We start from the raw sequence: 72,089 nt of genomic DNA, 5'->3' as shown, positions 1-72,089 counted from the left end.
TCATTTTAGACAGCAATTTTTTTCATTTGTTTTTTTTTTTGTTTTTGTTTTTTTTTTGTTGGGAGTTTAACGTCATCACAATGGCAATAGTCAGATGATTACATACGGCTGCGAAGGCACCACCAGATAGACAAAGATAGATCGAGCGAAAGGAGCTAAATTTTGGTCTCTTAGATATCGTTTAAGCCGTTGAGGAAGTGCATTGCTTCCTCAGATAACATGAAGTGAGGTTTAACTGGTCTTTTCATTTTCTTGAATATTTAGTACGACTTTAAATTCGAAGTTAAGACAAAATCTCCCCATACCTAAATAGTTTGTAAAGAGGTTTTTATACAAACACAAGGTAAAGAAAAAAATACAAATCAGAATAAAACAAAAATATCTGCAGGCGGTTCGTATATCTTAACATTCTGATCCCATAACTTTCCGTACTGGTATGTTGAGTCACCTGGGCTGAGATGCAGTTTTGAAAGAAAAAAGGAGGCAGGAAACCAAATGAGATCATTTTCTATTGTAATGGGTAACAGGACAATAAAACATCTATACCGGAACATCCTATTGAAACGGACGTTTGATTTCAAAAGGTAACACGCCGGGTCAATTTCCAGAACAAAAAAAAAACTAAAAAAAAAAAAGCTTTTCAAAAGTTATGTCATATGAATATTTCAAAAGAATTAACACTTCATTAATATCCCTTAACGTATCTCGTGGGCGTGTTAACAAATGCATTGTAAACAAATCCTTCTGTGCATCGTTAAATATACATAGGAAGATATTTTAAGTTGGGAAAGTTTTGATTTTATTATATGTTCTATATTATTGGTAACATGTTAACAAATGCGTACAGCCCTTTTACCTTGTCAATGGTTTTCTTTTGCTTTACGTATTTTATCTTCAAACAGGATTCATTTTACTGATATAGAATAACGTTATAAATTCAAAACAACTTAAACATGATTCGTCATGGACTTTTAAAAAATTGAACAGAAGATGTATTAGAGACTGTCTGAATGTCAAAATATAAATAACATAGTTATCACATCAATCCGAAATTTTATTATTTTAGATTACAAACGAAAAAAACCAACTTTTAATGATATTCTGAACTCGGTACTTCAGTGTTGCATAAGAAAGTTTTGAAAGGATAATTTATTTGTTATGATAAAATATATTGACATCTTCATCAGGAAACATGATTAAAATACAAGAAAAGAAATTGTCCTGTCATAAAATTCTTGACATAACATGTCCTAGGCCAATATAACACTGATACACCTCAATAAAAACAGAGACATATATTCTGGTCTTTGTCCGCGCCAACAACATCATGTATCCGTGCCGGTAAGTTATGACCGTCGCTCTCGTGCTAAACATTTATGAGATCACGAAAGAGTCACGTGATTATTGTAAACAACCGGATGTCGACGCCTCCACCATTATCTTCATGTAGAATTGTCTTGTCGACTTGGAAATCGTGACTGGGAATTTTAATTGCTATGTTTTCCTTTGTTTTAAATGATTTATGAGTTTATAACAATATAGAACATGTGCTACTGAACCGGAAGTTGCAAAATAAAGAATAATGTTTTGCTAATGCCTATAAAAACAAAATGTCCGAAGTGAAATACAACGTAATGTTATTTCAACATAAGGACACTACGTCAATACAGATTTGACATTTTAATACACCAAAAAAATAATATTTATCATAGATCGCTGTGGTACTTAAGTGATAGACCAGCTGGGGTCACCTGAGCCAGACCTAATGGAAACACACTACTTATTTAACTGTTTATCGTTTGCTCGTACTGTTCTCTCTGTTGTTACTATAAATATTCTATTTTTTCAGTCTTACTTTCGTGAATGCCTTATAAATATTGGCAGCAATTCATAATATATACGTTCTTCTTAAATTATTAATTTTCAAACAAAATAGATAAATAATATATATATACTAAATTATGGGAATGATTCGCTCTTTCTTATCTAAGTCATTTCCTTCGGTCAATTTTATTTTTTTAACTATTTCAGTATGATAAGAATTGACCGGCTGTACTGAAGAGTAAGAAATGAGAATTTTGTATTAACTTGATATTAAAGAAAATTATCAAAAATTTAAATAATAAAAATCGTAATACATAAGTGTGAATATATTTATTCGTTTGTCATCATGTAATATATAGAGGATATCTAACATTGTCTTCAGTAATACCAAATATATTTCATCGTTTGCTCGTACTGTTCTCTCTGTTGTTACTATAAATATTCTATTGATCGTGTGGCTAATATTTTGATATTTTTCACTCGTGCTGCGCACTCGTGAAAAATATCAAAATATTAGCCCCACTCGTGAAATATATTTGGTATTACTGAAGACACTGTTAGATATCCTGTTTATTACATTTTTTATCAACGAAAAACCTACCCCGTATGCTAACTAGGCCTACAGCGATAATTTGTAAACAAAAAAAGTAGTTCCCCCTGTCAAGGTGCTGACATATATGTCGGGCTTTCTGATTGGTCAATTATTTTTGTATTTTCTAATCATTAATTTGATTGGTCAAATCAGCAAAAGTGATATTTTTTTTTGTAAAAACTGAAATGTATTATTATGACGTCAAACAATTCTTTATTAGTTGACGAAAAGATATCGCCAAGTCCGTGATACGATATCACACTGTGACATGACAACCCAATCGTGTCCCAATTTCTCTGCGTTTGACCTGTATTCATCCGCCGCATAAATTGCACAAACTTTGGATTATATATTTGTTTTATTCAAATCGGAATAAGCGAAGGTAGATCAATTGATTTTACACGGGACTTACAAGATGTTAGCACATATTAAAACAAACTTAGAATCAGATACAGTAAGGCTAATATATATATATAACTGTATCAATACTGCATACCTGCCGAAAAAAAAACTGCACTGTCTGTCTAGGATACGTCAATATATGTCACTCTCGTGCGATGGATGAATTTGATTTGACATCAAACATGGATTTTGTTTTGTTATCCAATAAATATGTCACGAGACTAACTTGATTCATCGCACAATGAAATCAAGAACGGTTTGTTTATGTATTGTGTGGTGTTTTATTGGCACAACAGAGACATTTATGATGAGATATAGCCAAGGAAAAAGAATGTTCTATTTTTCGAAATGGTAATGTCAAAATGAAAATCATGTTGATAAGACGTCTTATATGCAAATGAACTGGTGACATAACACTTAGCTACGTCTCTATTTCCGACACATAAGTGGAAAACCCTCCGAAAACCTACCTTTAACAATATCATTATCCTATGCACGCAAAACCTTTTTTTTTCATATTTCATATATCTCTTTATAAACGTCTTTAATCATATGATTAAAATATTCCGAAATTGGTTTTTCATTTTTTTTCATAGTTATGACAATCAATTATTTTAATTTAGCTCAATACATTCTATATAATACGCCCAAATTTTGTTGCCATAAGTCATAACAACAGCCGCTTAAGGACATTAATAGGACCCTACGACTGCAATAACTCCCGTGGTATATTGTCAACATATCTGAATTTTTAGATTAATTATTCATCAAACTGCTGACATGCCAACCATGCGTATTACAATATATACATGTTGTTTACAGTTTATATACATTTGTATAATGATGAAAGTGTGTATGTGTATGTTTAGTCTCGGTTGAATCTCAATGTTCCTTATTGACTCCATCAAGTCTATTAAATGGTAAAACGCTAAGACACATTTGTTTAATGTACTCTACAATTCGAACTGTGTCTATCTCGATATAGCTTCCAGCATCTACTATATATCAACTAGTACTATGTCACATTTTCTTTAAACCATGACGACAACCATGACGTTGTATGATAGTATTGCTTTGCTATAATACTGATCCTTCCAAGAAAAGTTCGTGGATATAAATCCAATATCATCAATTCAATTTCAACATTTTAATAAATATATTCACCTTTTATACAACATAACTTTATAAATTGTTGCAAGGTACATTGATCAATCGGTATTTTTTCTCCAGTAGCAAGATTTTTATGACGTCATAAATACACTTAATATAGTGATGTCAGACAAAACGACATCATTAAGTGACGACGTCATGAACATTGTTCTTCATATCACTACTAGACCAATAGGAATTATGAGAGAGAATAAGGGTCTGATAACTTTCCCTTATTTGGTAAAGTTATACAGTGAAAATGCAGAGCAGGGGGATACCCCACAAATTAATCATCTTAAACTAATTCGAAACGCTCAGCAAAGACATGTTAGTCATAAAGAACCAGACATATGTCTGTTATGTTTGAAGAGTTCATACATGCTAAAGGTGCCTTGTTAAAGTCAATATCAATACCTCATATAAACCAATAGTATATTTCCTTGCGGTATATGAAATCATCTGACATGTCCACTCTTCGTTTATATGAAATGTGCTTCCGTTTTCAGTATCCTGGTTCTCATTTTGAGAACCTAGCAACTCCTGAATTAGACTCGGAATTAGATGTCGGGTGTCAACGTTGACAACTGAAGACGCTCACACTTCGACAGCACCTGGTCTATTCTTCGTGTACTAATTTGTGTCACAATTTGCTCTCGTTTTATCGATTTTGTGTTAGAATTTCGGTTTCTGTTATTTGACGGCATTCGTTTGTTGATATTTCTATCCTAAATCAACATAAACTACAAGTTGCATTAACGTGATGATTTAAGCGTACGTATCTTAGTGCAAATCATATTCTAGTGTTTTTCGCTTTGGAACATTGCTCTGAATTGTGATTGTGCTAAATGCATTTTCTCTATACTATTTCTACAGAAAATAATTTGGTACGCTAATTCACCAGTGAGCTAATCTGTTGAAAGAAATACGTTAAAATTTGAATGCGCCATCATTAATACCTTGACAGTAGATTAAGAAAAGACCGACAGCACAAACCTTTTGATTTGGAAACATTGTGTTCACGTTTAATTATGCTTGCCTGAAAGCTCAGCAGAACATTATTTTGTAACGTGTATTAGCTATAACTTGCTAAATAAAATTAAGTGCCTAGCTACGTTTCAAAAACAAAATATTTTAAGACACAGTTCGCTCTAAGCTACAGAAAAGCTCGCCTTCGTTTCTCTCTCTCCTCCCGGTCATAACGTTTACACGTAGTCGTCGCCGTATGCACTTGTAAAACATTAGTTTATTCTCGATATGTATCTTTATGAGTGACACAAAATATTCAAATATTCAAGATACGTAAAAATTAACACCAGACTGAACAACAGCGCGGGAGCTTTACAACATGCAGGGTTTTTATGAGCCCGAAATGTGCACAGCCGGAAACAGGTCGTGTTCTGGGTAGATAAGGGCTTTATTATCGGTATGACGTACTTTTATGACGTGGGATTATTTGGTTGGTAGCTTTTTTTTCTTGAAATTAACACGCCGGATTTCTTTCTTATATAATCTTAGAAATCCAATCGGTAATCAATTTTGAATTGACTACGAGATATAAAGATTTGTGTTTGAACAGGTACACCTATTCAGCTTTGGTTGTTTCCTAATGGCAACGATGCTACATGTATATCATATACATATATAAACACAAATGTTGTTCTGACATTTGGTATTCGTGAAAAAGAACATAAAACCGAGCCATGTCGTTTTAACCACGTCATCTGAGTGATAACTATCAAAAGTGATTGAAAGGGAAGTACAGGTTCGAGAGAAATAGCATTTATTTACATACCAGGGAACAATAATTAATGATTATTTATATTTAACAATCTTGAAAATCCAAAATCTTCCGCCCTCGATAAATCTTCAGTTTATTGTGAAGTTGTCAATGTCTGTCCCATGTGAGACATACTTCAGTATGTGCACTATGAGTATATGTGCATTTAACATAGGTTGCACATATGTAGACATACTTATGCGTGTAAAACTGTTATAATAAACGTACGTATTCCTACACGTGTGTCCTTACGTCAAATACATGAAATGGGTGTATACACCTTGATTGTACCTGATATGCTGGTTTAAGACTACTATTCATTAAATGTTTGTACCATGAGATTATTAAATTGCACCTCAAAATTACATATGAAAATACTCTATTCCGTGAATTTCGAAGAAGGCATCATAGAAAACCCTTCTTTTTCAAATATAATAAAAGAGGCATTAGAATTGAGGAAACTTAGCCTGCACGCAGTTTAAGATATACATATGAAATTCCTTTGTAACAACGTGATATCTGATTACTTATTTGTGTTTGTTAAGAATTTACAGCCATCAAATTATCACTATTATAGGTAATAAAGGTAAATTGAATTCTTATACATTATTATATATATGTGTGTATAATGACAAGTGTGCATACGAAGCTGATGACGTAATATATGTTAATAATATATACAGAATTTATAAATCATATGTGCATATTTACACGTGTGTATAGACACATAACTGAGGTAACTGCGATTTACGACAGAGGTGCGCCCTCTATAGTATATATTTGACATTAATATTCAATTTTCATATTTAGGCAGTAAAGCTGATAGGATCTTTATGATGTATGGGTTTCTACGTGTTGTTACTCCAGGCAATCTGCCGTAGCTCCCACTCTACGTATGTACCAGCTCTTGCTGTATACGGATTTGAATTTTACTTTCAAATTAACATATGACAGATGTCCGCGTGTAAAACTGTTGCATTATTTATATGATTTATTTTCGTCTTTCCTTTCAGTAGATTTTTTTCTCCTTTTAGTTCACTGACAGGTTTAGGTAATGACAGTCTACCTACGGAAGGCGAGCCAATTCCCGTATTGCACTTCCGTAGACAGCCAGTAATTAGTTGAATAGCTGTTTTATTTCATCAGGAATCTTACCTTACGAAAAGTAGACAATTCGAATAGATTTTAATTAATATCTTATATTCATTGATAACAACAAATAAAAACTGAACATCTCTCTTTATGGAGGCTCGATGAAGACATGTCAAATGTAAGCTGTTTGCGCCATTTTGGCAGCTCCGGCCATTTGCTCTCCAGGGTGTTGAGAAACATATTCGCTGGTTGCTAAGTGCTCAATAACCATGGACAATGATTTGTGAATGGATTTGAGGTGTGATATAGCGGTTTTTAAAGTCTTAATTTTGATAGTGATTGATGAATTATTATTTAATTTATTATTTAATATAATGGAGGTTATTGTTACTGTAACAAAGACTGTGCTTAAGATGCACATGTGTATAGCACCTTTAAATACGGATTTAATTACGGCTACTGTATACAAATACCGAATCGTGAATATAACACTGCACCATACCGCGGTTTCTTGGACTCGTAAGTGATGTTAGAGACATCAAACAAGTTGTTTCGTCCTTCTTAGACTTGTAAGTGATGTTAGTGACATCATACAGCTGTTTCGTCCTTTTTGGACTTGTAAGTGAATCAAACAAGTTGTTTCGTCCTTCTTAGACTTGTGAGTGATGTTAGGGACATCATACAGCTGTTTCGCCCTTCTTGAACTTGTGACTAATGTTAGAGACATCATACAACTGTTTCATCCTTCTTGAACTTGTGAGTAATGTTAGGGACATCATACAGCTCTTTCACCCTTCGTGAACTTGTTAGTGATGCTAGATAATTGAGATTTGTGTATAATCGGTACAATAGTAATGCGTTGGAGGAAAGCCATCGTCAATTTACCGTTAATTACAATGGTGATAGTGAAAAGAAAGCAATGTAAGGTATTTATTCAATTCATATTTTAAACGTTAGAGTCCTCTCCATGAAAACTAGATATATATTTTCAACATGAATATCGTACATCCTATGAGTTGAAATAAAGAAAGGGATAGGCCCTGACAATCCTTAATGAATGATATGCTTAATTATTTCATTATAGTCAATATCACTAATTAATATTTATATTACAGAGAAATTAAGTGATTTTGTGTCATTTATTTCGTTCTTTCGTATTATATGTTTTTTTCATCACAGATTAATGATCAAGTCTTTATATGTGATAACAAAACCCTCGTTAGCACCAATAACTATATATTTCATGTATACGGCAAAGGTTGCGGGAAACAAAGGTAAATATATTAATGACCATGTGTTGTGGTTTTGTTTTCTCTCTTAAGTGCGCATGAACGATTTACAATGACGCACGTGATTGATAAATATAGAAATATACCGCTTCATAAAATACCTATCATTGGTTCTTAGTTTGGCATGCAGTCCTGTGAAACTCTCCGGTAACCATAGATATGTTCTTGAAAGATCTTACTCGTACAATCAAAGTAATTTGTGAGTAATATGTTTATTATAATAAAGAACATTATAAGCTATCACAAACAAAAGCCATTGTTTATGAAAGAAGACAAATGAATGCTTATTAGTTAGTGGATAACGCACCGTAAAGAACCGATTATTTAGCTATTACGAACTATATCCTACCTCCAGCAGAGTCTACGGAACAGTGAAGGTATCATTCCGCCAGTTTCATCGGAGTAAAACGATGAATCTATTAATTGTCTCGTTCCCTTGTCAGTCTTCCTCTGGTAGTGTCTACCGTAACTAGGGCTGAGTTTCCATATAGGGTAACATCCCAGCAACAGGTTAAGGTACTGGAAGACAAAGTGCCTTGGAACGGTAAGAGTATGGAGGAGAGAAGCGAACAATGAATGGCAATAATTGATCAATTACAGAAACAAAAAGACAGAAATCCTTGTGATGCAGTAAAGTTTGGTCCGCCAGCCTTATATTTCATAAAAGCTTTCTAACGTTTAAGTTCTTACCTTAGGTATTGTTTGTAGTAAAAGACTGGATACCGTAGCCGTTACAATACCGCTGTCATAAAACGAATGCTAAGGGAGTTCGTGAAGTTGTGATTGTGAAATTAATGCAGGATGTTTCCTCTGCGAACTTGTGCAGCTTTAATTGTTAACTCTTGGAGAGGTTGACGACTGTCTTCAGGGCACACATAGTTTACATTTTATTAAAAGAAGAAGAAAACATTGTTTACATCTAAGGTTGTGTTCGCTTAGTTTTTCGTTCCTGTTGTTGTCTTATTTCGTCGATAGGTGTCGATATGTTTGTGGAAATGGCGTTGTTATCAATATTCTTAAATATTGTGAACACATTTGCTAATTTTAATACCTGCACAAGTGTGGCGAAGAAGATTGCGTTACAGGAGTGTTTAACACACGCAGATGAAAAATTTGAAACCGAGAAATAATATACATTATCAGTATGCCAGTTTTACAGTCTCTAGCAGATTAAGGATTGAGAAAAAATATATACGTCCGCGTTGTGGAATCGGCTATTTTAGAAAGATCCTACAGAAATTGTATTTGTTTCGTGTCTTCTGATTTGTAATACAAAAGCAATGACAATAATTATGCTGCACACGTTGCGACGTTTTCGGGAATTTTAGTGTGGTAGCACCATAATACATGTCAGTGGACACCTTTCATCAAAGTTTATTGAATCTAAAAACAAACACGAAATTAACCTTTTTGGATATGACATTTTAACAGCTGTCAATATGACACTTACGAGTGGTAATTCACGGGGTGGAGTTGTTGTTGAATATAGTCGGCTGTTCCTATGCTTGCAAGTTTTCTCTTAACTTGTAAATAAAACCTTCCACGTCGGACAAAATCGAACGACATAACAACATGCATGCGTGTGCCGAGTACGTGTGTGTGATATGGGAGGCTGTGGTATGTTCGTGTTCTTTCGGCGATTTATAGTGCTACCTCACTGAAGCATACTGCGGAAGACAACCATCATGAACATCTACAATACACCCATATATAATAAACATCTGAGTTTAATGGGTCTCCATACAATGAAACATACGTTGTTCTACAAAGCCATTAGTTATAAGAGTATTGCAATTAGTCCAAAATCTACCTTTTATATATACCTATTATCTATGATACATAAACAAGTGTGTTACGTTATAAGCCGAATCCTATGCTTTTGACCCTAATTTACCTACCTACCTGGCTAATTTTGTCTGATTAAGACCGGAACCACCATGTCTAGCCTTGCCAGCATGCGCCATGGCTTCGTATACAGGGAAATACTACTGCGATCATATTTTGTAATTCGCATGGTCCCGCTTGGCTTCTATTTTAATTCTCCTTTTGTCTGCCTGTATTTTGTATAACTATGCTTAATGAATACGTACATCAGCCTCGGCGTACCACACATAGAGAGACGCTGTTCTGTGATAAGTAAATGTTGTCGGGTTGAAAGTACAACATAAATAACCCTTGCTGGTTTTTTACAGAAATATTTTCATATGTACGGATTTTTGTATATAAATCCTTGTCTTTGTACCCTGAGAACAAACGATGTATATGTTTGTGCTCAAAGTGTCCAAACAGTGTTTTATCTGCTATATTTTTCTGAAATACTGAGCATGCCTTTGCACAATTTGTCCTAAGCGACCCTGCGGCATATAAATCTAATTCATGCGTCCAATTACTCGGTTAAAAAGTTTTCTAGGCGTTCAAATATTAGATATTTAGTAGGTGTTTACCTTTGAGAAAATACTGCTGCTTTCACTATTTTTGCATGTTCCTATTTTCGCGATCGCTCCTCCAGGGACATAGTTATGAGGATATTAAATATTCCATGTGAAGAACGACCGCCCTATTTCCTTCTTTACTTGTGAAGCAGAAGTTAGCAACATGTCAATACATTTCGATTCTCGAAATAGAGAATATAACAGAAAAAGATATATAAAAAAATCAATGAGTGATTATGATAACTCATTTCACTGATTTTTTTTCTTCAGAAAACGATCATCAGTTTACTATCATCTTACACGCCACCAACGTATTTCCAGTTTTACCCGAAAATATCTCCCCAAATTTAGTTTTTATCTTACAATTCCAAATTCGCACAAAAGCAAGGGCAGACATTTTGACTTTTACCAAACGCCACCTTGAAACTAACAGCATATGCTTCAGTATTTTAAGGCATTCTTTAATAGTCAAACACACGGACCTGTCACCAGAAGTGGAACTCTGCCTATCAATACACCTCAAACACATAAAACATCCGGTATAGTTCATTTAATGAAAGTTCGTCATATGTGGTCCCAGGATGATTCAACGCACCACAATACAACTATATCCGGTATGCATTGCTTCAACTTCCGTTTTATCAGGCTTGAATGAGTATACAGGGAATAGACACGGAGATTTTGTACCATATCCGGTACTAAAAGGGCTCATAATCACAAAAGATCCACTGTTTAAACAAGTAGAGATGGTTTTGTACTATCAAAACCGACATGGCTTCATCATTTGAAATTTTTAATGTATCTATCGTTCAAAAGAAGATCAATGGGTTCTCAAGTCCCTGTGAGTGTCTCAGTTCACAAAGGAATTTAGACGATGTACCAGCTCCCGCAGCGCCAAAATATCAGTTGCGAATATGCGTAGATCTTTATTACTTGGGATTTACCGTACCTCATTTGATCATATCTCGGCTATCTACTTAATATCACTACCGCTCATAACAATTACGTAGGAACTGATCTACGAGAGAAATGTCAAATAACCTCATAACAGACCGAGCAGACGACAGCGAGTCTCGTGCGCGCGTGAGAGTTTGAAATTCTATGGCGCGCCTTGGTAGCAATAATTACGTGAACTGAAGGACGCAGGAGACGAGAGGAGACGAGATCGCAATAGGAATAACTAGAATTAGAAATGTTAGTACGGAATGAATCATCGATAAAATGAATTACTCTTTTTACATTGATTGTTTGGTTGGATTCAGACGACATCAGAACGGATTTGCATAAGCGAGGATATGTGACGACCATGGTGGCGTCATTGACGGTAGCAGATAGGTAATGTTTCTGCCATTTTATTAAACCTTATTCGTTAGTGGTCAAACGAAAATTACTTTTTACGTCCCTAGACGCCATTTCCGTGTAAAATGTCCGTTCCTAAGACCAAAGGCGCCGGAACGAATTGACCAAAGGCTCTTGAATTAATGTAACGTGATTGGTCAGCAATATTTGATGGAAAATCGTTCTGGCAGAGTTGACCTCAATTCCATAAAGTTCCTTGGTCGGGTTATAACACGTTCGATTTTGGGCAGTTTTATTCATAAAAAATCAGAGATGTTGTTTTGAACATTATGTTTGCTTTTTTTTGTTTGGAGATGTATTTTAAATCTGACGTGTAGACTAATTGAGAAACTATTTAAACAAGAATATATCGGCGGTATGAGGAGAGGTTTGGCGAAAAGAACATTCGAGGGAGCGAAGGGTTGAAATAGGCTGGGAATAAGCTAAAAGTAAATCCAATAATGTCCTTTTGACGGTTTTGATATTTGTTGCACAAAATTATATGATTTTACGCAACAGATCTTTACGATTTTTAATACATGCATGCTTGCTTCCATTTCTCGTTGAAATTTAAATTGAATGTCGGTTTAGCACATTGTCCTAACTATATATTACCTAAATATATGGAGGATCGGAGATTCTAACATAAATTAGATAAATTCATGACAACAATATTAGTATGATATGACCAATGTAGAAGTCTCCATTTAGAATAGGTGGATTGCTGGTCTTTTTGGAGAAAATAACAAGGAACTCAGAACGTGACAATTAGGAAAGTTAAACAATAATGTCATGAAGTGTGAAGTGACTGCGTTAACTAGTCGTCATATTATGTTATCGTTATATGTTGGCTCACTGAAATGCAATATTCTTGTCAAATTGATCATTCTGGTAGACGATGTAAGATTGCATCGGTGTGGTAATAAAGAAAACACAACTTACAACTTTCCAAAAACAGGTTTTTAACACATAGATAGATTTTGCAGTAGAAGCATAACGCCCCCAATGTGTTGACGCCTGTTTGTGTCCCATCTCTTTGATTTGACAGTAAAAGTGTGTTGGAATCGCAATGAGTCTGTCAGTAAGTACACGATAATAACATCTTAACAATCTATCTACTTCTGCAATATATATTTGTCAAAGTTAATGTAGAAAAGAATTGATTATTTCTTCTTTATACATTTGGATCAATATTAAACTGCAGCCTTATTTTTATATTTATCAAGGATCCTCAAAAAATTATCAGTCATCTTTCAGTTTCCGCACAGCTTCTTCTCAAGTAGTTTATAATATTTATTTCACTGCCTGCGTTATATACTCGAGGAAAATGACGCCAGCAATGATGTAATATGACGCAAAGTGAGACCAACGGTTTGTGTAGGCGTTTCTGCAGTTATTCCATAGGAAGTAAATCTTTATGTTTCCCCGATTGTAACTAGGTTATTCCTTACAATCATTGGCCAAACATTTTAGTAAACCTTAATGTAAACCGTTTCATTTTAATTCATTATATCGTGATAACCTTTCAAGACCAAGTAGCTATGCGAATATAGGTCAGCATAATTTCGTTAAACCAATTAATTCAATAAAAATACTACATTACCATTTTAATCCAGATAATAGCGCCAGGACGCTATTTAGTCGTACCGCTGTGTATATTGAATATTAATAATAAAAAAAAAGATAAGAGAAAGAAGAAAGATGTTCATTTGCATTGCATGGTGAAATATTTTCTTACCTCTCAGGACACACCCAAACAGCCTTTAGCGCGTGTATCGGTGTTCAGTTTACATAGATAGTTCATTTTTTTATCGTTTACACTTTAATAAATCGGACAACGCAAGGCGTACGTCACGATCGCCAGTTTCACACCGTCGTCAACGTAGGTTGAATGTCACAGTCTCTATTGCATGATTCGTTCAGAGGCTTAACTTTGAGATTTAACCTCGTTTTTTTCTTAACAGTTCCCCGACACAGCCTCAAATACTTTCTTAAAGTTCTTAAAGTTGAGCATTCGCTTCTGTGTGAAAGGATATGGTTTATGGTTGAATTTTGATATTCCAAAGAACTTTCGTCCCAGTTTGACTTATTACGCTGAAAGGGATACAAAAATAAAATAACTTATTCATTAGTGGGATTGAAGAATTAACCAGGATAGATGTCATGCCCGTGTGCCATCGCTATCATTTATCAGTGGAACTGTTCTGTTTTAAGGCCTTGCAATCTGACCACTTCAATAAGCAACTTCCTGCCATGACCCAAATATGGTAGCAACCAGCCAACCGAAAATGGCCCGGAGCTGAGAGGCAATGACAGTTTTTAGTAGCATTGAGCGACCTACCAGCATTTCCTAACAAAACCCATTAGGCAACACGTGTTGTTAATTATGTACCTGCATTAATTGACAGTGTATGAATAATTAAAATTAATGATGCGCAGACGGCATTGACTTATAGTGTGACGTATGTTATAATAGTGTTTCATGCGCCCAAGAGTTTTATTGTGCTATTTATGTTACAGTGTAGGAGAAATGCAAATATTGCTGATTGCATAATCTGAAAGTTATAGTTTTTAAAACGATTTTCTCATTTTCATAGATATATCAAATTTCTCTCCTGCAATTACAATTTTCGCGTTTTCTGCTTTGTTTAATTACATTATGCTTTTGTTGGATTTTTATTGAATTCTTTATTCTTGGGTTGGGCTAGGGGGAAGTGTTTCATTCTCCTTCGTCCGTTACATCACCAACTTATTCACCAAACGAATCAATAACTCAGCAATCACCATATCAAACCATTAAACAGATACTCATAGGTTTGGCCTAAACGATAGTCACTGTATCAGGAACGTCAATATTTTAAGGCTACGTTGGACATGTAGATTAATTAGTATTTAAACAAAGAGCACTGAGCGTAGATCTGGACCACCTGTCGCAAACAGCAGACATTCGCTAAATATATCCCTATTTACAAACCAGCCGACAGGTCACAGCTGGCATTGTATTTTTTATTATCCATTGTTAATATTTCCGTGTTTAATGTTTTTAATATAAACATCCCGATTCGCTGTTTTGTATTTCCATATATAGGTGATGGATAATTTAGATATTTGATATTTAGAACATATGTATTTCGTCACACAGACAAAGCTGAATGGCCCAATTACATTGCCGCAACACACACCAACTCGAGACCTCCTAGTGAACCTCACGTTCAAACTTGTATTTCAGGACTGTTAATTAGCAGGTTATCAGTATAATTTATAATCCGTAGTGCTAATGGTTCATCGTTATCCATAAAAATGAATATTTTATCGATATCCAAATATTTTAGAAAAGTATATGTACAATGTTTCTCCTCATGTCAGCCGTATATAAATATGATAATTTTGGAATTCCGTTGTCAAAACTCTTTTAGGATGAAAATAATGGTTAAAATAATAACAAAAAATAAATGAGATAAATGAAAAAAGTATTGACAAGTTCCTGAAAGCATCTAACGACTCTCTTTTTTTCACTTCACACACAAAAACGCTTGAGAAAAAAATTGAGACGAATAGTGACAATGTAATTACTGGGCGTTGTTCCGACAGAAATACATATACAGCAACATGAAGATTATAAGACAGCAACGCTGGGACCCGAACGCACGTCCACCGACGCACCACGGTTAAAACGCCTTAAAAAGTATTGGATTTACACCGTTTTTATTTATTTATATCCACGACAAGGTGGAACATATAAATTAAATGGAAGACATACATTATCAATATTATATTTATTGATACCATTCACGTTCTCTGTTTCGCTTTTTTCTTCTTACTCTTATTTCAGTGCAATCTCCACGTGGATAGTTGGTTAGCTGATTTTCAGTATGAAGTGGTTGGTTGACGTATTCAATCGTGTCCAGACTACGCCATTTCAGATGGCTTAAAGGAACGACAAATAAATGAATTTATCATATGATTGACACCAGAACGAAAAACCCGGAAAACATGTCTGTTTGTGCGAGCAGTGCCTTTACAATCTTCTCTGCACTAGCGTTTTATAGATCGAAAAGAAATTTATGTTCCTTTCATCATCTTGTCGATCTTGACAAGCATAAAATATATTGCATGCAAATCATAAAACCTCGTAATGTATTACATCAAAAACTGATAGGGAACAAAAAATTAAATACCGACGAGGATGGGGTTTGGAGTAATATTATTTTCAATTGACTTACTGGAATTAGTTCAATTATAGATAGTTTGTACATCTCTGGATTCCATTTGGTCAGCTTTCAGCTAGAGGAACTGAAGAGTAAAATAACTCATAGTTCTGATGTATTCTTAATCCTTTCCACCGAAAGAATCCATGTTCGGGTTGGTTTTGTTGATGGAAGCTGACGATGGCGAGTATATACATGTCTAGCGTCTATATACCATTCTTTTGTCTAGAATCGATCACGAGGTCTCGAGTCTCGCACGTGTAATTGTATAAAATGGCCGTCTCGTGTGCCATACATCACAAAAATCGCATTTTAATTACCATCCATCGCAATTACAGTCGCCCTCTTGTTGTCCTTCTGCATACCTTCCTTGTCACGCTTCCAAATGGTTTCATCTTTTAACCATCAATGTGGAAGGACCCGATAGCTGTATTAGGCTGATTTGAGTCATATCGTTTCTGTTCTGTGATTTCTAAATATGTGGAATTTGAATATATCCTTAACAGGCGGAAAGTTTTTTTTTCTTTTTTTTCCTTTTTCAGATGTATTTCAACAATGAATCAATATTATATTGTCTGATTATAATTACATCAACCATTTTATGTTTGACCTCTTAGCCAATATGTATTTGGGATTCGTAATACAAAATTCGGATTTAAGCGAATTATTGTTTTACTGCTGTGTTTCAGTGCAAGTATGACAAAATGTCTGTTGTCATATTTTAACTAAAAAGAGAGAAATGTCTATATACCCCATTAAAACATGTCATGATTCATTTCGCAGCACGTGTAATACATGCGTGTTTCTGTTGTGTTGCAGGACAAGCAGACGACAGCAGGTCTCGTGACACACGCGAAGTGCCGAGACAGGACAACATATGGACTATGTTTCCGACTGACGCCACCTGTTCGGACAGTGATCCTGGTGCTAGTGTAGTAGACTGGTGTTTTTTTTCATTAAAACGGAACAAAAGTAAATATCGATTGATAATCGATCGGGAAAAAATATATTTGTTTTATGTGTTGGTCTACCTTAAAACAAGAGAAATCATACCGATATCATCAAAACGACGTGTCATATTTATTCATCATTTTGAAATCCTGTTCCAATGTTAAATAACTCATTACAAATAAAAAGTCAACTACACAGCACGGTGGTGCGGCCTTTTGTTACCACGAGAAACGCTAAAATAATTCGCTTTGTTATAAGCACTTAAAGGTAGCATAAATTCCGGATAAAACAGTTCAGGGAGATAAGGATCCATTCACTGAAAATTAGACAACGTCTATTGGATTGAAAGATGACACCGAGATGTCGGTGAAATGTGACGCCATTTTTTGTGCACGAACTAAATGCCTTTTTAAAATTTAACGGTTATAAAGTTCTTTTGTTGATGGGCCTCTGCCAAAAATGTGTTATTCCACATTACAAAACATCGTTACTGATATTAATTTTGAGGTCAGCGTTCCGAAAATTATATTTACCGAACTCCTATCGACCTTCCTTTGTTGATAAATCCGGTCGATAACGAGCCCGGGTTTTATTAAATTACGACTTGTTGTCTGCGAGGTAGATGTACTAAGAAGATTAGAAATAAAGTGAAAGAATTTAGAAATCAAGGAATTATCCTTTGATGCCTTTGAATGCATGACCAGTTGTTATATTGATAATCGTATTTTAAATCATAAACATACTTAAACTGGATTGTTTATCCAATAATTTTCCATATCGCTGACCTAAATCTTGATTTATTGTTTTAACATTATCGACAGAAAAGCAACAAGTTATCATAAAGCAAAACAAAACACAGTAAATCAGTTTGATCTGATGGAAGGCCCCGTCCTCAATTATTTAATCTATTTTACTGGTGAATCATTACAAGCCGTTATCACCACATAGTGGTGTATGTTGGGCAGCTTTGGACTGCATGGTACTTGTATGTTGCATACTTCATTTAAACATCAGCTCAACACAAGAAGGTCATCGAAAGACAAAGTCTACATGGCTGATCAAAAAATAAAAGACGCCAAATACCATCCTTTCCCAGCCATCAGCCTCATTCCTTTCTCTGACTTCCCCTGCAGGTAGGGTGTAATTGTTGTATCTGCTGTCCCATAGCATGATCGTAAGAGGCGACTAAATTTGGGATATGATATTTATTCCTCTTTTTGAATAACCCTCTTCTTCCTAATGTATCTCTTGACACTGCCTCATTCTGTTGAAAGTTCGCACCTCTGCAATAAGCTTTGGGTTTCGTTCCATGTCCGAGATATACCGAAGTCTCTAAAAATAACAGCTGCTACTCCTTCTTAATGCTCAGAATTTTTGGAGTGTGACAACTGATTCGCCTTCGACAAGGTGTCCTTCTGGATGTCTTCGGCAGAATGCGTCAGTGAGTTAGCACTATGAAATCGACATCAGTTTTAGACTATCACAAGGAGACAAACACGAACATACCGACCCTCCCAAAACATACACACACCACATGCATCACCAAAGTTGTTAATTGGACATTAAGCAATAGTAACCCTAAACCATTCTATTACCCTGGCATGAACCAGTTCTGTTTCATTGTATATTCCCTTTAGAACTGAATCTCAAGCAGAGACCATAAACTGCAAGTTGAATGACTTTGATATATCGCAGCCAGGGGACAGACAAAACAGACTTCCTTCCTCAAAGGGGCAAACATTCGTGTGATACAGTGTCGAGGGGACATTAGGAAGAAAAGTAGTTGAGAAAGAAGAGAACAGATAACAGTTATTTTTACAAAGGATGCAACGAAGGATAGCAGGAACGCCCTACCTGTATAGACTTATCTATGTTTGTGTAGGTATCACATGGATATGCATTAATTAATTCAAAATGTTTATCCTTATAGGTTGCAGTTTTGTTGATCTTTCCAAATTTCTGCGAAAGTCTCATCGTGAACTCCAGTAAATCGAGAGCCTTCAACTCGAAAACATCAGTTTTTGCTTCTAAATTATGTTTATTCCTCAGGCAATACCTAACACTGTCCATGGTAGTTTTTTTCAAACTGCAATAAAATGTCCTTCTATAAAATGCATCGCTGCAAATGATATATTTTGACATGCACAGTAAATGCTTAATAATGCCCTTAAAACCTCATACAGCTGTTCAGTCATTCTAACACTCGACAGTACTGCTAGGTGCCGAACGTGTAGGAATGTAAAATAAGGTTATTGAAATCAAAACGGGCCTCCAATCGAATGTGGAAATATACAAATGGATGTGCATTAAGCACATAATTCAATCCATTTCGTATATTGAAATACTGGGAAGGGGAAATAGACAAGTTTTAAAATGCATTAAAGCGCTATAAGAACAGATCATTTTCTTATTATTGTAGGATTCATGTAGATGTTGCACCATTACTGGCGGGATAGGTACTACTTTAAGATTTCCGTTAAAAACTCATTATAATTATTATATATTATCAAAACGGAGATTATATCGTACATTAAGGATATACTAATATCTATTTTAAACCATCCTATTTCATAAAAATGACGAAACAAATATAAATTAAACTATAATAATAATCTACTATATGTACTGCGCATGCGTATTCTATAAATATATTTTAATGTCCGTGAATTTAAGATCTCATCCGACGGAGATACCTCTTGCTCCATCAATTATCCACTTTACCAATTTCAACTGTTCAAAAATTACATAACCACCTCGTGATCTGCACGCGCAGCTTTGAGTGAATTAGAGAGTATTAAAGATAAGTGGCAGCACTTCTTTGAACCTTGTGCATCCCCCACCCCTCCCGACGAACTGTGTACCTCCCCACCCCTCCCAATAAAAATGCACCAGATTACCGTCCCGTGATCACATTTAAATAGTTTGAGCCATGTACTTGGAAGCTTTAATTTAACCAAGACTAAGGTCAGAGACTTCTAAAGGAATGCGAATTCTTAGTACATTCTAATTGTAGGAAACATCCGACCCGGACAATCAAGGAGACGATTTTTCAACGTTATAGGCATAACATAAAAGTTTAAATCAAATTCAATCAGAATGTAATTATCACTTGAAACTTGCATTTTGAAAAATAAATATCCTGTTCTTTATAATAAGAACAAAAATACAACATTGTAATCGGGCAAGATTAGATTTTTTTTTTTTTTTTTTTTGCAATATTATCCAATTCTGAGGTTTCTTTCCTTGTTTTAAGAGAATATCATGACATTAGTTGACATTCTATTTATTTAAAATAATTTTACTTTCTGTTAAGTTAATTGTAGAATAAACAATAAGAGCCAGGTTTTTGGTATTTTACATAGTTATGGGACCAGGCAACTGGTAATATTTAAACAAAGACCTTTCATACTCAGTTTCGTTTTAGTATCATTTATCAGTGTCGTATGCGTCAATATTGACACCGAAACACAACACTTAGACATGGCTTGTTCTCCGATTTCTAGTTGAAGTTGACCTTTTTGTAGAGACCCCTTTTATCAAAAGAACACGCGAAAATAAAAGAAAATATTTATGAGGGACCACCGGGTGTTCAAAAAGGGTCCCCCCTACTTAATCTAATGTTCCCTGTTAATAACGTAGTAAGAAAGTAGAAGTATTTAAATTATTTCTGAACCCAAAATGATCAAATAACTGACCATGATGATCCAAGTAGTGGGTCATTGTACCCCTCGGTATATTAAGAACCCTGTTTGATTTCTTTGCGAACAGCACTTCTGGATTTTAACAATATGGACCAAAATTAGGTTCAAGACATATTTTTTTATTCAACGGACTGAAATGTGCTATTTACATGTGTATGTTACATTTTTTCAATTGTTTCGTTGAACTGAAGTCATAGTAGCAGCGGAGATCGAAGTCTTGGAGAAGGTTCCGTTTGTCGGGTCGACGACTCATCACTAGCGACAACGTAGTGTCTAATTGTACTTCGGCTGGTGGGATGCTCTCTGACTGTGAAGGTACTAATCGCATGGCGGTACCCCGGTACCGATGTTTATTTACAGTAGTATAATATATTCTCAGCATTTCACGAACGTCACACGTGTCTAATAAGTACGTGCCAAGCACAGCAAGACCGATTCTGTGGGAAACTTGGTTATACCTCGATTAGTCCAAATTGAATTAAATAATCTTCATTGGGGGCCTTCGTTTAGGAATCAGCTTGGCAAATCTGATATTGGTGAATCATGAATGGGCTTCCGTGGCTCAAAAGGTGACTCGTTTAATCACTTGATTAGTGAAAAAATCATTTCACCTATACTCCGTGTGTATAATCTTTAAAATAGGCAAGTAGAAAGGGACTAACGAGTGCGATAGAGTTTTATAAAATTTGATTACGTTAGTTTTTGATTACCAGAAATCATTGATCAAGAATTTAAAATTGTTAACAGTGGTTAGGCTAATCACTTTTTGAACAACTGTGTTTTATACTGTTATTATCGAATTCAGTACTGTTTGTTCGGTACTGGTACAGTTCCCCCCGGCCGACAGAGCATGAAATGCAATATTAGATTAGTAGCACTATTAGCAGAAGCCCAGATGTACTCTGGATGAACTGCCGAATTTGTCTCGGCGAGTAAACAAATTATACGGTATACCAGAGTGAAAACGTAAATTCTTGACAAAGGGTGTAAATGTTTTTATACCGGTCGTATCTTCAAGACATCAGTAATATATTTTTGTATATACTGTAGTTTCGTTAAATTAACATTCTGGTGAAATATGTAGTTTGCTGGAATATTGATAAGAACAGAAAGTGCCTTTTAAACCCCATTTGATCCAACTAAATAAGTAGTATGTGTCTTTTAGAGTTGATCGCATGGTGGTAGTGATTATGGTCGCTAGTCTTGGTGATTATTCTCCCTTATGTATCGTAACAACAAGTTGTACTAACATAGAACACAATTATACTTCACTCAAAGGCAAAAGAAGGTCGCAGGTGGAATAGAGGATACACCATGCAGACAGAAAACAAAAAATAACAATTAGCCATGTGTGTGCTCCAGAAGAGATGTAAAGACTTTTTCGTCACACGTGAAACCAGACCAGCGTATTAAAAGGATTATAGAAGAGACAAACGATATCAGAAATCCTCAATATAGTTAGATACAGTAGAACCAAATATGCTTTAAGCTGCATCGTTTCGTCCTTCTCGGACTTGTCAGTGATGCTAAGAGCATGTATAACCATGACATTAGGGAGCAACGTAGCAAATTAATGATGTGTCGAAAGATATATCAACATCTTGATTAGGGAGCCAATAATCCCATAATGCAACAGAATCAACAACTTCCATGTTGAAATTCAAAAGAACGTCAAGCATGTTTATATTCTGGACTGTTGAAACGTGACCTGCAGATTTAGTTTTAACTTGTGGAATAACGTTCGGCTTAGCACAATGCTAGCACCATACTAACCTCGAATGATCTCGAATGATATCAACACCGAGGCGACAGAGATGATGTACAACTAGACCTCGATATATATCAACGGTCAGTAGGCAAATGACGGCAGGGCGATGAGACGTTGACGAGATAATTTTGTGCTGACAGACCAGCCGTTACCGACCGTGCCAATTTACCCCGACTCACCACTGGGCAGCTTATCGGCATCAGTGGTCAGCTGAATGTTTTGATTATACCGAATTAAAGCCACCGAAACAAGATACGGTTGTTATAGAATTCATAACTATAGATCGCAACAATGTTGTGAAGCGATCCGACCTCACATATGTCGATGTCTGGTCAGCTTCACGCGCATTGCTTGTTCAAATTTCTGTTTTACGACGTACAGATCTCGAATAGCGAACAGCGAACTCATCGCTCGGCGGGTCAAGCAAGTATACACCAAGGGCATATCAATATCAGTGTTTCTAAAATAAACTTAATACGACATTCGGTTAAGCTGTTGTGGCTCCAGAATTCATTTAGAAGGGTAAAAACACAGAGGCGGCCATTTTTGTCGTGGCGCCTTGTTCGTAACACAGCAGGAGCGCGATGGTTTCACGGGGGATAATTAGTACTGTTCCGAACTCCCGTCTTATACCACGGCTGTCTCCACTAACACCACTTGCGTCTTTACTCCACATCTTCGGAGCCGGAGTCGGACACACTGGCGGTTCGGCCATCTGCTGAGAAAACAATGGATCAGTGGACAATTGGCGCCGGTTATAATGGCCAGGTATTGAGTGAGGTATTATGACCCCTACTGTAAGACGTTTTGATATGAATAGCCGTGTCTATGACCGCCTAGGGTTAACGTTTTAGCCCTATGTTTATGTACACTTTTATTATACCAGGATAAAAAAATAAAGTCTATAAGATTTATTAATTCAGATTGTGTTCCTACCATTACTTGCGTGTTATTTATGAGCTGTTGTCGTTGAAGCATTGCCCCTGCTGTGCAAAATTGGTTGCGGCTAAATTGAATAGTGTTTCAGTGTGTATCAACACTACACGTTATTGGCACGTGCTACACACAATCATAATTCACGTGGATGTTCATGATGAAAGCGCGCATGTGCCTGGCGCCAGTCTTCCCCGGGCGATCTACTATCCAAATGAATCATTGTCGCCCCTCTCTCTCTTGAGGGCAGGTGAAGCGCAGTCCGTTCGCTTGCAGGTCCAGCCACAATTAACGTAGAATTTAATTCTGCGTGAAAGACTTATGACCGAAACACGGATATTCAATAGAAAAAAATAACACCTGTTTCAATAGTAGGAAGATTTATGAGTTTTAAAGTAATTAAATTATGCTATTTATCGTTGAAGATATAACAGCAGTGTCTAGGAGTTTGTTTGGCGATGGAATGAGCTCAAGACAAATTAAGATTTAACCAACAAAAACGATTATGTTCTAATTAAGTGTGAAAGATACGGCCATCATTGATTTCCTCACGAACATTGCCCAATAATTCAGTGTACTTTTTTTAAACCAAACCTACTTTTATCGTAAGCACTTTGGGATAACGTTACACTTGTATGCTTGTTGTTGCTTAAGATTATATACTTTTGTGTATGTCGGAAAACTTTTTCAAAAAATACAAATGATGGTGTTTTTTTTGGGTTTTTTTTTCTGAACAATCAGCTGACGCTTCGAATAAGATATACAACTTGTACCCAATCCCGTTGCTAAAAAAGCAATGAAAATAGTTTTCAATCGAAACAAAACGATATTTGGGATTTAACAATCTATATCGGTGCGTCTTGCATATTGTTATTAAACATTCACAGCCTATCCTTGATAGAATTACACTCGTTAACATAAGTATATATCCCAAAACCTAGATATAACCTCGACATAATGCCCATGGTTTATAGACAATAGAACCTCAACATAAGGCCCATGGTTTATAGACAATGGAACCTCGACATCAGCCCAAAGTTGATAGACAATGGAACCTCGACATAAGGCTCATGGTTTATGGACAATGGAACCTCGACAACAGCCCAAAGTTGATAGACAATGGAACCTCGACATAAGGCCCATGGTTTATAGACAATGGAACCTCGACATAAGGCCCATGGTTTATGGACAATGGACCTCAACATAAGTCCCATGGTTTATGGACAATGGAACCTCGACATAAGGCCCATGGCTTATAGACAATGGAACCTCGACATAAGGCCCATGGCTTATAGACAATGGAACCTCAACACCAGGCCCATGGTTTATAGACAATGGAACCTCGACATCAGGCCCATGGTTTATAGACAATGGAACCTCGACATAAGGCCCATGGTTTATAGACAATGGAACCTCGACATAAGGCCCATGGTTTATAGACAATGGAACCTCGACATAAGGCCCATGGTTTATAGACAATGGAACCTCGACATAAGACCCATGGTTTATAGACAATGGAACCTCGACATCAGGCCCATGGTTTATAGACAATGGAACCTCGACATAAGGCCCATGGTTTATAGACAATTGGACCTCGACATAAGGCCCATGGTTTATAGACAATAGAACCTCGACATAAGGCACATGGTTTATAGACATTAGAACCTCAACATAAGGCCAATGGTTTATAGACAATGGAACCTCGACATAAGGCCCATGGTTTTTAGACAATGGAACCTCGACATAAGGGCCATGGTTTATAGACAATGGAACCTCGACATAAGGTCCATTGTTTATAGACAATGGAACCTCGACATAAGTCCCATGGTATATAGACAATGGAACCTCGACATCATGTCCTTTGTTTTGTTTGTCATCTCGTTTACTGCTTACATCTTCCAGGGCTCCTTTTTCTTTTCTTAAAAGAACACTTCATACGCCTTGTTTTGTTTTTTTTTACGTTTTTAAGCTCCGTTACAAAATACCACCAGGGAAAACTTGACAGTATAGTGAGTTTTTAATAGAACCTTTTTACATTAGTGTTTGAAAATTAAAAATAAAGTATCAAGACGGACAACGCACGGACGACCAGGCGGACGTGCACAAATCACTGTGTACAATGTTCCAACTATCCTCAGGGAGGGTTTGTTATGACACCCTGGGTAACATATCATGTTTATGAGGCTTTATGAATAAGATTACCAACTGAGATATAATCATAAATAACGAGACCTCCCTCGGTTTGAGTGGGTGTGCGTGGTGGTGACAGAATTGTTCCTTTTGTATACGGAGCACATCGGGTCTCATTACATTCGTAATGCTATTGATAATGTACAGAGATTTATGTTATACCTGCGGAACCCATCGGATCGTATTACAGCATTAATGTTATTGACAGAACTAAATATATTCTGATCGGCGTGTAGATGACACGGGGTTTAGGTTAATATATTATAGATCATATGTATACACAATAAAAAGTCTCCAGATTTTGTTGTAAATCATGTTTATTTAGTACAACTGACTTGGTAAGAAGAGTAACAGAGACAGTAATGGTGCCAAGTTGTGTCCCGCTACCGCAAATGTATGGCTAATTTGCCAGGGGAGGTAACCAGGTCACAGAGGCAATAAGCTATTAGTCTCCAACAACAAGACACTTGTTGTCGGCCACAACAAGACACTTGTTGTCTGCTCCTGAAATGATCAAGCGTCTTGTCGATCAAGTCTCATAATTAATGTGATGTGGCATGTTTTGTTTTGTTTTTTATTTTGCTGCATTAAAGATCCTTTCTTTGAATCACGTCCCATTTTTCTTGTCCTCTCAAAAACATCACTTTCGATCGTGCGATTCGGTGCTGTCTTCACGTTATAACAATAACCCTCGAATGTCATGTGAAATTGTCACGTGGTTGGGATGCGATAGTGATTCCTAACATTTACAAAAGCAGGCTTCATTTGATATCATTTTTCCTCAAACGTCCAATCAGCATATTTACCGAAACATAATGACTGTCAGCTATCCTTAAAAAATCATTAATAAATCATTTATATGATCCCGAAAAAGTAGTTGGGATTAAAGTCTATAGGAACGATTATGATCAGTTGGTCATTAGCATGGCTTTGTAATGTTAAACTGGTCGAATGTTCTCATAATTATCTCGGAATCTTTTGATGTATAATCTATTATGCAACCTTGGTGGCGAAGAACAGTGTAAGAAAGGCCGAAATCCAATTTATTTCGGCGTTGATTCGCAAAGGGAGACAATCAAGAAGTAAAAACAAATTTCATGAATATTCATTTGAATACTATAAGCAAAGAACAAGTTTATCCGTCTTTGTTTCATTCTCGACCACAGTTTTTCTTAAGAATGGGTGACAATCGCGAGTTTAATATCATCATGAATATTCATTCTTAGTAAACAACGAGCACAAATTCATCTTTGTTTCACTAGTGATTTCAAATCCTTGCGTGCATTTTTTGGGAAGACTCGTAAAAATGAGTTATCGCAAAAACAATTCGACATTTTATCATTTCATCTCGCGAAAATTTCATGTTTATCTAGCTATTTAACTGTTTTTCCACGTGGATACAAAATATGGCAACAAATATTTCAATAAAAACAATAATTACGTCAATCAGACAGGCTTGTTCTGTTTTGATATTTCATAGATATCATTCTTGTTCCGTGGTATAGTCTGTGTGTGTTTCTGGCACTTCCAGAGGAAGATGACAACTACGAGAGATTGACATAGTCACGTGACCCAGCTACTTGTCGGCGTATGCATGTTCCGTTGACAAAGAAGCATGGGAATGCATGGCGAAACGCTATTAAACTCGAAACAAAAGATTTTAAATGTTCAAATTTTATGGAAAGATTTGACATCCTGTAAGAGTCGTAACATTAATTTGAATAATTTGTTCATAATTTTTACCAAAATTTCCATTTTTCTATGAAATTTTGACAGGGCTTTTCAGCCTAATCTGTCATGCGGTCACTTTGAATTCAATTCTGCAAAACGTAAATCTTTGAAAAATAAAACTGTCATAAGCAGGTCAACTTCACCGTGAATGACACATTTTTTTAAATGATAATTTTGAATCCTGTCGACAATGTCTGCCTGATGAAGTTATGTAATGACAATAAAATGATATAATTCAAAATAGGAAGATTATCTGCTGAAAGTAAGACAGAGACAGAAAATTTGCTTTAAAAGTATATGCATACAAATTAACTTTTACACTCATTCATATACCAAATCACAATAGTTTTTTTTTTTTTTTTTTGAACAAATTAATCCTTAGCTCTATCAAGCAGTAAACACGAACCCTAATGTCAACTTTCGCAATTAAACAAAACATGAATCTTATGATATAGCGAATCTTTTAATGTTTTGATACACAATGCAGCTTGTTTTCCCCGACACTATCTCTCGGTCCTTTTTTCGGAATTTGTTAAAAGTAAACCCAAGTTCAATGGTAAAGAAATACAAATCGATACGGACGTGTTTTGTATAATTCCAGCCAAAGGTGTCTGTGAAGACCATCCCATGGATCAGAACTTTATACAGAGGTTCATATGTAATGTATTTTGTTACCTTTGGACACGAAAGAAGTGGCATTTATACACAGGTATCTGATATACAGACGGTCTGTATAGACAGGTATGTGTTATACAGACGGTCTGTATAGACAGGTATTTATTATACAAACGGTCTGTATAGACAGGTATTTGTTATACAGACGGTCTGTATAGACAGGTATTTGTTATACAGACGGTCTGTATAGACAGGTATTTGTTATACAGACGGTCTGTATAGACAGGTATTTGTTATACAGACGGTCTGTATAGACAGGTATCTTTATACAGACGGTCTGTATAGACAGGTATTTGTTATACAGACGGTCTGTATAGACAGGTATTTGTTATACAGACGGTCTGTATAGAAAGGTATTTGTTATACAGACGGTCTGTATAGACAGGTATTTATTATACATACGGTCTGTATAGACAGGTATTTGTTATACAGACGGTCTGTATAGACAGGTATTTGTTATACAGACGGTCTGTATAGAAAGGTATTTGTTATACAGACGGTCTGTATAGACAGGTATTTATTATACATACGGTCTGTATAGACAGGTATTTGTTATACAGACGATCTGTATAGACATGTATTTGTTATACAGACGGTCTGTATAGACAGGTATTTGTTATACAGACGGTCTGTATAGACAGGTGTTTGTTATACAGACGGTCTGTTTAGACAGGTATTTGTTATACAGACGGTCTGTATAGACAGGTATCTTTATACAGACGGTCTGTATAGACAGGTATTTATTATACAGACGGTCTGTATACACAGGTATCTGATATACAGACGGTCTGTATAGACAGGTATTTGTTATACAGACGGTCTGTATAGACAGGTATTTGTTATACAGACGGTCTGTATAGACAGGTATTTATTATACAGACGGTCTGTATAGACAGGTATTTATTATACAGACGGTCTGTATAGACAGGTATTTGTTACACAGACGGTCTGTATAGACAGGTATTTGTTATACAGACGGTCTGTATAGACAGGTATCTGATATACAGACGGTCTGTATAGACAGGTATTTGTTATACAGACGGTCTGTTTAGACAGGTATCTGATATACAGACGGTCTGTATAGACAGGTATCTGATATACAGACGGTCTGTATAGACAGGTATTTGTTATACAGACGGTCTGTTTAGACAGGTATCTGATATACAGACGGTCTGTATAGACAGGTATCTGATATACAGACGGTCTGTATAGACAGGTATTTGTTATACAGACGGTCTGTATAGACAGGTATTTGTTATACAGACGGTCTGTATAGACAGGTATTTGTTATACAGACGGTCTGTATAGACAGGTATTTATTATACAGACGGTCTGTATAGACAGGTATTTGTTATACAGACGGTCTGTATAGACAGGTATTTGTTATACAGACGGTCTGTATAGACAGGTATTTGTTATTCAGACGGTCTGTATAGACAGGTATTTGTTAAACAGACGGTCTGTATAGACAGGTAATTGATATACAGACGGTCTGCATAGACAGGTATTTATTATACAGACGGTCTGTATAGACAGGTATTTATTATACAGACGGTCTGTATAAACAGGTATTTGTTATACAGACGGTCTGTATAGACAGGTATTTGTTATACAGACGGTCTGTATAGACAGGTATTTGTTGTACAGACGGTCTGTATAGACAGGTATTTGTTATACAGACGGTCTGTATAGACAGGTATTTGTTATACAGACGGTCTGTTTAGACAGGTATTTATTATACAGACGGTCTGTTTAGACAGGTATTTATTATACAGACGGTCTGTATAGACAGGTATCTGATATACAGACGGTCTGTATAGACAGGTATTTATTATACAGACGGTCTGTATAAACAGGTATTTATTATACAGACGGTCTGTATAGACAGGTATTTGTTATACAGACGGTCTGTATAGACAGGTATTTGATATACAGACGGTCTGTATAGACAGGTATCTGATATACAGGCGGTCTGTATATACAGGTATTTATTATACAGACGGTCTGTAAAGACAGGTATTTGTTATACAGACGGTCTGTATAGACAGGTATTTGTTATACAGACGGTCTGTTTAGACTGCTATTTATTATACAGACGGTCTGTTTAGACAGGTATTTATTATACACACGGTCTGTATAGACAGGTATCTGATATACAGACGGTCTGTATAGACAGGTATTTATTATACAGACGGTCTGTATAAACAGGTATTTATTATACAGACGGTCTGTATAGACAGGTATTTGTTATACAGACGGTCTGTATAGACAGGTATTTGATATACAGACGGTCTGTATAGACAGGTATCTGATATACAGGCGGTCTGTATAGACAGGTATTTGTTATACAGACGGTCTGTATAGACAGGTATTTGTTATACAGACGGTTTGTATAGACAGGTATCTGATATACAGACGGTCTGTTTAGACAGGTATTTATTATACAGACGGTCTGTATAGACAGGTATTTGTTATACAGACGGTCTGTATAGACAGGTATCTGATATACAGACGGTCTGTATAGACAGGTATTTGTTATACAGACGGTCTGTATAGACAGGTGTTTGTTATACAGACGGTCTGTATAGAAAGGTATTTGTTATACAGACGGTCTGTATAGACAGGTATTTATTATACAGACGGTCTGTACAGACAGGTATTTGTTATACAGACGGTCTGTATAGACAGGTATTTGTTATACAGACGGTCTGTATAGACAGGTATTTGTTATACAGACGGTCTGCATAGACAGGTATTTGTTATACAGACGGTCTGTTTAGACAGGTATTTGTTATACAGACGGTCTGTTTAGACAGGTATTTGTTATACAGACGGTCTATATAGACAGGTATTTATTATACAGACGGTCTGTATAGACAGGTATTTATTATACAGACGGTCTGTATAGACATGTATTTGTTATACAGACGGTCTGTATAGACAGGTATTTTTTATTTAGAAGGTCTTCATGGCAGGTTCGATGCAGTCTTTAAAAAGCTTTTAAAACTCTGAATATAATCGCTGATAATACGGATACATGTTTCAGTAGATATGTCGTACTCGGGGGAGGAATACCATTTTAGTATATACGAGCATTGACTCCCCCCCAAGGAACACGAACATAAATTAAACATATTATAAGACAACATCGACGATTTTGCAGTAACCCAGATATCAATATTTGATAACTTGTAGTCTGTCAGCACGACTTTAAAAACAAATGGCGAGACACATTGGTAAATTATTAAACGCATAGGACTTATTTGTCTCCGGGTTATGACGCGGTCGTCATCATAGAGACCACCACAATATTTCAGGTCTTTATCATATGGTCGCAGACACAAATTGGTAGATATTTCTACTTCCAGATTCAGCATGTTGGATTATAATATACTGGTTATCTGCCCTCTTTCCATTTCAAAACTACAACCAATCTAGGATGACGCTCTGAAATATTCGTTAACCGGAACTTCTATGAAATAGGAGTCATTGTACGTCACACGTGGATAATATGAAGCTTTAAATATTTTAAAAGCTACAATACACCAATAAAGTGTCGGCAAATGCTTCCTCTAACTCCGGTTCGATAGTGCTTATAAACAATTGATGTTGACCTGTTGACAATATATCATTGGTTTCCACACGCTTGTATACGTCATTTAATGGTCTCGGTAAACATAATATGTCTATTGTTTTACTTGATCTGTTATTTTATCAAACTTGTACAGGTAGAACAAATCATTATTTCGTTCTCTTTCCAAACTGTGATATTATAAAGGAACGAAAGACGCGGGTTTTTATCTTCGCTGGAGTACGATTAATAGAATGTTTCGTTGTTGAATCATTTTAATATTGACAAATAAATTTCGATGGTATAATTTTGTATGAACTGTACTTGCATGTTGAGTGACACGGAAGCCGGGTGATACACATTAAACACTATATTTGTAATATCCTTATACGTAGATATCACCCATTCGTTACCTTACCTATAGGCAAATGGATTACACACAAACCACCAATACATCAAATTTCAGTTTGCTTGCTGTCTCTAATAGTCAAACCTTGCTATCGCCAGACACGGTGACTACATTTACGTCCCCACTTATTAATCAGCGTAAGACATGACAGTTTTAACTCCATTTTCATATTATATACATTTTGTAGTTATTAATGATTTTTTATGAGACTACGTACTTTCAAGCGCTGCCTAGACGTTGACCAGTTCATGACCGCGCTCACTGGCGCCATCACACTTTTCGTCAAAACCTGTATCGTGATGTGGATGTGCGGAAATCTATAAAGACATCTATCTGTATAACTCAACTAGAATCCGGCTTCGCAATAAAAACACAGCAAATTCTTCGAAATGATTGAATATCCCAACAAAATCACTCTGACGTCATTCGTGAAGATACATTCACTTCCGGTCCAATCTCGCGTAGACGAATCAATCAACGAGACGAAAGTTCACGGGGGGTTAACACGAATATGATAATCTGTGCAGTTTATGCCTGTGCAATTCTTTCTCGTGTGATAAAAGAATGTGACGTTAGGGTGACATTCATAACCACCAAGTGAACTTAAAGTGACAAACTGTTTCCTATACTTCAATCATATTTCCATTTTATGTACTCTTAGAGCTTGGCAGGACACTTTATATTTTTATGCAGGACTACAGGACACGGAAGTGATAAATTTGTAAACAGATATATCGTTTCTTTCTAAAATTTATTTTATATTAATCATTTGTTAATTAAGTTGTTCAAGCCACTAAAATGTATTGGTTAAAAGTGCACTACGTTTGAAACTGTGATCGAAAACAAAACCCCAAAGTATCTCAGAATAACATCGCTATTGTTGGTTCCGTTATTTCAACCTCTGAACATACATTTGATAATGTGATATGACATGATTAAGTTGTATACTTATCAGATGAATATATTCGATGTGAAGTCGCGCGCATTCTTCCGGAACATCAGGTCTGGCGTTACTAGGTATCTGTATACGTCAGGGCCTCCGTGTTTTTGTTATATTCACCTTCGTTCTATCATGACGGTGTTGTTGGAAAATACGGTTTGGTTAACAAATCGATATTCTCCGGATGGTTTTCCATCGTCGTTCTTGCCTTGCAGGTAGGGCGTAAGAATTGTACCTGCTGTCCCCCCATTGCATGATTGTAAAAGGCGACTAAAGTTTGATATCTTTTTACATTAAATACAACTTTCTTCTCGCTTATATCTCCTTTGACACTGCCTCATTTTTGTCCCTTGATTGAGCGTTCGCTCCTCTAGGAAAGGCTCTTGGCTCTGTCCCATGGCCGAGACATACGAGAGTGTATATAAAATGGTAGTTGTCACTTATGCTTAAAACGCTCAGCATTTTTGGGATTATGACGACTGGTTCGCCTGTTGTCAGTTTAATGTGACCGACGGAAGTGTAATCTCAGTATGCTGGATGTCTATGACAGAATATTTCAGTGAGGTAGCACTATAAAGTCGGCAGATGAAAATTTGTTACATTATGTTAAACACACTACGGAGGGTCCAAATTAATGTTGACTATAAGAAATTCCCGGGTCCCCGTGGCCAACACTACTCTCTGACGACGACCATGTCAGACTATCAGAAATCGTCCGTCGGTCGTCCAGGGACTGCATTATCGAAGCTAGGGGAGGCCATCCTTGAATGGCCAAAGCTATTGTTTGGACGTTAAACAATACCAACCAAAAAAAACAAATTAACGACCATTTTACCAAGAATAATGAAAATACTACGGTTCAGAGATTTGAATTTAAGCAAGTATGTAATCAGAACTTGATTTCACTTTCGTGTCAAAACTTTAGCATACAATAAGCATTGATTGATTTAACTTAACATATTCTTGGTGATAACGTTGTAACACTTATTGGAGGACGAAGTTCGCGGGAACTATTATTCCCAAATTTGATAGCACATTTCCAGCGGAATCCAATTAAAATTAAACTACATAGGCTTATATCTATAACTCTTTAACATTGCTGTATGATGATTAAAGTTTCCGGGAAAGTAACCGAGACATATCTGCTTTGAAATTATTGTCTCCTGAGTTCTATTGTGTTAGGGTGTGTCCAGTGACTGATTTGATGTAATCAAATGAATATACTAATTATATGCAAGTACCATTGTAAGTAAATAGTGTATACACAACAGAAGTCGATCTTCGAATACACGAACAGTCGTCTTTAAAAAATAATAGACTCTTTCAAATATGTTTTAAATTTTTCAAATTTTATTTTGAAAGAAATAAATAGAAATGTTTTCAAATATAACAGAATCCTCTGTAGTCCATGAAAATATGACCACACACGGTAACAACGACTCACAACACCTTACAACGTCACCTATACCGTCATGGTAGATAACTCTAGTCTCACATAACAACCTTGTTTCGACCGATCTCCCATTTCTTTTTCTGCAATTGTAACGCTATCCGCTAGATGTCACCTCAACACTGTTATAATCAAAGCGACATCTATTGGAAGTTGTTCCAAGATAGACTGGTTCCCTCACATAGTTCCATACTCTCCGCCAGGGCTGTGCTCCGCTGTAGCGAATGCAAGAGAGGTGACTGAGGAGGGTACCGTCTTGTTCCAGGACAGACAAACGTTGTTTGTATGATTGTTTCAAATTGCAAGGAAGTCCATTTTTTAAATTAAGTTATGCAATTTTAAACTTCCTTTTAAAAAGAGAAAGTTAATTTCCTCGATTTACAACGACCACACCCATTTGTTGTCTCTCCTACCTACTGCAAAGTTTAAATATGAAACTAGAACATTCTACCATGATGGTATAAGCTGAAACAAGGTTAAACTTCGGTATATTGCCACTTCTCTAAACTTTATATTTTAAAATATCCCCTTATTATATTGTCATTCGACAAAAAGTGGCGATATAACGAAGTTCTACCAGTTTCTTCTTTTATAAATTGCGTCACGCATCCTCTGAACAAGAGTTGCCCCCCTGGACTATTACCTATGACCTCTGAACCAAAACAAGGTTTTTGAGGGCGTGACGTAAAACACGGACTTCGTTTCCAAAATTAAACACTTTTAGACTCTGCATTGAGCATTCACACTTAATAACATTCAAACATGTTTCACATGTTTCACCTAACACAGCTTTACATATATGTTTCACATAACTCATACAAATCTACATATCACAATATCGCGCGCATGCGTGTATTTAAAAGTACGTTGCCATTGGAAGAACAGAAGTTGATCTAATCCACCACTGTGTACAACACAAAGGCCCAATAAGAATAGTCCATGTTACACATGTCTGTCTCATTTACACGACAATTTCACGTTTGACAGATTGAGCCAATCATAGAGACCTTTCCCCGAAGTCGGAGATAGTTTATGTCCAGAAGCATACCATCACATCACTCCGTTTTCAACACATACACGCCTGTAGCTTTACACTCACAAATATACATACCGATCTCTCTTAACTTTGATATATATATATCTATACACTCACAAATATACATACCGATCTCTCTTAACTTTGATATATATATATCTATTTTACGTGCATTTATCACGCTACCACGCGCGTCGTTCACTCACACATTTAGACACATTTGAACATTTATCACAATATATATATATGCTATACCACAGTAGCAAAGTCCTTTTGGAGTGGTTTGCCCCATATAACAATTGATGGTCTCGTCCGTTTCGATTTGGACTGATCCGGACAGACTTGCTCGTACATTTTACCGTCTTTATCCACTTTAACGCTAACATCTTTGCATAATGAGTTATGGTTCTCTCCGAACATTGAAGATGATGAACTTTTCTCTGTCTTTTCACTAAAATGGTCTGTCACATATAACTGTGCTTTTGTTAAACTAGTCCTCTCGCGTCTAAACTGAATTAACTGTCTGTGTCGCCTTGAATCTGTTCTGAGCATGCGCACAGCTAGAAGCACCAATAAAATTAGAATAAATCCTCCCGCAATCGGGACCGCGATTACGGCTGCTTTAAACCACAAATCACTTTCGCCGCTCCGGTCATCAGAATCCGGAATAGCATAGGGTACATGACCACCTGGGGGCGCCACCATGTTCAGCTCTTTGTCAACTGAAAAATATGAAATTTGAAATATATTAATGGCTTGAAGAATAATAAAGAACTTAAAAATGAATTAATGAATCACATGGCACATAATATCAAGAAATGTGAAAAGCGAAATATATAAACGTAGGAAGTGACAGAGATTTACTGCCTTTTTATGTGAGACAGTAACATCGCTAATGCAACTCATATGCATATAGACCATATAGGTTATACTAAGGCAAGTACATGTAGAACGCAGACACAGAACAATTAGTTAAAGTGCTTGAATGCTCGATGTTTCACCGACAATGATGTCATTGAGAAGTCACGTTATTTCAAAACCGAAAACGGGAGAGGTCGCCTCTTCTACCACGCCCATCATAAAATACTATAGTAATTTGAACCGTTAGATGGAGCTTTGATCGCTCCTGGGTCTAGTTCAACGTAATTGACCTGGCGACTTAAGGATTTCGGATCCCCTTCTCACCGCCAAGGATATATCGGGGAATACAGCACGTGCATGCTGTTCTTAGTTACGTAACACCGGCCCCCTTCCGTTCCTCGTGAACTCAAGGATGTCTTATTGGTTGTAAGTAGAGGCCACTTACTGCATCGGCGAATCTGACGTGTAAAATGTGTTTCCCTAAATTGATGTTATTAGTTAGTTGATGTTACGACAGTAGACTGGTTTAGATGATAAATGTGAACATATTGTCTTATGAGACAGTCTGTCGCCGCTTGCGATGTAGTCAACCTTGTCAAATTCCGGATACATCGATTTCGTTGGGTCCGTTCATTAGAGAGTCCCTAGTGACCTGTTGTCGTGGGAGGTTGCAAGGTTGCAGCGGACCTGTGCCGCCATGTTGTCTAGGTATCGATTGATTCAGTAGACAACCGGTCTGACATCTTCGGTTTTTGTTAAGAGAAATGACGCTTATATATGAAATATTAATCCTTCATTAAGTGTGAATATGTAATTTCATTACAGCAGCTGGATAACCGATCGATGTGAAAGATAATGTGGTTCATTATAACGAGACCAGTGGCTACCAAATCATCGATATTTCATGGCCATTGGCGACATGGAGACTAGAGACAAAGCGAAGGATTAGCAGAATGGTTAATGATGATACCGAGGTCACAGAATGGTCAGACTGGCAGCGAATACAGATGGTACGTGAGTGCGGGGAGGGTGCGTGTTAGGGCGTCAGTTGCTTGGATCAATGTCACGAAGAATATTTAATGAACAACATACTCAATAAAGATTGGTATCCTCTATACGTCTCTCTATGGTACCAATGCGTTTGAAAATAACTAACATGTATGTGTTATAAAGGTCAAGGTCATAGCGTAAGTCAGTTTTTTTAATATAAAAAGTAAAGCATTAACCTTGTATGTTTCAGTAAGTAGGGAATCATAAAATATCTTTCGTATATAATAGCTAAAATAAAATATTGAATGCCCAAATATATAGCTTTGTGTACAATATAGGTTGGGCGGTTATCGTACAACACGGTAGTGGGCTGGGAGCTGGAGCTGGGGCTGGGGCTGGGGCTGGGGCTGGAGCTGGAGCTGGGAACTGGGGGCTGGGCTGGGCTGGGCTGGGCTGGGCTGAGACTGAGGCTGGGGGTTACAAGAACCGTGATACTATAAGAAACCTAACGTGAACTAATAGTAAATTCCAATAAAACCTCAGCGATTAGATAATAAATAATGATATAACAAAATAAGAATTGTACTGTAGCCCTCTCTACATTATAAGATAGCATATCACGGGATCCCGCCAACACACGCTGCATGTTGTCCTCACCGTTGATATTTCTATTTAATGACGCTTACCACGTTAAAAACTACTATACAGAGAACACCTCCGCCCCCATCACATAAAACATCGCTCGTAAATAACCCCGCTGAACATTAAATTAAACCCGGGAACCTTTGAAGGACCTAAGTGTAGATACGCTGCACATTTTGAGATACGGGCACTTGTTCCAGCATTGCACGCGCAAACCTACACCAGTAAACGTTTCAACTCCTCCAGTTAGCATTACACGTGCTTTACCGTGAAGTACAATTCTGTATGTGTGTATTTTAGCATTCAACAGCGTTCCCTACTATTCATGTTTAGAAAGCCATCGCTTCACTGATAATATTTAATTATTTTACTGGTGAGATATCAGGTACGCACTTTGATACCAGAAGAAAGTGTTTCATTTGTTTCAAGGTATCGAATTCGCTTCATCATTATATGTGGCTATATTTGTAATCAAATGGTTCTGTTTGTCTGAATATACAAATCGTCTCTGCACATTTCTAAGGTGATCTGACAGTTAAAATATGTCAATACGCGAAAATTAGGCTGGCCAACACTCAGCTGTGCTAGCCAGCCAAACTCTTACACGAGGAAACCTATTTTGACTATTTTTCTCACGGACGTAAAAAGGATAAATAATTGTTTGTAAGACAACCAAGAATATCATCTCCGGTTAGAGATTTCTCAGTCACACCCTCAAGGTAGGGATGATTCAATTATTACCATCCCCAGTAACCAAGGGACCGCCCTATGATGTATGTGAGAAACATCTTTATATGACCCGGCCAGCATTCTGTCAGAAACAAAAAATCACGGCGATGACAAAAAACAACAACCTTACATTACGAAAGAATGAAAAGCCTGATGTACGAAACATCCTTACAGTTACAAGAATCACAAAATACATCTTATTCTAGAGTCTCGTTTTGAGTGTCGCTTGAAACCTTTCTACAATTTTATCCTTCAATCATGCAGAATATATGTAACACGCAAGCGAAATTACGTGTTCAACATGGTCTATATATCAGGCGATACAAATCGACCATGACACTAACTCGCGGTATATAGGGAGAGTAATTCAATCCCGGGCTAGAATCGAGACTTAGGCTGAGCAAGATTGATTCAATTGGATAACATTTGCAGGGAGTTTTCCATGAATCTCGCTCCGTGCGTGGAAAGGTTAAATAAGAAACCCATCAAATGATGACACTGAACATGACAAATTCGGTTGGTTTCAATATATATAGCAATGTGTGTGGCTAGGACCTATTTCGATACCCGCATCTTGGTTCTGTTTGACAGAATAGAATGGATAGAATTTTACTTAATACATATATATAGCTGTCAGTCAACATTACTGGCTGGTATGAGACTATAAAATATGGTGAAAGACATGCTACGGGGTTCTCTTTAAAGTTTATACACTATCTGTCTTACAAGATCTCCTGAGATCCTGATACGGGTCGTCTGAGGCTTGACAACGTTTGTTTTTAGTGTGTTAGATCAACGATGGGTTTTGTTTGCGCTTTTAATTTCAGTGTTAGTTCTCTATAAACATCGTCTTATTGCTTTCTGTGATATCTGTACAGCACTAAGCAAAGGTCTTACCGTGATAAATACGAAAGCAGAAACCATACACGGAGGGTTAAGGCGATCGCTGTATCGCTTCTACATAAATCAATAATTTAAATACATACGACAGGGACGAACAAGCTGACACGAAACGTCTCTCATTGTTGCCCTGATAATCTTTTCAGTTTAATTTTAGTTTAATTCGAAGCAGGATGATATCATGGTCGTTCCAAAAGCTGGACGAGTGGAGAGCGGGACTTTAAATGAACTTGCTACTTAGACAGATTTCCCTTGTCTGTGATTAAGAGTATTTTTACTATTAAATATGACATTGTTAACGGTTACGTCTCCTCAAATTTACTTTACAGAGTTAAATCAAGCGAACACAATACTCTAACAATACGCCACCGTAATCCGCCGTGTTCATCCGACCGTTACCGACGACAGGTGGTAGGTTTTCTAATTGTCAAACCGGACCGTAATCCGGATTAGTCCGTCTGTGTTGACAGGAGAGTTTCCAGATATATTCAAGGGGATATAAACTGTTTCATTTGTGTGACATACCTCTAGGGTTTCACAAATTGTTAAATCTACGATTAAGTACTTGACTTGGACTTGAGAAAAAATTACAAGGATTTAGTGATCCTGAAAAATCCTAAAGTACACTCAGGTTCTTAATGCTTCTTTGAATCACTGGATAGAGATTTCTTGATACATTTTTTGCAAAAGTTTGTGAAATTGATTACAATATTCTATAATCTTCACAAAATACATGTAAAAAGCTACTACTGATTACAATGCCTTGCTTTATATCATGTTAATGAAAGCAAAGACAGAAATATATTATTAAACTCATTTTCTTATATACCCTAAAATGTATTTCCATACAGTAATATTTTTTTAAAGCAACAATATATAGATTATATAATTACAAGGGTAAGAGAAACAAAGCTTGGAAATCTCCGATATCATCCAGCTGTAAATTTAGCGTTATATTTTTACGTTTTATAATTGAAGTCTCGAAAAGGTCATACAATAAGTCTAGCATACAATAAGCTATGATGTAATATGGTTGATGGTACATAATATTAGAATATATTCAAGCTAAAATATTTACCTATGTGGAATACATACATAAATACATTCCATACGATAACACGTCTATTATTGCGACCCAATTTATATAATTAGCATTTTTAATTTCAAAGTGCCCACGATCAAACGAATTCGCCTTTATAAAGGAGGCCTCGAAGGGAGCGCTAATTATCATAAGTTTCCAAGGGAGTGCTCATTATCATATATAATTGGACAGGCTGTAATTATATCGCCATTTGAATAAAATCTATTGTATATTTATTGTTTTTATTTTATGATTTGCATATCCGAATTGTATGTTAAATTTCAAATTTGTCAAAGAGTGCTTTGTATTTTTAATATTCACTTGAACCGGATATGGAGAAGTCTGAGAAATTAATTAAAAATCACTTCCGGACAGTACCGATATATCAACATCGCACTGATTATAATGTTAAAGATCGGTATGGTGAGTCACAGACAAGATCTGTTACTAAATTGCATTACGATTAAGTCAAGGTGCACATAAAGTGTACACGTCATAATCTGGTCGTGAAACATGCATTTATCAGCTGTCATTTAGTTCAATAGCATAAAGGTGTCACGTGCGCACGAGAAAATTAATAGACATTCAAATTTACAGTCCATAAAGAAAGACAAATAGCGTTGTGGGGATCTGTAGCACAAAAGTAATGTCTCGCAAATTCTCGTTATCGGAACGTTAACGGATAGGAAAGAGTCTTAGTGGACATGTGCTACCACGTGCAACCTGCCGGGCAACACGACCGGTCGTTTCCTTGTAATATCTATAGCACAAAGGTTACGAACCCAGAACGAATTTGAATAGCTTGCATTATTCACAAAACAATGTGTAGACAGTTTTAGTTACATTGTTAATCTAACCTGTAATGCTTATTTAAACACAGGTTACACTGTAAATGCGGTTTAAATATCAATTTCTCCCAAAACCTATGGCAATTTGTATGTATCAAGGCATATTCGAAAGTATAGCCCTTGGGCTCGGAAAATATACATGAACATCCGGGTTGCTAAGAAATTAATTATACGACATGTACAGAACCCTCGGATTTAGAAGATTTGTATGATTATCCAGGTTACCAAGAAATACAACACGAAACCCTTGGATTTGGGTGATATATATGTACATCCGGGCTACTAAGAAATTTGTAATATACATCCTGGTTATAAAGAAATACATTATATATCCAAATGCAGGTTACATATACACATGTATACATACATCTATGTATATACCCATATGTACGGAGATATATGTATGTGTGTGTATACTTACTATATGTATATCAACATACAAATGTATATCGTGTTGTGAAGGTGTGCCCAATGTACGACAATAGGCGTTAATGGCCACCCAATTACCATTTCTCACTCATGATAATAAACAGTGCCGGGCTCGTGGTCAGTCAGTCTGCTCTCCAATCGACCGACTACATGTACTGTTTGCCGAAGGCTCCACGAGCGGCGTGACGCGGACCAGTACCTACACACTATCGGCCTGTACATTACCCTGCTATCGCCCATGTTCCCTCTCATGACAACAACAGCAGTCTCTCATAACGATAACTAGGGACAGTTGCGTGTTGATCGTAAAACCCAATTCGTGTGGTCCATTTGGCTAAGTCTGACCACGACTGACATACAAACAATGTGTCTGAACGATGGATATTGAAATAGATATCTTCTAAATTGAGTTCGCTTACCGAGAATGACATGTTAAATTTATTTCGTCGTAACCAAAAGTTTTATTATGATATATAAGATGTTTTATTTTCTTTGGTGAAAAGTACCAAGGGACTTTTTATTCACCCACTGTTGACAGTGACAGGTAGCATTATAGTGTCATTGGGTTAACGTTTACATATTTCTTTCAGACAAGAAATGAAATATGTTCTATTAAAACATCTCTTACAGTTTTTGTCTATACAAATGTCCCCCGGCCTTTCCATCGCCTCTATATACTTCCAACATCTACCGGCCGTCCCGAATTAACAGTAAGAAACGTCCCGGGTTCACGAATGGGATGGTTGACATACGTTACTATGTACGCGATACGTTGGCTGAAGGCAGAAATCTAATGTCGCTTAATATCATAGTTGTTTAATATCATCAAAATATGTTTATATGTTAAACAACCGGAAGTACGCCTACGTGCCTCATAACGTAATTATAATAATTATATTGCCATAGTAACAGCACTTGATTTGAATTTTATCATTTTATCGTGACAAAACTAATACATATCATTCAGGAAAATTTAGCAAAACAAATAATTCGGATTATTGGACCAAAATACTCTGAAACTCGCTTTCGATATTAAGGTATGAATTTTCTTCTTTTTTTTTTCTTTCCTTTTCCAGAATGTATTCTTTCGAATGAATACACTCAAAGCTTAATGATATCTGCTTCCCCCCTCGCGCGTACAAGAGCGTATCTATAAATAAGAAAAGGGTTGTTACGCCATCATAATACAATAGTTCCACTCCCGATATCATATAGACTTCGTTTAGATTCTTGATGCCACTTAATCGTCATTTCTTTACGGAGTAATGGTAACACATCAATGCGTGGTTACCAACCAGTTGTGCTTTGATTAATTTGTTTTAGTTACGCGATATCGAGAATGTGTTTCCTTGGATTTGTTCATAGGGAATATTACAAAGAATGGAATAAAAATAGTCAGAAAAATATTTACCTGCTCTGTGATGACTGGTGTTGTTGATTTTTGCAGTATTCATGACAATGTTAACATTTTCCGTAAAGTCATTTTTATCATAGTTATAGTTGCACATGTCGTTTTTGCAACAGTGCAGTAAAGGCCATTCTGTGGAGGGACGATTGCCCCTCATCTGTTCGAGAGCTTCACCACTACATAAGTTCTGTTGTTGACGTACTAGCGAGTCCACACATCCCTGTGTCGTTCGTTTTGTCTCTCCTTCACGACGGACGAGAGAGTAACACATTCCTAGGGGCGACTTGCACATGTAACTGGTGCTTATACACCCGGGCTCGTTGCAATAACATCGAATTTCACCTGAAAAGACAAAAATGAGGATTATTTTTAATATGAATTTATACAATCTAGGCTCACTTGGTCATATATAGTTTAAAATGTATGGCAGCAATACCAGATAGATGAAATCAATCGAAAAATGAACAAAATCTTCGTCACTGTATCCAATTTCACTATGATATGCATGTACATATACCTAGCCTAAACCGGAAGTAGTAAATCACCGGAAGTAGTATTAACTGCCGCCAGAACAGATTGATGGAGAAATTGAATTGTAACTGCTCTGCATCACCGTTATTCTGATTTGTAGGTAAATACATTTACTTGTACAAAGTATCGATTCCTTGTAAGCGTCTCGTGTAATAGTAAAGTCGTTATATATGTAAGAAATGTCGACTAGGACAAAACCCTTACACAAGGATTATTTCAATACGGGGCCCTGTCCCTTTAATGATAAAAACATTATACAAACGCTGTAATACAAGACAGAGGAAACATATTTATGTAAATTGTTACCATATTTATATATTAAATCTCCGTCATCTTTGATACGATCCAGACTCAGGGAATTTTGTCTGCCCCGATATCGAGTCGGCGCCTTTAATAGACCGAGTGTGGGACACACGAGGTTTGGAAGGCCGTATCACGCCCGACATCGCTTGAGAACCCCCGATTACTCTAGTGGCCCAGTGGGGCTTAAGTAGCGCTTGAATCTATGGAGCTTCGTCTGGGGCAATCTCGTTATATGGAACTTAATGCTGGTATTCTTTGGGAAGCAGATTGTGCCAGCTAAGAAAGTGTTGTGTGTTCGCTCCACAAGCATGTAGAATGAAGCAGCTGAGAGAATGTTTGAGAGAATTTCAGCCAAAAGAATTCTAACTTGACGTGTAAGGACGGCTCCAAAGGTGTTCTCTGGGTTTCAGTGGAATTTCATATTCTTTTCATTTCTTATAAAATCATTCATTTCTCTCACTTAAGTCTTGCTTTCATAGAATGCTCACACGAAGTGTTGCAATCGCCAAACCATTTCTGAATTGATTTATGGTATCCCGAAATGATACAAGAAAGAGGTATACAAACAATGAATTTATTGAATTTATTTAACATGATATTGAGCTTTCTTGTATTGTATGACCCTCAGGAACGTTGTGAGCATTATAACATTTACTGCTCAACTGTGTACGCCCATGTGCTTTCCCATAACACTACCGCAAGACCCGTTCTAAGCCCCAATCTGATATCGTCAATATTCTCACTTCTCGGTCCACGACAAATAAATACGTCTGGTGAATGCCACAAGTCTCGAGTTTTATTGGAAGTGAATTCTGGCCGCTAGGTGTCCTCTTAGTCTGTCGAACCGAAATAGACTAACGGGGGATTATTGTCCTGTATTTTGTCAGTATATATCTTGCTGTACAAACACTTGCATGCTGTGTATTTTCCCGCCGAATTGCAATAAAAAAACTCGCGGATGTAGCTTTATCGAAATCGACACACGGAGAAACAGATTGTAACTGAACTAATTGGGGGATGCATTCTTCTAGGGAACTATGTTAGGGATCCGGCGCCCCTGGTTCAACGAGTGCATTTGTATAGATACGTGATTCAGTGTTAGGAAAGGGTGGGTTGTGACTGTTTAATCCATAGTCTACACGACTTGTAACAGAAATGTACAAAATAACAATATATTATCTTTAAATCATTTGCAACCCTTATCAAGATATTAAAACACTGACCCAAAAATTAGATCGTTATAGTTTATAACTGTAATATTGGGACTTAATGCATGAATGTTCGAGGCTAAAAATTCTGTGAAAAACGTTTGATGTTCTTTAACTTTGCCTTAAAAATTATGCTACGGAAGCAGAGACTCGCGGAAAATTGAGTTCAGAACACAATAGAACAAAAAGTTGTTTCTACAATTAAAACGTTTTATATTTAGATACGGATTTTATCAAAATTTGGAATACATGTATTTCGGATCAGATTTGACGGAGAATTGCATTATTATATCGATAAACCGATAAATCGTTCAGGAACTGTTAAATGTATTTATCACGCAATAAAAAGCGAGGCCATAAGCTCTGAATCTCATTCCAAACACTCCAACACAAGCTCGAGCTGGAAGCCCTCGCCAGTCTCCTATAATTAAGTTAACATACTCATAGCGATTTTTTCTTGGTTAATACTCTAATTCCATTACTTAATTGGAAGTTTGATATCTAGAGGAATCAAACAGAAAAGAGAACTTTTAGCTTAGATTAGTGTCTGCATTTTTTGGTTTTTACTTTCAACGATTTCATTTATTGCCGCCAGGCTTTGATTCCCTTTCAAATAGAATCTTTTTCAATTTCAGGTTACTTTCATTCCAATTATTTCGATATTTCAATTATTTAATTGAATATTCACTAACAAATTTGACATTGTTTTTCTTTCATTTCATATATAAATTACCACATTGCCGTTTCACGCTGACTTCAAGCAGACGATTCATAAACCCGAAAACGAAAATATGTATCATTAGTGGAATAGTTCAAGGTAAGGGGAAAGAAGCCATCATTATTGCTGGGCTAGCTAACGTATACTGGAAGACAGGCTACCGTGCAGACATATTTCTCTTCATCACGAAATATGTTTGATAAGTTTGGAAAACCTAGCGACATGTTAATAAACATTGCCCATAAAATATAGTCTTCTTGTTCCAAGTTGACGCAGATCTAACTGTATACAGAATGATGTTAGGTTGTTACTGCCTGTATCTCTCCAAGGCTGCTGAACCGGCTACTAGTCTCACCCATCAATGCTTAAATCCCGAAATATCAACTTCACGGGTCTAGGGCTATCAGTTCCAGAAGTCTCGTTAGCATAGGACGTCTATTGAATAACGTTTAATATGCTTACAACAGTAAATATTTGATTTTTCGACAGTTCCTTTCCGCGGTTTATAATATTCTTAAGTTATGGGAATTCAATTTTCATTTTTTTTTCGTATTTGTTTTATATTCAGTTGCCAGAAAGGAAGGAAGAAATCGTCGGACAAACCAACATTCTTCATTGTAAATGCTCACTATACTCTGCGCATGCGCGAGGCGTCGACGCAGCATCTCTACCGTGAGTTGTACCTGTACCGCAAACTAGCAGACAGAAATCTCCATGCGATTATAAAGCATATGAATTATTGATACTGGGGATTATCCCTTGCAGACCTTAGTCTACAAGCAAACAGCAGCCACACAGTCTACTGAGCTTAAAATCTACATCACCAACATGTGAAATTCAATTTTCTCTAAACCTTTTAAAGCACAGCTTATTTAAGTTTTCATTTTTTGCTGATGTTCGTATCCGAAGCATGGTGTTTTGAATCCCAGTTTAAGTATAAGAGTCGTTTGTAAAATATACTTTTGTACATTGTTTTCTTATATAATATTAATAACGTTACAGTATATAGAAGGCTAGCCCAAACATAAACGCCATCAAGTAGCCGTATGACGCAAGCTTCTGTCATACGATATGTACACATCTCAGGGCCACAGACAGTCGTTAATAAACGTCAGTCGTTATGAAGCTGCCGACCTCCCACTTCATAAGCAGACAATTTCATCTCTAAAATTGTTTTGATGAAATGCTCTTTTATCTTGTAATAGAAATATACAATAATTACTTCATCCTTGATTATAATCTCGAGACAAATCAATTAATACCTCCTTTGGCGAGAACAATCGACGCCATATTGACGCGCCTCTGTTGCTACGTCCGGTGCCACACCGGAAATGATCACAGATGGACGTCGGGCTTGTATTGATTAATGATGACGAAAGTGATGGTGATTTGTTTCCAGGTAAAGATCTGAAGAACCGGCGCGCGACTGATCGACTTCAATAATATGCTTGAAGTAAACATGATGACCGTTTCTCCCAGAGGCTACTAACCTGACGCGACAATGCGACGTGAATCGTCGCCATTTCATAATCATTCCCTTAGGTCACGAGGTTCAAAGGAACAACAACGATATTATAGGCCGACAAACTGTCGGATGAACTGATCTACTAAACATTATGTGTATGGCTGAAGGGTAACTTATCATAACCGGGGTTATAGTGGTGCTTGTTTTCGAGAGAAATCTGATGTTTAAGACAAGGTGTACAGAAGGAAACGTTGACTAGCCATCAGCCCCTAAGCATTTGTAATATTGCCCAGTTTAATTTTAATTTTAGAGTACTAGTATCTGTTTTCAGTTAGAAATTTGGGATGAGGCTTATCGCAATCTGATCAAAATTAAATATCTCATCTTTTTTTTCAATCTAGGGGTCAGTCAGAAGGAAACGGAGTGGATATCTAAATTTGTTTTTCTTTTTAATGATATCTTGATAGAAATGAAGGAGAAGTCGGCATTAAAGAGCAGTCAGAGATATATTGACCGCGCGAGACAAGTACGTTTGGCGCCATCTACCGTCACACTAAAACTATCAAACTGAGTATTTCCGCTGAGCAGACGATACAACTTGTTATGGCATTTGCGCGTGCTGTGTCTTATCAGGGGTCAGTCTGGACGGCTGGTCAAATGCTTGGGACTAATTCGTTTTGAAGAGGAAACATTAGCAAACATCGTTGTTAAAGAGTTTATTTTTTAACTATAGGCTTATAAAACGTTCTTAACAGTTTTCTAAATCATTACATTCTGTGGAGACTTCGTTTTCTAGCGGAGACATAAAAACGCCGACGTTAAGACAATTCCGTTGATTAATCAGTCTATAACCGAGACAAAAACGTTCCACAAAGAACAAGATGTATATATATATCGGCAGAAAACAATACATGTCTCGAGACGAGCAGATCAAAATGGTTTCCCGTAACGTATATATCTAATTAACGAGAGCCGTGTACTCTTCGCGTTCATCTTTTTTACTTTTTATCGTTCTAAGCGACAGCAGTAGATCTTGAAAATCCCTGGTGACACGGGTCCCCATACATCATAGAAAAGCCTGCCCGACTTGTAGACGACACTCTCTGTCTCGTTTCTCCTTTCTCACCGCCCTACGTAAGCTAATTCATCAACTGGATATTATACCTACATTTGTATAAATTAAGTCGTTTTGTGTATAATAAATATATACGATTTTTGTTTCATATAGCCACATAGGGAAATGTTTTTCGTTGTACAGTCCACGTTTAAACGTGTGAAAAAGGTACGTCAATGTGTCTACTTAAAGTCGGATTATAACTGAACAAGTAATATGTAATCCGAATTCCGTATTTTGTAATTTAGAAAATGTTTCGCGAATTTTATATTTGAACTTTGAATCGAATTTAAACCACCCTCCTCAACACAAATCCATTCTCAGTCCAGGGACATTATCATACATAAATGTACGTCCCTACTCAGTCTAATTTGTCTACTTCGAATAAAGCGTTGACTCCGTTCATTCCCCAGAGTCGGAAAGACAAGGATAATTCTAGTAATACTGAAGTTCTATTCTTGTTTAAACTCGTTATTACACTGAATGTACTTTATAATTAGTAAATAGCTGGTCGGGGATTTAATTCTATGCATTAGTTATAAAAAGATAAAGAATTCCATTATTTCTATTTTGGAGTTGAATAATACGAATGTAATTATAGTTAATTTATTGCGATTAAATAAGTTTATCTTTCAGATAATCATGGTGAATTGTTATGCGCCGGCTAATTGTCTCCCCTGTCAACAGCTGATTATAACGCTGTAATATGAACCCCTGGTTTAACGGCATTTATGTCCAGTTTATTTTAGGTCAGGATCGAGCTATTTTATAAACAAAAGCCGGATTTACTATCGCGACGATTCTTTGATACTATCTCCCTGGAGCCGTACACAAGTCTCGCCCAAATCTCGTCCACACATCATTTAAATCAGACCTACTTAATACGGTGCAATGAACGTCATATGTCGTAGACATGCTGAGATCGTGTGATAAGCAAATAATTATAAACTATTGAGTAAAAAAATCTTTAAAATGCAACCGATTATCTCATAACTCTATATTCTATCATTGATATAAAGCATAAAAAACGCCACGTGCTTTTCATAGATCGTGTAAAATCAGCTTTACTGAGGCATGTCCAAATGATTTCCAAATTATCTAAGTTGGCCATTTACAGATCGGGTATTGAGTAGGTCTGATATGGCGGGATGGCTGTGTTTAAGAAGTCATAGAAATTTCTTTACTTTTACCATATAAAAAAATATAGAAAATAACTAATTTCTCTCTACTAGAACAGTCAAAATTACGAGTTTTCCGTCAAATGTATTAATGCCAAATGCATATTTTCTATATGAAGTTCATGAACATTGTCAGAAGCATAGATTCGCCGTCCTAAAGGTGAATATTTTCTGTCAGAGATGATGTTCTCTGCCATACCCTGTCAGGAGTGATTGTATCATGTCAGTACTAACATATTCCGTCACTAGGAGATGTACCCGTCAGAAGTCGCTAAAATATACACAAGTACTTCCTTCGACTGTGATGGTCAACATAAGTCAGCTGGAACAGTACAATGTCACAATACATCGTAGAATCCTCCTCGTAGAAAGAAAATAAACCCGGTTATCAGCACTCCCATACCGCGGCGGGATTGGATGGATGGCCTGCTCCCGCCCATGTACTTAAGAGATGCTGTAAAATGTGGCCTCTAAACCAGTACTCAAGTATAGTATATTCTACCAATTATTCCAAGTTCAACTGAAATTATTTTTTTATCCGTCAGAACAGTTTTCATCGAAAACTAATTTTTAAAAATTGTCTGAATTTTTTCTTGGTATTATTGGCGTTATATTGAAGATCTATGAAAGTATTTTTTGAATACGTTACTCTTCAAACAGGTTACAGTGCATGAGTCAACAGTCCATTGTTGAGACAGTGCCCTTCATGAGCTTGGTGATATAGCACCGACTCCAGTTCGCCTGAAGGCCCTGAAGTGCCGTGAGCCGTCTGATGAAGTGGGGACCACACATTTTTAAGACATTTTAGATGAGACTCCGAGAAATTGTCTTGTCAGAAAATTCCTTCGATACTTTCTTGAAAAAAAAGAAATGCCTGTTTTTTATAAGATCATTGTAATTCTAGGCAGGTGTGATGGATATCGCTGGGACTAAGATACCTCCTAGAAAGCCACACCGAGAAACATCAATAAAAATACCCTAGGTAAAAAAAAATCTAGTTTTGTAACTCAAAATGTACTCTACGGCAGACTTGGTACCAGAGAAGTCCCTTGCAGACCTATAACAGAAACCGATCTGGCCATTTCTGATAGATTCCAAACACAAGCAAATATGACAAATAGCTATTCAGGTCGACAACTATCTGGCATACCATTCCAGTGTAGTTTTGCAGTTTCGCAGCAACAAAGAAAATTTGTCAGAAGCAGTCGTTTGAGGCAATACAAGCAATATATTCCCTTGTTATGACGGCAGTTAAAATGTCCATAGCAACAGCAACGAATCACAGACGAAACATGATTCTAACGTTTGTAACTCATAATTTACAAGTTTTCTGACCTTCTCAGCTAGATACTGCGAGAAAATAATTTCCCTCTTTCCCTTAGCACTCCTTAGAGTAATTAAGAATTCAAGTTCTTCAGAAAGGAAAACGTCGAGAAGCACGAGAGAAAAGGTAATAATGGGACTACACTGGCGACCCTTTCACCCTCGCGAATATTCAATTAAAGCCGCGACTCGTTCTGTAAGCCACTACAATTACTGTTCCCGTGTAACGCGCAGTCAGTGGAATGCATGTTTTCGATGGGATGCTGTAGTCTGGAGTAGAGAAGTGATGAAGAACGACGCGGAGTAGGGTAGTTTATTGAGATTTATAGTCTTCGGGAGAAATAGCCATGAAAAAGAAACCCCGAAGACGTAGGACGACTCTCGCCAATGCATCAGCCGTCTGGCTATATTAGTCGAGCGTGTAGTTTAGTCAACACCCGTGATTTGCGCGTTTGACTTTTGCCTTTCAACTGAAAGGCACACATCAGAATAATGTTTCTTATTTATAATTTTGTATCTTGTAACTTTAAATATACCGTTCATTTTCAGCTTTTTTTTTTTGTTTGGAAACTGACGGAGCATTCACTAACATAGCCTCAATTTCTGATATGACGTTTTCAAAAACTCGCTTGAACTATTCGATATCAAGCATGTAATCAATAAATTGACCTGGCTATAACTAATGACTGAATATCGATTACGTGAGGAAGACCAATTCCTGAGCATCTATCACTTTTCTGTAACCGCACTTTATACAAATGGATAAAGAGCACTTCATACTCTCACTGCCAACATTGTATCGCTTTCATCAGGGTGTCGTTGTTCTTTGGTATATGGTTTAATGCTTAAACGACCAGAATTTCGCTTCATTATGATTATATCAATATTATTCTTATTCATACACGACAAATCATTATTAATTTTTTAGTCAATAATATTTCAGGTCAAGATTACAAATGTCTTTGTATGGGTTTACTAAAAATAATAATTCTGACAACGATAAGAACGATTTCGATCAATTTAGTAGTATGTGACGATACAGATACAAAATAAATATATACCCTTAAACTTTGTGAATACACCTTCGCTGCGATTTGGCGATACTTGAAATAACCTTCACTTATTTTATAACAATATGAGCTACTGTGTCTATGTGTTATACCATTCCAGGGTACCTTATTTCAATAAGAAAACTATTCTACATGATTGGATATGGGTAATTTGGATTAAACCACGCGGTTCAGTAGTCAAGAATTACGCGACATAATCACGAGCTCTGCCCAGCTATACCAAAACAGTTAAATCCCTTCTCCGTCTGTAGGCTTCATGTTGCGTAAGAATACCAATCTCTAACAAAAGTAAACATCAATCTGCACTTCAAACCCATAGGTCATATTTCTCATATTCCGAAGAAATTCTAATTTGTAACTCAGCATTTTTTATCTTCATTATTGCTTCTTGTGTTTGAGAAGCAGCTGTCCTATTTCGGGCCTTCTGTACGAACTATTTTTCACATGTGGTAAGATATGTTGAATGACAAGGCCAATCGAAATCACTGTCGCGTATGAAATAAGAAAATCTTCTTCCTTTGCCTCACTTTCTTAAAACATGGATTCTTATCCAGAGCTTGATGTGTGGTCAGGTCTTATTGTTTTTTATTAGCATGCTTCCGTGGAATGTCATTTCATGACAGGATACAATTTATCGTAACGTAAATTGTGAGCTATCCAGAAATCTCGAAATAATACTAGATTACAGTGCGTGAAAAGTGAGAGGTAAATTGATGAAGGTTTTACCACGTTGATATGAAAATGTTGCCAGAATGGAAGACCACTTTTCACCAACACGTTATGACACAGCCCGGGGCAGTCCCGCTGACGACCTGCATTAAAAGTAGTCCCGCGACATTTCCGCGGTCAAGCAAAAAGAAAAAACAAAGGACCACCAACGTAGGCGTAAACAATTTGTCCGGCCAATCAATCTTGTCTTATCATAGTCCTGTTATTTACGACATTATTACTGCGATGGGCTGACCCAACGGGGTCACATTAACGCCACTTCGAACATAGGTGCAAATGTTCCTAATGTGGAATTTCCTGCACCGAAAACACGCACGGTACTTCAAATTCTGCCGACAGTTAAAAAACAGTCGTCATTTAAAAATCAGGAGTAAGAAAATTACTACAGTTTACTTATTTCATTAGCAATTCAAGCTTTGTGTCCATCAGTAAATATGGATCATCTCTATTTAATATACACTAAACAGAGAATTTGTATACAAATGTACAACTGGAACTAAGCCATGTCAATGCTAAAAATCTTAAACTTAACACACATTGTATGAAATCCACTGAGATGATCTATTCGTGTTTTCGAATCTTTCGCATAACTTTGTCGAAGAAAATAACCGCAGAAGTGAGAAAATTGAATTCCTAATATCAAATCATAAATCCAAGCATCTACAAATAATTACTACGTGTAAATTTCTCTTAGTGTAGTCACTGTAGTGACGCAACTTGCAGGAGGTAAAACCGACATTTCATATATATTATCGTGTTATAGATGGCAGTATACGTCCCATATGTGCTGGTAAGCTAAGAAGGTGATAATGTATTTCGTTATCACCCGATCAACACTCGGCTTGCGGGGCACGTCCAAGCGACATATAATCTGATTGTATTTGAGAGGCTTGTCAGCAGGTTTTTTATACATCATCTAGGTGAAATGATCGACCTACTCAAAGTTTATCAATATGACTGATCACATTTACCGAGTTTGACAAAACATATTTTTATGATAATGATAGTAACTGGCTTTTATATGAATATAAGGCATAAAGGAATACATATACATTAATTAAATGTACATGGGTTCACTAGGGGGATCCCAGGGTCATAGCTTTAGCTCAGTAACACGACAAAAGAAGAAGCAGGTAGTGCGTTTGTTTCATATGCACACAAATTCAGTGACATCGATTTACTTTCCGAATCGTTATCAAACTACCGTTTTTCATAGAAACCGAAGGCGATACAGAGACCAACTGGGAATAGCTAGTATCTGTTTGCGTATAAATGCATCACCCCATTTCGACGCCAAGTCAATTTTGGCGTAAATCTGTGTATAAAAGTTATAAACATTATAAAGCTTTTCACCTCTGGGTCGGCAAAGGCAAAAGCGTGTTACAAAATATATATAAATATAAGATGTACATAAGTAAACCGTAGCTAGCGTATTCTGATGAATATAAACAAGAGGCCCCCAATAGGGGGTCCCCTAAATCAAACAGGACACAAACACCAATACATTTGTGGCCCGGACGATTTGCTTCTTGACACCATTCAAGCGGTGTATTGAATTCATCATGACCATTTACTGAACGCGTCCAAAATGAAATTATCTAATATTCTGAAGACCCTTCTCCATCAAATTTCAAAGATGGCGAGCAACCTTGTTGGAAACAGAAAAGAATCATTTGAGTGAAGTGACAGATCGGCTCACAAACTAACAACAATGGAGGCTATTTGACACCTTGTACAAGAAAACCTGTATTTTAACATGCTGATAGTTCACCAGATTACTCCACCTCGTACAAAACCGCCCGTGAGGCGTCCCTCGGTGTATACGGTGTATTGTGGTGTCGCTGAGCGAGAAAGTGTCAGCCCTAGGGCTACCTTAACATCGGTAAGCCTGTTTGACCTCGTCGTTCGTAGATGATAGATAAGATTTGTCTCATTTTCCTCAGTGAATGGATTTTCTTGTCGACGTCTTCCATTAGATATTACGATAAAAATACAAATCTACTGGCGAAGAAGAATTTCCCCTAATTTCCGTCAATTTTCCACCGAATTCATTGTTATTAGTCAATTTACAAATTGCTGCAATGATGGAGGAGGGGGAGGAGAGAGAAGTCGGTGGTGGGAAAGGTAGGGCAGGGACAGATAATAGAAAAGCCTCGTAACTTTTCCTGGGGGAGGGAGGAGTCGCTGGTGGGAAAGGTAGGGCAGGGACGTATAATATAAATTCTAAGTCCCTTGGTAGGGTGAAGAAAAACCTCGTAACTTTTCCTGTTTAAATCACTGTCATTGTTGAACAATACAGACAGCTTTTCATATGTCACATCACCAAAAGTACAATAGCACCCGACTCCAAGGTCTGTTCTTAATCAGGAAAGGTCAAAAATCCTTGACGTGCGTCTTACAACACATAAAGGAATGATCATATTGCAACCAAACGGATAATCACTGTTTCTCCAGGCCGTCCCCATCATTGGTTCATCATTTTCATATTACGTGAACATTCAGATTTTACAGTCAGGCACATTCCTATAACCTTACAGGGGCTTTCAGGTTTATAAAATGTCGCATTACGACAATACATCGCGGTAACACGATTTCGGTGGCTCGGTTAGCTATTAAAATAGCGTGTTTATCTCCTTAATCCATTCATCTTGACTCAAGCAGACACTTTTCTAAACAATTTTGACACTTTAAAGTTAAAGATGTTCAAATGGTGTATTATTTAGTTATGAATACGGCCTCTTACTGTGTAAGCGTAGGGGTGACTCGGATTACTGTTTAAGCGTTAAGGTGACTCTGACTCGTACCAATGCACCCATCTATACGTATATAATAAACTGAAACGAAACTCGATATAAGAAAAGGGATGTTTGAATGGGTCTACAGTTACCTAAACACCCCTCGAACACAATAGGGCCCATTGGGAGGCGCTGACAAGCCATACAAAAGATGATATCCCGTCAAAAGAGCAACGCAGGCCTGGCCCGACTCTGTTTGTGTGAACGGCTCTACTATATACGTATCCTGTACGCTTGTGCTAACGTTATCGCCTGTTTAAATCAGAACATTTGAAAAGTCTTAAAACGAAAATTTTCTATCGTAATTTTATTTAAACACAATTTATGACATATATCACACACAGTGTTAAAATTCGGTTGGATAATCGGTAGTACATTTGTACATGCACCAAGAGAATTTCCTATTCTAGATTTTACAGTAAACTTCTCTTCTTCCATTTGATTCTACTTCATGTCAGACATACAGAAGGAAAGACTGACAGGAACCCGACACACCCAGCTATTTCATTTTGTCAACCTATTTCAGAACAATGACCATATTGAAATAATTATACCTGCATAACATCTTTTTAATTAATCGGACCCAGTTTAATTCAATAGAAACAATGACATTTATATTGTACGACGTATTTATTTGTATTGTAGCATTGTCCTATTTTTTACGCTTTTGCTTAAAATGGGCATGTCTGTTGTCATTTTTATTAAGCTTTACTTGCAAGAAAATCAACTACAATACAGACGGCTACCGATAGCTATAAAGCGGGCGGCCCTTTAAAGTTCCTACAACCGTTTAAACATCGTCTTCGTTCGCTGTCAAATTATTATTTAAGTCTGCCAAGCGTAATAATAGGGGCGTCTTAAGACCCGCCTGCTCGGAGTTCTGGTATATTTGAGTTCTTCTGATAGCGATCAATTTCATTACTGCCTTGTACAAGACATAGCTCCTGCTCCCAAGCAAACAATACACGTTTCCGTAATATTCTAGTGGTATGCAGTCATTATTTCACAGGGCGAGTTTCGTTATGATTATAGTCGCTGGCGACCTAATGTCACCGTTCCTAACTCTTCCGGAACCCTCAACCCGGCTACGGTGCGCACAGTAGACAACGACTTTTCCTTAAATGTGGAAATCTCTGTACATACTCGAGTGTTCGCTCGCGGCGCATTTTAGTCATAGTCTTCGAGTCGCCAGCTAAGATCGAGGTCTGATTGTACATGTCTATATGTTTTTATTTCATATATAAGTACTACATGATCGGCGTGACAGAGATGTTTGAAAGTGCTAGAGGCATTAAACACTGTTTGATCGAGAGGTGAGATACGTGCATGGATGTAGACATTAGTAAATCCGTTGTTATAGCAAGCCGTCTATCAAACACTTTGTGTTTATACAAAAGTATATTGAAAGTGACTGGGGATTCTTCACACAGAGACATAATTCATTTTGTAAATGAAAAGAAAACGCGACTAAAATATTGCCAGACGCACACGATACATTAGTGAATATTGCACGGACAGGAACCGGAAATGAACAATCGTGATCGATATGCCAAAGGTATCATACAAAAAAGATTAAATTTCGTTTACGAGAAGATTACTGTATACAAAATTGATGCAATGCCTTATATAAAAAGTAAAAAAAATGTAAACATCCATGGTAAAGTGAAGTATAAGAGAGTATGCATGTCGATTTCCTAATGAACAAGCGATTCTGTCAAAAAACAAAACAGAAACTGGTGCATTAACCCTCTAGGACGTTATATTTCATGTACACCTAGGTAGCAAAAACTGAGCGGGTTGATGGAAAGGGCGGCGAATATCTAAAATTTGGTAGGATGTCACTCATCTTTTTTTAATGAAATTAAAGCCAACATCCATCATCATTGACTCCGAAACAATGTTGAAAAGTCACGAATTTCCCACATTGATTTATAGTAAATGTCTAGTCGTTATACATTCGATACTACTATAGATAGGTTTTTTTTAATCTAATGAAAACAGTCTATGACAATGTTGTCCAGACACTTGGCTGGTACAGATTTCGATTATACAGCTGCCTTATCTACCAAGCGTTTTAGAGATCTGAACTTTCTATAGCGATTTCAAATATATAAACATTTCCTCCAAACACCAAAATACTAATCTCTTAATGATGAATTTTAAATTATCAAAACAATTTAACATTTGCTGGTTGTTATGTATCCGGGTGAGCCACGTCCACCTCCTGATCCAATTTTATACACGACATTCCTGGGTCGGTAAAACGCTTCTACTACATAGTCAACGCAAGAACTCACTGACTCCGATTCTCGCATGACTCCGGCTAAACTTGGGGATCTCGAACAGGTTTTCATAGCCCTTCGTAATTGTTAAGCTACAAATAATTGTCAGAACTGATCGTTGGTAATGTTTATTCAAAATATTTGAAACGTTTTTTATTCATCTTAAATAAAAGGAAACCCCGAAAATTATACGCTCCCATTTTTTATGCATATATATACATATATCGAATAATATCTATCATGAAATTCATATGAATCTTATTATCAATTTATCAGTCCGTTTCCAGATTGGTCCCTTTCTTTAACCCCTTCAACCCTTATCCTGTTATGTATAAAGTGGGTGCAGACTATACAAGCGGACCATTCAGTTCCATTTGCACCCGACGAATTGTGACAACCCGTCAACTCAACCAGATTGATAACAAGTAAATAAGGAGAAAGTCAACACAGAACCCTGCAGTACTCCGGCACTTTGGTACTGATAGCATAGTTAGCTTCCAATGCTATCTCACACTATTACATGTAAGATGATTAGGACTCCTCAGTAAATCTTGGCCACACGACGTCCAGTCGCCCAGACGTCTGCTATGGTCAATTATCACCGACGAACGCTCCTTTACAAAGACGCAAGATTAATTAAATTCGTATCAACATCTTATAAAATGGTTGGGAAACGATTTATATAATGTGTAATCAACGGAATGTTGATTAAAATTACATGTGTCGGTGAAAAGAAACTGCAAATACAGAACGACAACAATATCACATGATTTGATTTCTAATCCGCCGACTTTTTAGAAAAAAATCGGAATCAGGTATTTACCAGCAAAAAACAGGAAAAATATCAGACGACGAACGAAAGTTTTAAAAACAGGTAAGACAGATCGAATTGAAGTAGGCGAATAAAGGTGTTTTAAAAGTCGATATCATATTTGAAGGGCTGCACTTAAGACCCTTGGCTCTCCTTAATCTACTTGAATAATGAGTCGTGATTTTTTTTCTTCAAATCTGTCAAAAAGGGCCATAAATAATTGTTCATTTAAAAGTACAAAATTTGAATAGCGGGTATGTAGAATTACCCCAATACTACACTAAGCTCCTAAGTCAACACGAGCTCGGGTCGGGTATAAAAAGCCGGGTCGGGGTATAATTTACTGGAGTGGTGTTCTCAAAACTAGGAGGATCTACAACACGTTCACCTGTGAATCCAGCTGATTTTAGAAAATAGATTAATTAATATCAAAACAGTTATCGATCTCATTTCTTTGTAACAAATACAAATTACAAAGAGCCCGCATTTTACTGTCACCAGTAAATTTCGGCGTTAAAATGGGTATGACGTTATACCTTGAGAAAGGGATATATCAAAATATCTACGTTCGTGATGGGGGGGGGGGGGGGGGGGGGGGGGGGGGGGGCGTTATGTCGAGGTGTGACGGTATATCCATAAAGGACATTACACACTGCTGTAAATTAGGCTTCACTGCATATACATTATAGGCGTTATATTGAAGTTTATAAACGTGATACACTATGTCGAGATGTCGCGCCATATAAATCAATCTCTCTATTGTCATTGATAGGCGTTACATCAATGTTTTACTTTACAAAAGTAGGACCATCGTGTCCAGGCTTAACTGGATATAAACGGGCGTTATATCGATGTTTCACTCTAAAAACGTAGGACCATCGTGTCCAGGTTCAACTCAATACTGACGGGCGTTATATCGATGTTTTAAATTACTCTACAAAATAAGGACAATGACGCCCAAGTTAAACTCGATATTGACGCAACAAAATAGGTCCATGTTCAGGTTTACTTATATATTTATGCGACATTATGTCGTGGTTTTACTGTACATACGATTGGCGTTATACTGTAAGTTTTACTACAGAGTGTCAATCAGGACAGTATATCGAAGTATAGAGGCCACCTAGCATTATGCAGTATATCGAGGTATAGAGGCACCTAGTATTATGCAGTATATCGAAGTATAGAGGCACCTAGCATTATGCAGTATATCGAAGTATAGAGGACCTAGCATTCTGTTGAGTGTTTTTTGTCATAAAATTGCCTTAACTAGACCTATTTGATATCGATAAGTCATTTTTGATGGACACTATTTAAACGTAGAACCACCAACAGGTAAGAATGGCACACAGGTAAAAATCTCAGGTAAACTAGTCACTTATCAGGTGTATGGGTGGAGGAACGTCCGCAAGCTATCACCGGGATAAACTGGGGGATTTATAACCACCAGTATCAGCCATGTTAGCACGCTCTCATTTCGCCCTATCAAAACCCATTTAAATACTTAACATAGAAACGTTGATTCTCAAGGGTTTCCGTGCTTTTGTACGGTGTGTGTGTTTAAAACAAATTGTACACATGCTTTTAAAAAGTGGATAAACAAAGGTTCCTCCGATAGTCCAACCACAGGGAGACCGTCACAAAGTGTTCGCGTTAGGTCCTTAGTCCCCTACGTATGTTAAAACGACACAGCAGACATGCCTGCCGTATAGCACACATATATAGACTACAAACCATTATTTTGAATACGTAGTTCTTACTGGAGAGAACTATCAAAGGAAGGAAAATGAGTTTGGACAAATACTCATTAAAACCACTTAATGAGAACAAATAATTATGTCGTGGGGTTTAAAACGATCGTCTGTAAATTGTAATTATAAATATTATCAGTAATTGAGCATGTTGAGAAACATAGAACTTTGAGCTTCAACTACTCCCCTAAGTACCAAAGATAGAAAAGATGAAAAATTGTGAATCTAGTATTTTAACGACTACACAAATAGCATGGGAAGGATCAATAACACACGAGACTGGCTTTTGAATAGTTTATCATGGACTTAGTTTGATTCAGGATGGAAGTTTTAACAAAAGTTCAGAAAACATGGGTTTACATGTTATGTAATGGTCAACACAATGTAAGGCTGATATAATGAAAATCGATCAATTCGCAAATCTGTTTGAAAGTTATTCCAGAGCAATTATCGATAATCAATACAGTTTTAGGGCTGTGTTTGGCAGTATTCATATGAAAACAATGGATAATCGATGCAAGGTTAAATGCATGCGTCATTTTCAGGCTTTCCTAGTACATAGCGGAAGTACATTCGAACCAATAACTGACAAACGGAAGTGGATGGCAACACCATTTCGTGTGTATGTAAGTAATAAAATGTCTTGATGTAAATATTTGTTTGCACTAATTATCATCTTCTCTTCTATTGTGTATGTCTTGTGTTGTTTATAATATCGATAATTTAACAAGAGCTCCAAACAGGAGTCTTTGATTTCCAAGATGGCGGACAACGTGGAGCCAGAATCTTTGTACAGGGTTGATTAGAGTGTGTACAACAGGAACAGCTAAACACACATCTATCTAACGTTTACGAAGAAAGGATCTTAAACGAGTTTTGTAATTATCTGCCATTTTCTACATCAAAGGAGCCTTTAGTTTGGCCCGCCCTCTATCGGAGGGATTAGTCCTCTCGTGCCCAGCTAAAGTATAAGTCAATAGCGACCCGTTGTTATCATATAATCACGTGGAATGTTATCTCTTTATTCACTAGACTAGTTAACCTAACCTTAGCTATTTTCTGTTTCTTGTAATATATAGTAAGCTTACATCATAATTACATCACTTATATCTATGTATCTGTCCGTGTGGACTTTTTTGTCTGTCTCGTCGGTCTTTACCGCCCCGAACGTTTGATTTCTCGGTACAAATTGTATATAGAAGTCAACATGCACAGCCCCATACCTCCATTAAGCGCACACGAACCCCTTATTAATCTCCGTGGAATACAAAATAATACAGTTTTTAGTTTATTCGTTTGAATATTACGAAACCGGTTTATAAATTTATGCTATACTAGTTCACATCGCGGGTTTAAATAAAACGTTGAAATAATCTTGAAGGACAATTGACATATGCAATAACCAAAGGAACTGTTCACCTTGTGCTCATGCGCATTGAACAACTCGGCCGTATAATTGACCGAGGTTCGTCGCCGATACCGCGAGTGTCAATTCACGTTTCACGGTAGATATACCCAAGTGAAGGCGATCTTCATGTGTGAGCTGACTCCCCTTTTAACCACTGTAAGATTACCCTCGCTAATATCATGGTGTCGTCACCACGGCCGAGGTGAAAGCTTCACAAACGATACACACAGAGTATCAGGTTCCGGAACGGCCGTGACCCAATCCGTACCCTGCTTTTAGTGTAGACGTCGGTTTTTCTCAGTCGGGTGGATATCTGTTTCCGACAGACGAAGTGTAAACCTGTCAATGGCAGAGGTAGACAGGCATATGTTGCACTAACGTAATTTTAAACTAATTGCTGAATCTAGTCGATATATAGCCTAGCAAGAACCATTCGGACATCCATATGTCGCAAGCCACAAATACAATCAACTCGTGTTGTATAAAGATCCAACACCACAAAGACATTTTCGCAAGATAAGCATAAATTTATGGAGAGATAAACATTGTATTTTACCTATTGTTACATTTTCCCCGATATTTAACAACATATGTCTATACATCTACAGGCCGAATCAAGCTATAATATTGAAAACCAATCTCAAATACAAACGTCTGGGAGATTCTGAGGTCACACTCACCAAATCGAGGCCGCACGCGTACGCCTGGATTAGTGTTAAAGGTACGGTTGTACATGCACACATTTATTGTTCCGTCTTTATCGACATTTCGCACGTAAATAGTTCTGCAAGTACGCCATCTATATGAGAAAACGCATGTTAGGTGCTATTTTTCAATTGTCAAGTGAATTTGTAAACGCTGTTCTTCGAAATTGCCACTGCATTCGTCTAAAACGCTTTCAAGTCCATGAATGTTTAATAAGTTGGATATGCCGAAAAATTTTTTAAGCATGAAACTTGTACATGTATTGACATCCAGTAGACTAGCTACAATGTACTACATATAGTAGAATGATACGCTTTCTCTTTCATCACGTAATCGGCCTATTATCAACTGAAATCGTCCATGTAATACTTTTGCGTATGTCACTTAATGCAATGCCCTGGAGTGCTTTTAATTAGAAACGCCAGTCAGAAAGCCATCGTGACGTCATAACATAGACAATGACGTCACGTCGTGATTTGTGAATGGCGCAACAAAATGATTTCCGTTTGATTAAGCCCTCCTCCACATTTTCACTTTAATAACTGTCAAAATATAGGTTTTCTGAGTTTTGTGATAAAAAGGATATAAAATTTGTTTTTATTTGTTTAATAAAATCGTATACGAAAAATAAAACTCATTTAAGATTCTATATTTATGTTCAGGCGTGGCGCAATAAACAAAATCTAGATTTTTTTTTTTTTACTTAATTCTCACTGTTTATGCAGAGTCGTTTCGTATCTAAACATCAATCCTATAAATGTATATTCTAATCTAGTTATCTCTACAACTCTCAAATTCCGACCTATGAAATCTCGCTCTCATTGTGCAATCTACTTGGGACGATTCGAACACACCCGTACACGTGCGGGCAGCTTCGTTGAAACGTAACTCGGTGTCATCTTATCGTATTTCAAAACAGTTCGGGGGTTGTGCAAAAAAGTTCCCTCATATCAGGTGTTTTCTAATTCCCCGATAAGATACGAGAATGAACCGTCTCCACAATTTGAATATTTTTTTTGCTCTAGCTAGGAATGAAACGAAACGAATCTGTAAATGTGCCGACTCGAAATGGATTGATCTGTGTCATTTTGCCCGCATTCCTAACATATCAAAATCTATAATCAGGTGCGCTCCCGAAAAAGTCAGAGAGATATGGCGATAGGGCGATAGCAAAGTCCTCATATTACCGCTGTCTTGAATCATTCGCAAAAAAATGTCTCCAACGTCAGCATTTTGACAGATGGCACTTTTTTTTAGTTTTCAGTATGACGGCATAATGGTATGACATCACGTCTGTTGTTAGAATGAGGTTGGTTAGACGTCAGATTTCATAAAGATAATATTACATATTTCTTTTATAGAAACGAGGGAAATTAAAAGGTATTAAAATACTTAAGAAAATGATACATCAATCCTTTCATTGATTTTTAAAAGAAATGGGTCTTCAAATAGGAACATATTTCTAATATTCTGAATCGTTCACATGCCATTTTTCCGGAAAAAACATGAACTAGATTGTTAGGTCGTCATAGATGTTAGGCTTATATGCTATAATGAAATATAAAATATGAATTAACAGAACAGAAAAAAAATGAAAATTATTCAACCTTACTCTAATTAACATATTCAATATAAAAATTCTTTTGGCTTACACATGCAAATCCCCCCACCACGACTACAAATGTCTGCAATATTTCAATCATGCAATTATTATCCTTACGATTCGCTGTTTTTTATGTAGATGATTTAATTATACCTCGACTTATATATCAAAGATTCTTGTAGACTATTCTCCCGATCTCTTTGATCATTTGTTTTTTGTTTATTAATTATATAACATTAGCATGGCCTGGCAGTCCCTGTACTCCGGGGTCGTGCTATCAAACGTCCGTAGACATCCTGACGGGACTGCGTTTACACGCGCTTCTTTCTAATTAGACCAAAACCATGGCGCCCGACAAAAAATGTATGGTTATCTTAATATATTTATATACTAAAATATAAATATAAGTTTACCTTATTTTCATTCATATTTTGTATATAAATTATTCTTTATAAAATATGACGACGCCATCCAGAACAAATGTTGTATATTTAGGAAATATTTTATATAATTTTCTCAATTTTATATTGTGTTTTCATATTTATCATGGTAAGCTGTTATATTTTGTTTATCTCGACATAATGTCTGCAGAGAAAAACGATCTGAGTACTTATATATGTATAGTATACAAGCACGATGGTATCTAGTTTTGAAGATCAACTGAAGAGCACTACCCAAACAAAACATAGTTCATTAACTTCAAAACCTCTTCACAGGATCGTACAATAAAGTTCAAATTCCTTAGAACCACAGACGACAAGACGACACGAAAAACACACTGATGATTAGCACAGATAGAATTGTTCTCGGCAGTAACTCAATAACATGTTAAACAAAAGATGTAATAACGTGTGAAAGATAACTTCCTAAGCAGAACTCTCTATGCATTGAAGGTAGAATTGTGCTAGGAGAGAAAATTACGCGAAAAGTCACGGTATGCTTAACACACTGTTAAATGAATGAGGATGAAGAGAAAGTCAAGTTGCTTGTTACTTCTAATACATACCGGAACTCTCCTAAAATTAAAGGTAAAAATTGGACCATGAATATAACTTAACAAAAAGAAAGATAAATTTTAATTCCTTGTAACATAATGAGAAGATAAATCACTGTTCATAAGAACATACATCTTGGGCAAGAACGAGTTTTCAAAGGCTAAGGTTAAGTCTGACGGTCAAATCAAGCGTGATTTACTTGGCCCCGGGTTAAGTTCTCCTAGGTGGTATGTTTTGTTTATAGGGGGCGCTGATAGAGGAGGGGGAACATCACTTCATGTGCCGCTACACATTAGTTCAGCTTAGCTGACTAAAGCTGCGGGGCAAAAACACTGAGATTCTACAATGTGTTTCAAAGTATTGCCGTCTTTTAAGACTCGACTAGAAATCGAGACAACCGGGGGGTTGCAAGGGGAAGTAACCACAGACAAAAATATCACTTTGGATATCATAACACATTATAGTATAATTATTGCTAGTATATTTACATCGGTCCTAAGAAGGTGATACATATGTACCCTGCAAAATTTCAACGGTAGGAATTATTTATAGTTGTGTGCCGGGACTAGACTGTATGACTTGATCCAACTAGATATCAATATTGAATCCCTTTTAGTGCTCCAGATTATATTTGTGTGTTGCAAGATTGCTGTGCATGTTATATATAGGTTTGATACCGAGGAGATGCCAGACTCGAATCTCGTAACGTCTCATATAGACGATTTGACATAATTTTACTAGGTTTCACAAATCTCTGACCCTACGCGCGCTGTAGTATGTACAAGTAAGCTGTAATGTAAAGCACGCGCGATATATCTTGTTAGTTTTCAGCAGAGTAACACGGTTAAAGCAATGTAATTTGGTCACGGATGATACTTTGGTAGAAAAATGGATAACTGTTCAGGTTAAAGCCAGATATAACATGCAATGTACCTGCTAACAAAGTTATATGTATACTGAAAAGAAAACGAAACGCCATTAGAAATTGCCCGGATTACGGGGGGAAATGTTGTAGAATTGTGCATTTGAAAGATAGCGAACCACACTGTCGTCTGTGGAAATTTCATCCATGTACGTTTAGAACCCTCGTCTTTCAGGTTCTGTTCCGACCTCTCCTCGATAGAACGCTGGTGAGGAATGGAACCGTAATACCACTGAAGAGGGTCAATAGTCAACACCCTGATCAATCCAATGCTCATAAGAGTCTACTGGATCTACTGGATCCACTGCATCTACTGGATCTACTGCATCTACTGGATCTACTGCATCTACTGGATCTACTGCATCTACTGGATCTACTGGATCTACTGCAGTACATAGGCACATAGGGCTGGGAGGGGGAGGGGGATTATTCATTTTGAGAGGTACCCATGGGTCAATTATCTTGAAATCTTACGAATGTACTAAACGTACATGAATAAAACATTCACAGACGGCTGAGTAGTTGTCTTTCAATTACGCCATCATTATATTCCATAACATTATATTATTTCCCGTTGTAAACAGGACAATTTCTAATTGTGTTCCTTTTTCCATTCCGTATATATTTCTAATCTGAATATCAACAAGGTTTTCCACAGGTCATATTGGAAATCACGCGAAATGGCTGAGGGAATGTGCTGTCGATTTATCCATCTGTGTTACATCTGTTTACATTCAGAAGAACAGATTGAATTCAATAACAAATTAACGATCTCTCGGAAGATAAAAACAGTTTACATATTTCAACTAGATTTGACAGACAGTAGTCGCCTAGTTTCGACGATAGATAATAGAGAGGTGGCTATGTATGTATTTGGAGGGGGAAAACACTTTAAATATCTATTTTAGGTAAAAAAAACCCAGCAGTAATAGTCGTGGCTGATGTTAGCTAAATTGCTGCCGACAACAGTTGCCGACACACACTGTCAGTAAGCAATAAACAGTTAATTTATTAGCAGCAGAATTGAAGACACCAACGCATGTTAATTAACCGTCGCCATAATTAACCCAATTAGATGGAATACTAAAATGTCCCCTGACGCCATGTCCGTCTGTGGAAGGATGGTGTGTTAAAAACCACCAGATGAGTTATCACGCTTCTTTTTAATTTTCTGTTGAGTTCGTTTAGCATGGCCGTCCATACAGCTCTTAATACGTCACAAAGAATAGGACTAATGGTGTTGATATATTAGTTTTTTATTGAGGGTCAACATTTATCTAGTTTTTTCCGATTATTTTTATACAAGGTCCGTAAATGTATCTTATTATCTCATTTTTAACAAATCTTTAAAATGTATTGCCTTCCTGACTGACTTAAACTGATATATGATGACACTGTTTAAATTGGGGGGATTCCCCTTCATTTTCATCTTAATGAGATATCTTCGGGCTTCAAGGGTTCTGCTCTCTGTATATCACATGCCTTAATTCTACAGTAAGTTAAATCCTACCTAAGGACTTGAGCTTTGAAGATGTTTAACTTATTTTGAGATTAAGATTTCTACTTTAAAATGATTTTAACTCTGTTTATCACCAAACCTATTCATACTGTCTATATTTCTCTAAACAAAATTATGTCAGAGTCACTCAGGTATGTTAATTTCATTTAAATCTATTTCGCATTCTTGAAACATCCACCAAATGCCACTAGTCTTGCTGTGAAACCTAGGCCATACAGAGATTATAGAAATTTTACTTTGATGAAAATTCGTGGCTAAACATATACCTTCATTGTCATTTCAAAATAATTTTATTCTTAATTGAAGTTCTTAAAAATCAAAATCAAAATGGTCAACACGACATGATATATACTTAATTAACTTAGTTAATTACGACAGTAGAGATAAATAAAATCTAGACATTAATATAATTATACAATGTTTGACGTGTTACGGTGGTAAAAGAAGCCTAGCACTTTCCCGGAGTCAGCTCTAAATGTCCGGGTCCGGGTTCTATATGTTACACCATAAAATAGCATCCCAGGCGAGGCAGACTGTACTAGGCACATTCGCCTATAAAACTGAAGGAGACACAAAAAATGACATATCGAACCGAATTTGGCTCAAAATGCTTCTTGCTTTAAACTGTGCACAATTTGTTAGAGATTATCGATCGTGCATTTGTCGTAAATCTATAAAAACGCGCATGGCTGTCACGTAACCCCCGCCTCTCCGTTTTTGATTTTTGATTCAGCTCAAATTAATACGTCTAAGTGGAATTTTCAACCACACATGAACCATATAAACCCCACTAGCCTGAGCAGACGAGAGGGTCGTCTACGAGTAGTTCCGATCGAACACAACCAACTTGATGGGTTAGGGAGATATCCGGTTCTTCGTCCGGCTTGTCGGCTCGAAAATTGGAATCAATGTCAGATTTCCGTTACGTGGAATGGATTTTCAGGAAATTTAATAAAACTGTGATATAATACTCTTCCTCATGAAATGATAATTTGTAGAATATGGTGGACGATGTACCTGACTAGAATGCTTGTTAACGGTTGAGGATAGTTGTACATTCAGTTATCTAAGTGAAATCAGAAAGCACATCGATTTTTGTTTCGTTTTGTTCAGTACAAAATCGGTAGAAAAATGAGAAAAATTGTGTTTTCACTGAAGTCGGTGCAACATCGTCTTCAATTTTGAAATCTGGTCAAGTAGATTGTTCCTTTTACTAGTGTATCCCCAATGTTATGTCTAGGGGACAACCACACACTGTTTTTGTAATGAGAGTATTTGCTCTAAGCAAACTAGCTATTCAAAAAGCTAGGTCGACTTAAAGACTTTAAATAAAACTCGAGGAGCATTATAAAATTGAGTAGTGTCGTGTTTCGGGGACGAAAAGTTATGGACATAAATGTCTGTCTGCTGATAAATTATGGCTAGGCCTAATCGATTATCGATTTATACTTGACTCTTTGTATATAGATATTCATTACGCCATTTGCATTAATTAACCTTTTGGTCATTTCCTAATGGGTCAATTTAAAACACTTTACACTCTTTTTTATGTATATACAGGTAATAGATATCAAGAGAAAAGAGTTGGAAAGGAAAGAGCGAGACATTTTCTATTCTCTGTGGCCCTATGCAAAGATAGGGGGAGACGAGACCACTTTTTTTCTATTTTCTAGGATATAAACTTAAAGTACAACTTAAATTACAATGTGCATATTAACGTTGGGCGCGTTGTTAAAAAAACGGCGAACTAATCTGATAAAATACTACCAAGAATACGCCTAGAGGTGGACCACATTGAGTTTGTGTATATAGCCTTTCAACATCCTAAACTGTTTTAAACACTTAATCCATTTTGAAAGGGTTGCCCGGTGAACAGCCTTTCCTACATAGAGTGAATGTTGCTGTGTGCTGCCTGGCGTGGCTTTCTGTCAGGGTTTAGGGATTTTCACCATTTTTCATGATATACATCACAGAAATCCTAACATCAAAATCTTCAAAGGGGCATTTTTATATGAAAATCTTGAGATACAACTAACATTCAACTTGTTTTCCGTCAAGAAATATCTTCAGCAAGCCACAAAATCTACGTTTTAGTCCGCTTTGCTTTTAAAAGAAAAAAATGAGCTTAAATTCGATACTCAATTTTGACAGCCTACAAGCAGTATTTGGGTTCTCTCAGCCAGAGAGTTTTTATAAAGAACATTAAAAAGCAATATAACACATCTACGAGAAAATGTTTTAGATTATATCGCTAGGTTCACTGTACATTGTCAACGGTTGGCATACGCTAATACAGAGGCTCCTACAAAGTGAATTGATTTCTTTTTGAAATTAAATCTTTATAAATATTCAAAAAGGGTTTTGAGGAAAAAAATACGAATTTGTTTATATATATTATTTAGCAGAAGCTTTCAATTATGGTCATGATTTTTCAACTAAATCATATCCTAGTATAGCCCTTGTATTATCTATGTATTTTTAACAGTGGGGATAAAAATCATTTTTACACAAATACGATATTATTTTGTACTGTTGGGAGTAAAAATACGTCATGTGGAAATCTAAACGATCTCTTAAACCTATTTCACATCGCCATATTGTCAGCTAAACACATCAAGTCACCATTTTAACAATGATTATAACTTTGAGCCACAAATTCCTCGAGGTATTTTTTTCGTGAAATGCTTGAAATATCACACGTATAATCATAGCCCGCCTATCCATCATAAATTGTACTCCACTAGAATTTTATTTAACGGTTGGTTAAGAAATGAAAATGTTCGCATTAAATTTAAACAATTAGTATTGTTGAAGATTCGTTAAGTGTCCCTATGGGGTTGGCAACTTAATGGCAAGTCTAGCTAAAAGTTTAGTTAAAATTCGAATAAGCTAAATATCACTGGCAAGTTTCACATGTGGTCCAAATGTGTGTAAATAACACTATATCTATGTAATTTACATATTATTTGAATTCTTCACTCTAAATTAAAAATATATAGAACTTAGTGTGAGATTTTAAGATGGATGCACGTGTGTATTTCGTAAATCTTAAATATTATTGTACTCTTTACAATAAGACGAATATCACGATTCTTCACACACTGGGCGTTTATATATACAAACACGTGTTAAATATACATTATGTTTCTTAAACATAATCCGAGTCATCAATACATTATGAAATATAAAATTGAGTATTGTGTCAAAATTGAGTGTCGAGACACATGAGATTGATAAGACGGTGAGGTAAAGTGGATCGAGAGAGGCCTGCCTGCATGTCATCTTGATACGACAATCTGTGCATCTGTATCGCCGCAGTAACGGCACATTCGTTACACGTGTTAATGTTGTTGTTGTGTGTGGCTCGCTGTATCATCCCCAGTTATTGTCTTATATCGCTACTCTCTACATTTTCTCTTCATTTTCGAGCTGACAGATGTGATAAGAGACACTCGCTACCACGCTAGGAACACTTGTTTGCATCCCATCCCGAAATCCCCAAATTATTAATAATTGATAAATAAATTACGATTAAGCAAAAAGAAGCTGATTTTAAAATCTGATATGATTTTGAGCAATGAAAACGAACTATTGGTACCACGCGTTGAATCATTCATGCGCATCCGACCTGCATGTTGTGGACAGGTGATGCATATTTTTGCAGGTAAAAATGAGACTTCAAAGGATCCGACAGACAACTTACCGTCGATCGCTGCCAAACAGTAGACCATGGTCAGTAGGAGAAATATTCCCAGGTTCGACTCCATGCGAAGAGAAAATGTACTAGCTGAATAGTAGTACAACATATAAACACACGTAGATTTTCTTCCGGTGATAGAATATTTGTTGTAATATCACATAGTGGTAGGTGATGTTAGGGCACCACCAGGTCGGCTCGGGTTTGTTTATAATCCACCAGCGTTTTGTAGATCGGGATGAAACATACTACATATCACTCCAGTGTAAAATATCCGAATCTATATCCCGAATTTACGGGATATATCTCCAGAAGGAACAAGATCTGTCTCGTGTGACATGACGAGAAACTAAAACATTCAGATTCCCTTTCCTTTTCCAGTCATACTACACACATACTACACCATCACACTGCTAGTCTTCGGCTGTCAATGTACACATTAACCAACCCAGGCCGGCAGAAAGGCGGCCATTGAATGGATGACCCGATAAAGGGGGCGGAGTCGAGGGCGTGTCCTGTGATTTCAAGCTGATTAGGCGAGCGTGCTCAATGGCGCCGTAATGGCGGGGGTTCGGAGATATGTTATGGCATACTATTGAAGAAAAGGCCTGTTGAT

General features: G+C 36.8%; 1 protein-coding gene across 1 annotated transcript; it reads right to left on the bottom strand.

Moving 5' to 3' along the window:
- Positions 1–34,300: 34,300 nt before the first annotated feature.
- LOC117343578 (BMP and activin membrane-bound inhibitor homolog) lies at positions 34,301–71,888 on the bottom strand. The gene is made up of 3 exons (XM_033906002.1): positions 71,480–71,888; positions 43,350–43,688; positions 34,301–36,180 (listed from the first exon to the last, which is right to left on the bottom strand). Exons 1-3 carry the CDS (start codon positions 71,580–71,582, stop codon positions 35,708–35,710), a joined length of 915 nt encoding a protein of 304 aa, XP_033761893.1. The 5' UTR covers positions 71,583–71,888; the 3' UTR covers positions 34,301–35,707.
- Between the last annotated feature and the right edge of the window lie 201 nt (positions 71,889–72,089).

The sequence above is a fragment of the Pecten maximus genome, chromosome 15 (genome assembly GCF_902652985.1).
Source record: "Pecten maximus chromosome 15, xPecMax1.1, whole genome shotgun sequence".
In the NCBI taxonomy this organism is placed as follows: Eukaryota; Metazoa; Mollusca; class Bivalvia; order Pectinida; family Pectinidae; genus Pecten; species Pecten maximus.
Note: the sequence above shows the minus strand (reverse complement) of the source record. Positions and strands in the feature narration are given on the sequence as shown.

Bases quoted from the DNA above. Each gene is read 5' to 3' on its own strand.
- LOC117343578 (XM_033906002.1), bottom strand. From the start codon at position 71,582: ATGTTGTACTACTATTCAGCTAGTACATTTTCTCTTCGCATGGAGTCG. The intron at 43,689-71,479 runs GTAAGTTGTCTG...TTGTCTTTTCAG, and splicing joins CTGTTTGGCAGCGATCGACG to GTGAAATTCGATGTTATTGC. The intron at 36,181-43,349 runs GTAAATATTTTT...CATATTTTTCAG, and splicing joins CACCAGTCATCACAGAGCAG to TTGACAAAGAGCTGAACATG.